This window comes from Diadema antillarum, unplaced genomic scaffold (genome assembly GCF_040938485.1).
Source record: "Diadema antillarum isolate AM-2024a unplaced genomic scaffold, OU_Dant_1.0 seq00001584_RagTag, whole genome shotgun sequence".
NCBI classification, from domain to species: Eukaryota; Metazoa; Echinodermata; class Echinoidea; order Diadematoida; family Diadematidae; genus Diadema; species Diadema antillarum.
Genome location: NW_027272302.1, coordinates 942,601 through 996,000, shown reverse-complemented (window position 1 = coordinate 996,000; position 53,400 = coordinate 942,601). Strand labels below are relative to the sequence as shown.

Below are 53,400 nucleotides of genomic sequence, written 5' to 3'. Positions count from 1 at the left end.
CTGAATTATGTCGTTTTGGTTGTAAAGGTAACTCTATTTTTTTTAAAGTAGGGCCTATCTGTTACAGCGTGTCCTATGCGCAAGAGACCAATGTCATATGTGCTTATAACTGTGCAGAGACCACCCCACTCCAGGGATGATTTTCTCTGTGAATAAGTGAGTTTTAGGAAAATAGGCCAATATCTGCAATCGAAGACAGTGTAACATCCTGCTAAGACGTCAGTCTCCAGTATTACACCGTCCCGGTATCCGCAGCCAGTATTGGTCAATCTCCTTGCGTTTGAAGACACGGGTTGAATAATTACCGTTCTAAAGCACGCCTCCACGATATTTGCTGGGAACATATTCCTGTGAACGAAATTTTGTCGAACGAAAGTCACATTAGTACAGCTCTATAGAGAATCAGTCATAAAAGAAGAAAACCCACAATAGACCGGTTTACTAACATTATCAATATTGTATACATGACCTCATGTCAAAGGTTGTATGCCTATCAATCAGGGCAAAAAAGAAAAGAAAAAAAAAGCTAGGTATGAAACACATCCAAAATGGACTCCAGGTGCAAACGATCTAGTTTCCAGTTCCTAAGGGGAAAAGAAAAGGAAATCCAACGAGCTGTTGACATCAGTAAACCGGTCTACTACGACTTTTCGGTAACGTTTTGAGGTACTATAAGTTACTAGCATCAGGCAATACCTCTACTTATCATCATCACTTCATAAGAAAAAAATAACAAATAGGAATAAATGCACAATGCATAAATCGAATAAACGAATGAATTAAGGCATGCCGAAAACTACTAATACTTCTACTACTACTACTACTACTACTACTGCTACTACTACTAGTAATACAACAGAAACAGTTGATATTTGTGATGATAATGTAAGAGATAGATAAGTGATTAGTGGAAAAGTGAGCAAAGAAAATGGGATTCCATCGGGATTCGAACCCGAGACCTCCGGATTGCTAGACCGGTGCTCTACCGACTGAGCTATAGAAAGCCCTAGTGCAGTGTTCGTCCCAGAAACCCTTAATTCTCAATGCTCGGGTGGTCAGAAGCTATAGCAGTGTGTTTGTGTGTGACACACACACACACACACTTGAACCTGGCATAAACCCGAAGGATAATTCAACTTGGGGATAAATGCGAGGGATCACCGAAGTGATGCAGCTTTTTGAGTTTATAACAAATAAAGACAGAATAAACTGACCAGAAAGAATATAAATTATTAGTGGAAAAGTGAGCAAAGAAAATGGGATTCGTGATAGATAAGTGATAAGATAGATAAGATAGATAAGTGATAAGATAATGAAAGCAAGGGACTGGTAAGCAGGGGGTGAAGATATGATGTATGAGTTTTCCTCAGTTTGTTTGCCCTCTGTACAAATGAAATGTGTGCAGAGGTCAGACAAACTGAAGAAAATTCATACCTCAACAAAATAGTTTTACGAAAGAAACTAAAGATTGCCATAAAAATCGATATTCGTAATCATACGGCAACAATAAAATCAATTTCATGCATCTGTCAAGGATCAGACTTCACCCACATTGCTTAAGCACACACATATTCACACATTTACACACACACACAGGCACACACACACACACACACACACACACACCAAGAAACGCACATGTGTGTAGATGTTCAAGAAGCACACTTACATAGCAAGACAAATAAGTCTTTTAACAGAACAACAAAGAAATGAGTCATTAAAGAAATTGTTTAAAATTTGTTAAATTGCGCATTCGAATGTGTAGATTATTTTTGTTAGCCATAAAACTCCCAGTCAAGGGACCTGTTGACGTTCAAATAAAATGTTCACACAATTTAAATTCCCTTTGTTTACTTTCGATCACTGAGTAAAAGTTTTGTTTTTATGTTATCGGGAAGTTTAGGTTATCACTTTCCTTTAACAGTGCACATTTTACTGAATAAATCACCTTTACTTAACGCAGCAAATTTTATCACAAAGTAAAATGAAAAATTAAACCCTATTTCTTTATTCATCAGAAATTACAGATATTGACTAACATTCTAGTCTTAAATATTTGATACAGAGTTTTTACAACCGACATAAGCGCATAAGGAAGAAATGACAAAAATCGATTCAGCGTAAACAGTCTGATCAACTTAAACCTGTCATCTATAGTTTTGAAATTGTAACATGCGTGTAGCTTCTTGCTTTATCATCAAACGTGTTAAATGTTTTCAGGCCCCTAATTGGAACCGCTAGGTCCGTGACGTTTGCCTTTTAAAATCTGCGAGGGAAAATATCGGTGGATGTCAGCTGTGTTTACATACAACTTAGATATCATGGCGATTGACGTAAATTGAGGAAACGACTCAAATATGGGCTGATAGCTAAGTGGATTGCAAAGATAACGACACCTCTCTTTCATCAATTTATGGCAGCGTTTGACCCGGTTTTCTTTCTTTTTTTCCCTCTCAGTCATCACCAGCGCACTCATAAATATTTACCGATAATATTCGATCATTTGCATAAACGTCGCATATTAGGGTTCGCTCAGGTTTTAGCATTGAACAGAACACAAGTTTCGATGTCGAATGAAAACAATTCGGTCGCGCTAAATATGTCATCGTCCTATCTTGTTTCGTATCTTTTATCATTAATTTCTTAGTCCAAAAATGTGTCCGGGATACTGCAAAGTGTTCTGCCAATATTTTGCCCGAGGTAGATCACAATATGCAGTATCCAAACACCCAGTGTTACGTCAAAACGTTTATCCAATTTCTTTGTGGTATTTGACTAACCCACATGATAGTATTGAATGGCTGATATAGTCCAGACCCGTGAATTCGTCCCTGGTAAATATCGATTCTAAGTTTATTTGAACATATTGAAAGAAGAGAGAGAGAGAGAGAGGGGGGGGGGGGAGCACAAGATCTTGATACTAAACCATTTGGAAGTCGAAAAATGTTTTAGTTCAGATCTAGTTGTTTGTGTGTATTTTTCATCATCAAAATGTGGATCTTTTCATTTGACAGGAAGAAGATAGACTTGTTACATATACAGGGGCTCAGTCTAATGGCATCAAATTCGATTCAATACATCCGTGGACAAACGAGACTCAAATGTTTCCAAGCTTTTCACTTGTTTAGCCTTGGCAATTAATAAAAGTTTTTTTGTTGACTTTTACGTCTCACAGTGACGCTCTCAAGCACGATTGAACGTGTTCAATTTCCATTTCAGAGCTGCTGTGTAGTGCGTGTTTGAGGAAAACTTACAAAAAACCACTTGTAAGAACATAATGTCATAATATCTCTGTATATTTGTCTCTATGTATGCCAGCGAGTATCATACAGTTCTTCATGCCGTTGATTGAGCGCGACTACACAAGGATCACTATATATAGGGTTCTAGATGATTATATTTCTGGAGAGGTTTGTTCAGACGTGACTACGAATGTAACTTGACATAATTTTTTCTAGACGGAGGGAAGAGAAGAATCAAAGAAAAAAAACCCCACCTATTAATGTTTTCTCAGGTAGTGGATACTGAACATCTTCATTATGCCGCCCTTCCTCTAACGAGAGTAACTATACACAAAGAGAAACTTTGTTGCAACGATAAGTGGTACGAGAAAGATAGATAGATAGAAAGAAAGAAGGAAGGAAAGAAATAAGGAAAGAAAGAAAATGAGAAACAGACAGGGAGATTCAGAGACATAAAGAGAAGGGATGGAGGGAGATAGGAAGGGGAATAGAGAAATATATTTTAAAAAATATATCAGCGACAGAAAAAATATCAGCAAACACGGCAGTGGAATAAAGAGGAAGTTACGAACGCAGAATGCAACATCGCAGCGACTGGAAGATTTAAGCGTTACAGCTATAAAAGATGCTTTGAATTCAAAACTTGTCACTTCTAACGATAAATCCGGATCTTGCTCTGCATGGACAACAAATTTCGGGATTCTCCGTAATCTAACTATACGAGCCCCTTTTTTTATATTGTCTCTATCTCCCTCTCTCCCCCTAAGTGTCCCGTCCATGCAAGACACTCCTGAGCCAAGGATGTGTGTCAACATAAATATCCTCCCTCCCTTAGATGGAGGAATGCGTAGTCTGCGCTCTTCTACTCATTTTATATTACAAGAGTTGATTCCGACAAAGATTGCACACAACAAAGATGTATGTGCCCTATCTATCTTTCTCCCTCATATATTTATTACGTCTATCATACATAATATATGATTACATAAGACAACAATAACGAGCTCCCACTTTGTTTTTCTTATTCAACCTGAAATGACTATAGAACTATAATAAAGGTCTACCTGAGGATGAATCTGCGGAATACTGAGGGATATCATGAAAAACCAGGAGTGCCATACTCCCCACAAGCACACACACGCACACCCTTACACACATGCGCATCCTCACAACACATACACACACACATACACGCACACACGCGCACACACACACGCACACACACACAATACACACAATCCCAAGTCAATTCATAAGTAAAAACGTAAATCAGTCTTTGGCGGTAGTCTTTGACCCACGTGACGCTCATCTAGCGCGCGTCAGCAAACAATCCAGAAGGGGCGCCACGTATTCCGCAAAGAGCCTTATCTTATGAAGATCTTACACCCATGATTAGTGGTAAGGCGTTGATGGCGCATATACCGCGTTACATAAGACGAGTAGAGCTTACTCATTGTTTTTGTTTGGGTGTGTCGTCTCGAAATGGCGTAATAGCTAACTACGTAGGAATTTTCCATTCATTTGTTACGACTGAAATAATTTGACCTAATATGAGTCTGAAATATCTGAATGAAGCAAAAGTGAAGGGCATAGAGAAGCAACGACTGATAATCGGTCCGTATATGGAATATGGACCATATTTGTAACAGCGTAGGCAAATTCTTCTTGTTTTCAAAACAAAGATTTTGCGCTCGCAAGCAAACACATTCTCCTATCCATATGTGACGCTGTTAAGCGTGCCATCTTCAAAACAATCACTGACGCATAAATTATACTATCATATAAACAAACACATGCACAAACGCAAGCAGGTGTATATGCGTATGTAGATATCCAACCTTCACAAATGTTCAGGCTAAATGTAATTGAATATAAACGTAACATATGATTATGTCTTCAAGAAGATTTACCTCTAACTTTTTTTTTACGAAGAATTTTCATTAACATCTGCTCATATTGTTTATTTCTTAGTTATATATATAAATATATATTTTTTAATTGTTCAAACGCTGATCTGCACATGAGGTTATATTGTAAGTGCATATGAAAAAGAGTTTTTATAAGATTTCTGTGCAAAGATTTCTCTGAGTTATTTATTGTAACGTGCATACATGCACTTTGTTATACAACATTGTAAACAACGTATGCATGCTCATGCTCCTATATGTGTACTATCAACAATGTGAACGTGCACAACAATAATTCAGAAACCAACCAATCAAATCAAATCAAATGATACTTCTTGCGCTGAGTTACGGATAGGAATTTCAGTGAACTCTGATACTACTGCCAGCTGACTGCGCTCGTAATGGTCTCTTTATGTTCTTAGGGATAAATGTCATTTGAGTTATGGATTAATTTTTACAGATCACCCAGTAGTTGGCAAAGAATTATTGGGTCCAATAAACACTATAGTTAAGAATGAAAATGCAGCAGAACCTCGCAGTCATCATGGTCATACCGAATTTAGAAATTGTACTATATACTTGTAGTGATGTTTGTGTGTATGTTTGTTTCCCCTTTGTTTCGATCAAACTACGACCAATAACTATCGTAACAGAGAAGAGGAATTGGGAAGGTTAACTACGAAAGTAAAACTGAGCAATATTTTTATATTCGCACGCATTTATTGTATTCCCAACAAACACAAAACGGAATTGTAACAAGTGCTCTAAGCTTTGCCCATGTATGATCTAGGCACCCCATAACACTGGTCAAAGGAAAACGCGATTAAGCCGTAGTTGAGGTTCTTTGATTCGACATTTGCATTCAAAATGAGAAAAGTAAAGGGCATGTATGGTGTGGCATATACACTCGTTCATTTGGAAAAAGTAACAAAACATTTATACTCACAGAATGAGGTCCATGAAGGCATACGCGGTGTTCACTTCCTCCTCCGTACCGTCTTCATCGTCGGCAGCACTGCCTCGGTTGCCCGGCTGGATGGTGGTTACCAGCACGATGCCGAGAATGACGGCGATCAGCGTGGTGGCGAGATAGTAGCACACTGCGCGGAGCCCCAGCTTGCCGGACATCGCGGAGTCGAGCGAGGCCAGGCTGTTGATGAGACTCGACACGATCAGGGGCACGATCATCATCTTCAGCATGTTCATGAAGAGAGTGCCGGGGAAGGTCAGGTAGTTGATTTCGTCTTGCGTGAACTCGAAGTTGGCACCGAGCAGGTAGCCGAGGACAAAGCCCATGATGACGGAAAAGATGAGGAGGAAGAGGAGGACGTTCTCCGGGTTGACCCATGACGGGCAACGCCCTTTCGACTTCCCGTCATCGCTTCGATCGTCTATCTCCAAAGTGCCGTTCTCCAAGGCTGCGTTGTCGGCATCGTGTACGACGTCTCCGTTCATTGTCTGCTGGAAAATATCCCCAATCTCTTTAGCGACTTGTTTCAGAGTGGTAGTTGTTGACTCGATGGCGTTCTTGTCCAATCTGTCCCACTGGTCCATGCCCGGGGGATATGATAAAGCTGGCGGCAAGGGATGATGGCGCGGGGGTCGTAGAAACTAAATCCAAACAAACCAGCTAGGCAATCTGCTAGCCTCTCACGAGTTTCGTTTGTTTGGTCGACACGGTACAAAGTTCCTTCCCCCTGAGCAAACCTTACAAAGCTGTACAGTCGTGCAGGTATAAACCAACACTTGAGCGATTTTTTTATCGCAAAATTTTCCATTGCAGTGATATCAGAAAGAGCAAATGTAGGTTAGGTTTTGCAGCCAGCAACTATCGAAGGCACACATTTTTTTTCCCCGTAAGACCTCAAACCCATCAGCTACAAAGAGGAAGCCATTTTAATTTCTGACAGTTGCAACAGTTCGCAAATGGTGCACCTTTAAAATTTCAATCTTTGTTTCTCCTTTGACAGTTTTCATGTCTATAGTCGATAGTAAAATGCTTTTAGGTTCACAATAATTAACTTAAATCCCAGGGAAAAGCAGAACGTATATTTCTCATTCCACACTTCCTTTAAAACACAGGAGAAAAACTGTATTCATAATTTGGACATAACTAAAACAATTAAATTACTCAGTTTTTACTTTTAAATGAACTGAAATTTCCTCAGCAACTGCACGATATTGTTCCGGACGGGATATTTAGAAACCATTCCTGTGCTAAATGCTTCGTTTATCATAGGCAAAATTTGTTCAATCCAAATGACACCTCTTGGAGAATCCTTCAGAGAGAGGATATCATTAACATCTATGCCTTGAAAATTATCTGTTAAATCGTTCTTTGCAGAAAGTGCCATCTTGTTCAAGGTCAAGAGGATAATTGTTTGAGTGTCACCATGATTGTATTCACATTTCTTCACGTTCTATTCATCAGGTATGGAGTCAAAAGGGGCCTGAGCTCTGAGATCCTAAGGAGAATCTTCATCAGATTTTTTTTTTTTTCGGGGAAACAGTTCTTGAACGGTCAATATGAATATGCAAATGGCAAAGTGAGCATGTCATACCCTCTCAACTTACCATAAAATAGTCTGTATATAAATTTTTGACATTTCCAGTTTTCCATTCAAATGCAATTATGCCCGAGGCTCAAATCCTCGTATATCTAACTGATCACTATTCTGAAGTTATTCAACCAGGAATAACATCGTAATTTAGACTTCAATGACAGAAATATAGGATTTTCGTCATTTTTTTTTTACACAATCAATGGAAAATTGTGAGGTTATGACATGGTTAGCTCATCCATTTGCATATTCATATCCACTGTACAAGAACTGTTTTGCAGAAATTAGCAAAACTTCAAAATGTCATAACTTCCTTATTTTTCATCTGATTTCAATCGAATTTTTACCGTTGAACTCGTAAGATTTTACTCTTTTTTATCAGACTAACTTATATCTGGACTTAATTTCCCATTTAAAGTGCCGGGCAACTTATGCATGCGCTCCATGCGTTATGCACCACCACCCTGTAAAATTTAGCTTCAATGAAATTTAATCGATTGTGCAAACAAAATCAATGATTCAGAAAGAATGTTAAACAAGCTGTTTGACGAGGTATGAAAATTTCATCAGGGGACTGCCAAATATTTGTATTACTTGTCACTCTTTTGACATCTGAAATTCATGACTTCAACACTATTTTGCATGTCGTGTATGTTTTTATCACCGACCTTTACCACTCGCACAGGGTAGGTTATCGGCGCAATAGGCACACCCATTGTTCTGCGTCAGCTCGTGTCGCTGAGTACCAATCTCATCAACTGATCTTTGATAATTGCGAAGCAACGTCTGGTTTCTGTTCAGCATTGAGTCTTTGCTTCTTATATGGTGTGTCCTTGATCACATACACCACATAAGAAGCAAACACACACGCACACACACACACATAATTAAATATATGTATATATAGCTATGTATATAATAATATTATGAATATAATCATATGTAATTATAAACATATTATTATGTATATATATATATATATGCACATTATTATTATTACGTAATGTATGCAAACATAGACAAACAGTAACACATGCATACATTATGCATAAAATCCAGTTAAAGAGTGGGCCCAAATACTGCTCGCAACATACGTCTATAAAACGACAACTGCATGACGCAAAGTGATAAATGAAACAACTGCCAACTATTGATAATGCCTGCTGACTATCAAAGCCTGCTGTGTATCAAATATGTGTATGTGTGAGGAACGCAATGATTTGGTCTGTAGTTATTGCGCAAGGATATTATTTTACAGCGTGACCGACACTTTTAAGAGGAATTTCCCCCCATGTTGACTCAGCTAATGCAAAATGTATCATATGAGAAAAGTTTGAGCAAAATCGGACAATTAGTATAAAAGTTTTGAATTTTAAAGCTTTGCTTATTTCCATGTCCCGTCATCTTTGAATGAAAAGTTACAATGGTCCGTAATATCACATTCATGACAGTGGGATAAAATACATACAAGATTTGAAGGAAATTGGTCAAAATTGCATTCTTTCCTTTCGTGAAAGTTTCCTCGACTTACTGACGTTCCTTACGACTTAATGAATTTATGTCTATGTTTATGTTCCCCGCCTTCTGAAAGAGGCAAGTCATGAGGTCTTTCATTTTGATAATAAAATGAAATATGTCGTGTTATTTCTATATTTTTGTTATATCTCCCCTATACTTATAAAAACCCATATTTTTTGAAGACTTCTGTAGCCCTCTTATCAAGCGATGGCGGCTCGTGGTTTTAACCAAAACTAAAAATACATAAATGCTTGATTTAACCATGTCATATTTATCTATTAGACAATATTCTATCGTATTCTACAATAGAAATTATGTTTGTATTTATTGAATCCACATACAGACATAGTACAGGCCCTACTTGGCGTATATTTTCTTTTAACACAACACAACTTTTAACGACAAGAATGCACCCCACGAATGACCTCAATCAAGAGTTGAGACACGTGAAATTGTGACACGTGAGGCAGATGTCCTGCGGACGTCAACCAATTTTTATATTGACTCTTTGTGTATGCGTTATCTTCAGAATGACCATGTGATATTCACTGATATTACACAAATATTGCACAGGTGAGAGCGCGTTGGTACTTTTTACCGCTTAGGTCATCATATTCGTCAGTTGCCTTAAAAAACTACTTTGATAGTGAATGCATGCAACAACGATGTCATGAAAGTTGTGGAAAAACTAGTGACCACTGAACAGTTAACGAGGAATTCTTCGTTTGATAAGACAATCACTGGAATTCTGAGTAATTTGACATATTTGTTAGTGTTATTGTCCTGCATTATTTCATAATGTCAAATCAATATTAGGAAGAGGAAGAGAGAGGGGGAAGTGTGTGTGTGTGTGTGTGTGTGTGTGTGTGTGGTGTATATTTGAGAGAGAGAAAAAGAGATGGAAAGGAAAAAAGAAGCAGAGAAAAGCATGGGATTGAGAACATTAGCACACAATCATATAAATGCAATCAATGATTGGCCCTGCAGAAGCACACAAACCTTCATGTATCGAAGGAGATCAAATGGCCAATTTCATAGACTCTTGTACGTATGGAAACGACAAGTTTCAATTATGATTTCACACACACATTCACTAATCTACTTATTCAGCAGGTATCGTGATATCATATTTGCTGTCGCTGACACTTCTTTATATGATAAGGAGGTGTTTCTGCAGCTTTTCTTTTTTTTTTGACAGAGATAAATACCTTTGCTTCCCAAACAAACGTGTTGGAGTTCACCACTAATTACAGGAAAGCTATCGCACAATCATCCCACACAAGATAACATACAGATCACAGCAACCCCGGAGTCCTATGGGGGTCATAAATGTACACAGGTTACTGTGCTCCGCGAGGCCAAAATTATCGTCTACAACCTGTTTTCCAGCTTAAGTAGACTAGATAGACGCGGAACTGCGGAGAAAAATACAAACACGATCACATTCCTAGGTGAATACAGTCCCACAACATTACACTCATTTGTACACAGAACAAACGAACCGATGTTACTGATAATGATAAAAACAGATCCACGGTATTACCGATATTGCAGGTGTATAGCATACAATATGCAAAACGGTCTGCATTTTGTGCTGGCAATCCCATGTATTATTTTTCTCCCATTCATTTCACACACAGTACCATAGTGCACAATGTTACCTTGTACTATCTTACTTCTTATTCAGAAATTAGAGTGCAACTTTAGGGAATTCCTTTTCAATTCTTACTGATATTTGTATCAAACATTATGTTATATATCATAATTTGTCATTGTAAATGCATTATTGGAGAGAAATGCAGAGAGAACATAACATTTCAATCTACTTAAATCAAGTACAATTGTATGTTCAATTGTTCTCCTTGCCATCTGCACATCCTGTCAGATTTTGAGTGTGACAGCGAATTGTTAAATCCATAAACTATTCAGCAAGTCGCACCCACCAGAACAACAACAGCAACAACAACAACAACAGCGACAACAACAACAGCAACAACAACAGCAACAACAGCAGCAGCAGCAGCAGCAGCAGCAGCAACAACAACAACAAAAGAAGTACAAAACATTGTAGACGGCAGAAAGATAGGTCAACATAAACTGTTAAATATAAACACCACGGTAACTAGTTGTTATGCTTTCATTTATAATTCAGGTTCTGAATTGAGAAGAATAGTTATTTTAGAAAATAGGAAGAAAAGAAATGAACATTCTATATATGACATAGGTGACCATAAATGCCCCTATTTTTTATTTCTTCAGGTTTTCCCGGAAATTAACTATTTCGATATTTTAGCAGTTTGTAAGAGATTTGAACCCCCCCCCCCCCCCGGCACAGAAACCATGGACTTAATCACGGTCAAACGGCGTGGTCTTATTAGCATGATAAGATCGTTATCATTGTATTTACATTTTCATGCATCGTCGTATATTTCACACCACTTTTGTTGGGCATTTGTGATTCCCTCTGATAATCAATGTCATCATTATTTCTTCTTTTTCAAATTATGTTTGTTTCTCTAGTATTATTGCCGTTAGTAAATTGGACAATTCCGTACAGCTGTAATAGAGAACACAAAGAAACAACAACAGCACCACCACCATCAACAACTATATAGTCCATGGGCCAGGCCAGATATTGGTACCATCTGAGGTGGCAATACCTTTTTGGTGTCATTTTGTTTGTCGGGCATAGATATGCTTATCAAGCTATGATAGCATTTCCAAATGAGTAGCTTAGTCATAGTAAATGAATTTTAAACCAATTTGGTCTCGTTGTTATATCCCTGTACTTCTGAATCGAGACCAAGCGCTATACAAAGAAGAGCACTGTCTTCTGTATGTTCACAGGTATTCTGTTGTAAACGCGGTGCACTTAGTCTTTATTGAAGGCAGCAAAGGGAATATCCAAGGGTTATGATGTCCACAGCGCTTAGTCTAATATTTAAGACTGCGAAGGGAATATCCAAAGCTTATAATACAGTGTATATCCCTTTATCTAAAAACAACAACAACAAAAAAAGCAATTTCTAGTGAATTCTAGCGTATTTTTCAATTATTTATCATTTTCCGGTGAAAACGATACAGTGAAAACGCTAATACCACGCCAATGTCGCTTTATTTCCATCCAACAATGAAAGATTATGCAAAAACAATGTACCGGTACACTACAATACATTATAATTAATAATGTTGTAAATGAACAGAGTGATTTTTGTTTAAAACTGATGTATTTGTTGAGAGGGTGGTATAAAAACAGTATAGATAATCCCTTTTATTAGGAACTTTAGATATGATTAACGGTACATTGTTCTAGATAAAGACTAAGCGCACCGCGTGACAGCTGTGGACATCGTAACCCTTTGGATATTCCCTTCGCTGCCTTGAATAAAGACTAAGCGCACCGCGTTTACAGCAGAACACCTATGGACATGCAGAAGGCAGTGCTCGTATTTGTATAGCGGTTAGTTTCGATTCAGAAGTATAGGGATATAAAAACGAGACCAAATTGGTTAAAAATTCATTTATTATGACTAAGCTACTCATTTGAAAATGCTATCATAGCTTGATAAGCATATCTATGTCCGACAAACAAAATGACACCAAAAAGGTTTTGCCACCTCGGATGGTACCAACAACCCATTTTTCGGCTCTTGGCCCATGGACTAATAAGGGTATACAGTGTATCAGTGAAGATCAGTCATGGATGCAAGCGATCTTGCTGCCAGTTAAAATTTGTGTCAACCAATTTCTCATTGACCGTGGTTCGCGGGCCTTCCATCCTTTTGTGAAAGAGAAGTGGGTGCAATATGGATGAAACAAACAAGAGTTTCACTGTTTCAATGTTTTTCAATGTTTCTCCACAAAATACCACAAAAATAAAAGAAACTGCCAAAACAAGGAAATACATAAAATGTGGAGAACGTTTCCGAACCCCCTCCCCCCGCTAAAAAGGCACTTAACGTTTACGGTCCGAGGTTATGTTTTCTCCAGTCAAAAAGAAATATTTGTGACCCTGCGCCACAAAACAAACAAAAAATCGCCAGACATGGATTTTTAGTTAAGGATAGATTCTAAAAGGGCAGACTCTAAGCTTTAAAATGATGTATACCTCAATTCAAATGGACCCACCTAACCTAAATATTGGAAAGAAAGCGCTCACCCTGGAAAAGTGCGAACCGAGAAAAGAGGTTCTGAAGTACAGGGTCTATCTGTCTATTCAAGCGTTTAATCTTTACCAAACCGTGCTAGCTGTGCGATAAATGGGACAAAAAACAGGATGTAAACAACTGGAGCAACAACAATGAAGGGATTATCAAATTAAATTGAAATCGAGCACGCTGTATTAAAATATTCTGTTTATGATTAATGCCAACTTTCAAAGTAGTATCATCCTTTCAAAAGTTATCAGCCTTGAAAGTGAAGAGTTTGCAAAGGGTTATCAAGAAATGAAAAGAGGCCTCTATTGAAGACATACCTGATCTCACTACTCTACAAAAAAAAGGTTGTAGAAAAACTACTGAAAATGCACTTTCCCATTCATTTTATGATCCCAAACTCACGAACATTGTAGAAGAAGAATAGCTCTTTCAGAAAATATGGAAAGCAAAAAATTGACTTGGTTGACCCGTTTCACCTTTCGTGAGTCCTCACGTGGAATCAAGGGGTGTGACTTTTTGTTTGTTTTGTGGTGCACGGTCACATTTAACCTCGTTATGGTCACCCCTTGCCTCTCATAGCTGTGAGAACTTATAGGTAAAACGTTACTTTTGTATCATCTTGTATGATTTTCTGTGTTAGCACGTTATATCGTCTTAAACACAAAGGAAGCTCGAAAGTGTTTGGTTTTAGCAAACATTACTGCATTTCAAATTTGGGTCTGCACACGGGCTGAAAAAAAAACACACACGCACACCCACAACACAACAACAACGGACAAATTCCTCTATGACATCCAAAACTGTCAATCACAAGTAAGACTAAAACACAGAATGGCGCCATTAGATACAAACGATATGGTGCAATTTGCACTTGGTTACGCATGCTACACTTTCAAAGTTTGTACACTTTGTTTGTACGCTGTGTACACACAGCTACACTTTCAAAGTTTGTACGGGTTGGTACCATGGACATACACAGACATCAGAACCCGCGAAGCTTAAACCGGAATTTTGTATGTATGTGTATGTATGTATGTTTGTATGTATGTATCTGTCTATCTATCTATAGGCCTATATATATATATATATATATATATATATATATATATATATTATACAGATACAGTACAGACCAAAAGTTTGGGGCCACCCTCAGATTTAAAAGAAAATCATACAAAACACTGCATTCTGCATTCATTCAATTAAATGTATTGACATAATGTGGTAATATTGGTAATATTTGATCTTAGTCAAATTTTGGTGTGATATTACCGGTAATATCCGGTAATATCGGTAATCGGTAACAAATTGCTTAGTGGTAACCTTTGCTTTAACGATATGCATAAAATTTGAATATATTACGAAAACCGCCTGGGGTTCACAGAAGTGCACTCAAAACCGGTTGGAAACATGCTTGTGTGATGTAATGGAACTGCCATAGCCCAATACATTTGAATGAATGCAGCATGCAGCGTTTTGTATGATTTTCTTTCAAATCTGATGGTGGCCCCAAACTTTTGGCCTGTACTATATATATATATATATATATATATATATATATATATATGTGTGTGTGTGTGTGTGTGTGTGTGTGTGTGTGTGTGTGTGTGTGTGTGTGTGTGTGTGTATACTATGCTTCAATGTAAGTGCGTACGTCTCGGCATCTATTCAGCAGATTTCATCATTAGTCAAATTAGTCATATTCGATAAGAAAGAGACATTAGCTTGCAACACCAAAATTCTGTCAATATGGCCGAACAGATTTAAGTTTTCAATTGATTTCGCTTCGTTTTGTTTCACGGGTTTTTTTTTTTTTCGTTTCTCTTTATTCACTGGTCGACCGGATGACCCAATATGAGGGTCATTTGGCTCACAAATCGTCCTCGTGCATGATGGTGTCCCGCTTGGTTCTAATGGCGCACAGCCTGCTGTTGATGCAGATTACAACTATCTTCTTAACAGGAAGGTGTAACATGTAGCAAATACCCCAATGGCTCATGACATGCAAAAACCATGTGGTAATGGTGGTAATTACTCTGATCGATGCTCTGCCACATTACTCTCTGTGTTAAAATTGCGAGCAAGGTACTTGAGAATAGCCTGCATCAAGGAAACTTTCGGTTAGCTTACCTCGATTTCTTGGGTGATGTTTGTTATTCCAAAGATTAGTTAATCCGGGATTGATATAAAGTTTGTTATTTCGAAACACAAATTTCCTATACCTAGATATTAATTAATCTGAAATTGAAAAAAAAAAAGGTTCATTAATGCGAACATTAAATTTGTGGCATTCCTCCGAAGGTTTGTTATTCCGAAAATGAAAAAAAAAAAATTAATCCAAAAATGAAAATGTGCCTATACAAACGAACCTTCGCAATTACAAACCTTATCATATTTTCGGAATTACGAACCTTCGCAATTACAAACCTTATCATGTTTTAGGAATTACGAACCTTCGGAATTATGAATCTTCGAAATAAAATAACTGCTTTCTTTCTTGTCGTAGCCAGATAACCATGATAGATATTCCTGACACACTGCACCAAAACTACGTTCTTTAGGCTTTCAGGAGAGCAGTTGTTAATATAGGTTTTCCCTGCCCATTTCGAAAAAAAAGTGTCATCTTTTTTCATTTTATGTGCATTCACTTTCGTATTTTTGAACTCGTGGAGTTACTTTGGTCAAACGATTCCATGTTCAGTGCTTTCAAATTCGTTTTTAGGCACCCGAATCTATGGTCAAATTCCGATATAAGCATTCACTTTCGTGTTTCGGCATGAATTTCCAAATTTGTCTATTCAAATTAGTGCAAATGGCTGGGTATAGCATTTTCAAATGCGATCGAGTTCCCAAATGAGCATTCAATTTCGTAATTCACTGTTATATAAGCAAGAGTGATTATGTCCATTCAATAATGGAATGTGATTTTTATGTTTATGTTTAATTTCATCCTCATAACCATCACTTTTACAAATCTGAATATCTTTCCTTTGCCCGACATTTTAGGTATTAACCCTTCTTTACAGCATGATCATGGATCATGCTATTGTTTTTGTGGTCTTCAAATTGCATCTTTGGTCCCTATTTCACTCATGATCTCCAAATTTGTTTTTTTTTTTATTTATTCAGTTTTCTTTTAGCAGGGTAGCCCTTTCAGCTCACTCGGAACTGCTCTGCCAAGGGGCCCTGCATCACGTACAAAATGCAATTTGAGTAAAAAACACAAAGTTACAAACACGGTAACAAAGAGGGAACATAAAACACAAGATTATATATAAGTCCACATAGAGCGTACACGAGAAAAGGGTTGTACACAAGCCACTGTAACAAAAAATAAACAACAACAACAACAAAAAAAAAAGAATACAATCAAATCCGGGCGAGATAGAAAATAATGGTGTAAGAAAAGACCTCACATACACATACACCAACACGCGCGCACACACACACACACACACACACACACACACACAGTGAAGAAGAAAAATTGATAGGATGTATGTGTCCATGATCATAAAACCACGCTTGAAAGAGCCTGCAGCACAGTATCAATGTAGGCCTATGTGCTTACCTGAAAAATCTGACCTATGGACAACCAGATAATCATGACAATAACATAGACCATAGATCGATAAGAGAATGTTGTCAGCATAGTCATCATGTTCTTGTAACATTGTTTATTTCTGATCCTACTATGTTTGCAGATTCAATGGCTAGATGAGATAGAGGAACCCAATCTCCGTAAAGCTTTATACTTTGAACTTTTAGATGAATAATCCCTATCTGTGGATTGAAGTATCAATTACTATTCAAATAGTGACATATAGGACTCCTACCATAAATGCATCTTAGAGAAATAACTAAAATGACGATGCGAGCGATTACACAACGTCGTAACATTCATTGCGGTTCTGTACGTCAAGTGGCACGTACGTTTGTAACGCCTTCTGTGATAATATATAATGGAGAAATCCACACAAGAGATAAGACGTCCACTATCCATCTCCATTCCATCTTGGATCTTTTTCTTCTCCATTGTTCTCTGAACGTTCCCTTCATTCGTTGCCGTTCGTATTGTTCTGGGGCATTGACATGTATCGTTATGCCTTCAAATTCATGTTTTATATTTTCATGTTTCGCGGTCGTAAGGTAAAGTAGTTAAAATGTCTTCGCGTTCCTGTATGTGCTCAGAATGGCTTTTGCATGACTGCATGATATTATCAATATGTCTTATATATTGTGCGGTAATAGAAATGACAGATAAAAACACCAACTGACATCCAACTAACTTTGTTCGTGTGTATTTTGAAAACAGGATTTTCATTATTAATATCAAAACTAATGTCGTGAAGCAGGTAATCAGCACGACAATGGAATCAACCCTGTCGTTCATCAGGCATTTTGTGACGTCATAAGCATCACCACTAAGAAATCTACTTCTTGAGTCAATTGTTGTGTGAGAAGGAGACGAAGGGACACGGCTCATCTAATGCTACTGTTTTTGTTTAAACTGTCTATCCACTTCCAAAATACAATGTACATGTAACTCTTGCCTTTTATCAATTCAGGCTCCCTGGTCTGACTGATAAAGTCATGAGAGTAGCCAATTGATCTCTGAGCATCAGCACCATGGAGCCGACTCAAGATGGCGCCCTAAACGCGACGTTTTGTTGAGGATTGATTTAATACTCAGCTACAGTTTGTATAAAGGGATGGTACGTTTTCAGTTGAGATTGGGCTTCAGGTTTCCACCTTTTTTTATGACGCTTTTTTTTCAAAGATAACGTAATTCCTCTTATGAAATATTGGAAGTGCTTATAAGTCTAAGAGGAATTCAAAATTTGGTTAGGCTGAGATATCCAAAACAAAGCAATACAAATAAAAGGTGGAAACCACCTTTTATTAGGATCGCTATGTTTTACTTTATCTTTTATACTTCAGCCATCTCAAAACCGATTTCCATTAAAGAAACGTTGAATTCCTCTTTGAATTGTATACTCTTTGCCATTTCACGAAGTCGTTTCTGAGTATCTCGCAAAAAGTTGAAAACTGAAACCTCACCTCAACCAATACTATACCACCCCTTTAAATTGACAATCTACACCACAATTTTACCACAATAAGTTACCTGTAGTGCACAAAGTAATTTAGCAAACCTCATCATCTCCTGACCACTTAAAGTGAGGAGAGAAGTATTATGTGGCTCTAGAACCAATCAATTTTAGCAAAGTCATGATAGCTTTGTATTTGATGTGTTATGAAAGCAGCAAACAGCGTTAATCTAGTCATATTATCATGACGTCATAAGGTAAGTACCAAAAGTACTCAGGTCTGAGCATGTGCAGATGTGTGTGTGCGTGTGTGTGTCTGAGTGTGCGCGCGTATGTGTGTGTCATAAATTTTCTCAAATTTGTTACATTGAGAGGGCGCTCAGAATTAAAATAAGGCTGATATAGATTGAGTGCTTTTTCAATATCACACACAAACAAATACGCCAATAATTGAAGACCTGAATATAAGAACGACCCAATTTTTGGCCAAATTCAGTTTGACATGGGAAATTGTAGCTCATGCATGGACTCATCTTGTGTATAATGATAAATCCTAATTACCCCCGGAAGTGCCTGAAATGAATGAGTTAAATCTTATATGAATGTAAGAATGAAGGACTTGGGTCATTCTGACATTCATATTATAGCGCCCTCTCTCACCCTTCTCTCATCTCTATAGCAGAATATCATACATAAGTTATGATTCAAAGAACGACCCAACTCCATATGATTCAAAGAACGACTCAAGTCCATCACACAAAATGGCTTCTCCACAATTAATGTAAATGTTAATTGTCATAATGATATATGTTCTAATTTGTATATACAATGTTGCCTTCCCATCACAGTTAAATAAAATATCATTGGACAAATAAAAAAGATATGAAGTTTTTTGAGTTTATCGAAATGGTCTTCCATGGTCTAATGGGTCGTTCTTATATTCAGATACTCAATTCTACTGCAGGATACAAACCCAACAAAACAAAGTGCGCTATAAAGACGTTCTGAGTACATACATGCAGATTATAATTCCATCTCCCATTTATTGATAATTTTGTGATTGTAACAGACTATGGACTAAAATGTACAAAACAATCGGAGTAATCTTCAGTCGCAATGAATAATATACGGCCTATAATTATTGGATTAATTTCAAGCGATCACAGGCTACAGGTAAATATTTTACGTTGAAATCATTTTCTGGAGTGATATTTACAAGCCGAAGAGTCTGAAAAAAGATACTTGATTTTTTTTTTATTCGATTCCGCTTTGAGAACTACTTTGATAATAATAATTATTTACTTTACAAATTTAGTACTCATTCCTATGTAGAAATATCTCTAGAAAAGTCATTATGGGGACTTGTACTTTGGTGGTACAGCAATCTTTCATTGTAATAATTGTTTATAGAAAGTAAAAAAAAGATAACCGGGAAAGCAGCCTCATATAATTATCAACTTGCCATTCAAATAAATTTGTCTCGCATTGGAATACAATATCGTGCCACACCAAGTAGAATTTACTTCCACACACCGATAGACACATCTGGTAACCGAAACAACAAACAAAACTTCAAAGTAAAATAAAAACAAAAACAAAAACAGAATAATCATATATTCAAAAGATAAGTTGACATGCAGCTGCATGTTTGTGTATGTACACGCGGTTTGTGAATTTGTTAATATATAATATAAAGCGAAATGAGATTTCAAATCACGAGGTGAATAATAGACCCAATATTTTCATTGAAGTGAATTATGCTGTAATAATCTATACCGGTACTTGAGAAGTAGAATGCTTGTGTAATTGTTTCATCTTCGCGTAAAAACCTAAACAAACAAAAACTTAGCTTTGTTATTCACTTGGAAAGCATGTACATGGAAATATTCACGAATTAGATTTGTGTTCGGTGGTTCCATTTTAAACAGTTGTTATGGAAGCTCACATGATTGAATCTATTTAATTGGAACTCTTTACGGTGTGTTGAGAACAAACTATTTTTCTTCCTCCATTTGTTATCCTTTAGATAAAATAGTGCGTGTTTTACAAGACTCACATTAGTGGACACACACATAAACACGTAATTGGGCGCACACACACGCACCCATACACACAAACACACTAACAAGTATCACTAGTATAATATGCTGTACAAACCAGAAACCTGTTAATCTATTTCCTTTCTTATTTCTGTGTCATTCAGCTCAACAGCTATTAAACATGAATGCACGCGCAAATCAAGACAAAAATCTGTGTAACGAGAGTAAATCCAGAAACACTCAGCATTTTGTGAAATCTACGGCAGCATACCAACTGTGTTTACAAACTACGTACAACGATTTGCAACAGCGCAATTTTACATAGAGGAATTTTGTGACTTGTTTTTCTTTTTTTTTTATCCCTGAAACCGACTATACTGCAACATGAAACAGTTTGATATAATGAAGTAAGATATCAAATGGTTCCTATACGATTAATGGACATGCATACTCTTGAGTACTGTATAATAACGTAGAAAAAGAAGAAATAGACGTACATATTGCATAGATTTCTACGTTATCATGCAATACATAATGATTAGTAGGAAGGTATGGGCCCTGATGATTAGCACTTATTTTCTTTTGTGCGTATATTTATAGTATAATTATGCATATTGCATATCTACCATTTTCTCACTTGAACATACATTTCAGAAATCAGCCACCTTCAGATAGATAATAGATTGTGTAATCATAGTGTACACTCTAAGTACATTTTTGAAACTTGCTATTAAAAAAATATGAAATATCAATGAAAATGAAAGACATTGGATACTTAAATGCATAGAGAGCATGTCTGCAAATGGTTTTTAAATGCTTACAAATAAATGCCACTTCTTTTAAAAGTGAAAGAATAAAAGTGCTTGGAACTGACCTGTGCACACGATTATAACTGTGCACCCCTCAAAAAAAAAAAGAAAGAAAGAAAGAAAGAAAGAAAGAAAGAAAGAAAGAAAGAAAAAGAATGTGCGTATCTAACATTTCGTCAAGTGTTAACCCTAAAAAGACTGGGCTATTTTGGTAGCTCGAAAGACTGGGGGGGGGGGGGGGGCCTAAAGGGCCCCCCTTAAGATCTCGGCCGTGGATCGCGCGATCGCCGCGGAAATTTGCACAATGGTAGTGTGCGATGTAATCTACAAGATCGTATATTTAAATTTTCCAAAATGGTCTTCTTTTATTTTATTTTGATTAATTAAGCTAATTTATGCGAGAAATCAGACTTTTTGATCTAAATCAATAAATAAAGCTCCAAAAGTACTCATTTTTGGTCTAAATATTCTTTGTGGCATTCTTAGCAAATGTACTTGAAAAAAAATTCGGTATCAAAATTGATTTCTTATTTATTTTATTGTTTTATGAATTTCTTATGTATTTCTTTGTTTTTTCGACCTTTTGTTTTTGTTATTTTTTCCAGCAAAATTTGTGGCAGACCCTTTTTGAAGCATAATTCTACTAAAACAAATTAATTTTAGCCATTGAGAGTAAAAATAAGCATATTTATATAAACAATGTGAAAAAAAAACTCAATTTGTATTGACTTTGTACACAAAATCACATTTTTGAGCCATTTTTGGTCTCGCGAGCATGTACAAAAAGTTATGTAACTTCAGAACCGTACCCCCGGGCATCACAAATTTGGTGTCAAAATGTGCGGGAAACTCGAAAGAAAAAAGTCATAGAGCATCGCGGTGAGAGCATTGGGTGTTGCAGAGTAATCGCGCGAAATGTCGAGGGGGGGGGGGGGCCTTTTAGGCCCCCCCCCCAGTCTTTTTAGGGTTAAAGGTATTAGCCCACATTTGTAAACCTGCAGCAATTGGTCTCATAGTTAGCATGGAGTTTGGGTATGATTGCAGTAACACCTGTGCAAAATTTCGTTCCAATTAGTCCATTACTTTCACAAAAATAAATGAAAATGCACCGTATGCATGCGTATAACGCTCGCTAGCTCCGGTCCACGTACGTACTACATGCATGCGATACATGTGTAAGTTACATGTACGTAGCTAGCCCGCGCTCGTAATTCGATTTTGGGTCGGGTTGACCCGGTTTGATTTTTCTCTCTTTTATCGAATGGTATAGACAAAGAGCAACAGGTGAGGTATGTTATTGTTATAACTTGTATTTGGAGTCGTATTGGACCTGTTTTATGCAGTTGTGATTTTCGTGGGTTTGCAAATGTGGGCTAGTACCTTTAAGTCCAATGCAGCATTGGAAACTTTTTGTTGGGGATGATTAAGTTTTCCTGGTGAAGTAACCTCAATTATTGTTTTTTGTTAAATGCCATGGAGTTAATATGTCTGTCACTGACATTACAAAATGATAAAGCAATACGGTTATGTAACAAGGATAATCGACTCGAACCAAAACAACAAGATCAACAATAACTGATAAACAAGCAACATTCTCATCTTTTGCTGTTGATGTAAACAACCAAGAAAAACTCATGAAATGTGAAGAAATTATCCTTATTTGTAATGATTGCTTTAGTTGCCCTTTGTTTCTTTCTATTAAAGTAAATGATTTATGAGTTTATTATCCCCCTGCTTAAAGGACATTGATTCGCTTCTTCAAAATATCTATTCGGATTTCTATTTTCTTTAAAAAAAAAGGAAAACACATAAACAAGAACAACAATCTGTCATAAAGAGAGGCATAATGCAACAAAGTATAGAAAAAATTTAAATTGAAAGCCCAGACACCTTAAAAAGGAGATGATAACAACATTCAGAAATGACAATACGAAACCCCACATGACCTCATTATTATCAGAAAAGGCCTTTGTATGGTATTTACTAAATCCAGTCAGTCTTGCGTCACTAGAAGCCGAGTACTGTAACAGGTCTAGAAGCGAGTGTCAAAATCTGAATCCATGCCGTCGTTGACAAAGCTCATCGGTTCTTGCTTCAAGCCGTTGCTGTGTTTGTAGTCGTTGGCGAGTGCGTTTTCGCGGTCGATGCGATCAAAGTCGGGCTTGCTGAACTTGTAGATGATGCCGCAACCAAATGAGTCGCCCTCAACGTTGACAGTCGTTCGCACGCGATCACTGTCAGAAAACGCGAAAACGGAGATAGATATACGTGTATTCCAGCATAGTGGGCAAAGAAAAACAAAACAAAGCACCCCAAAAAACAACAACAACAACAACAAACGGTCAAACAATTAAAAAAAAAAGACAAACAAATAAACAAATGGCAAACCTAATCATTACTAGAATGTAGGGCTCCCATCGGCACGTGTCAAACTTGATTTGGTTATGGTTATTAGATAAACATATTCAAAATGTCTCTTCCTGTGTCAAAGTCTTGCACTTTATTTTCATGATTTTAAAGACTTTTGCAACCAGAAGAGCACCTGAAGCAAACCAGGAAGGTTGAATATGTTGCCTTTTTAGAGTCCCTAATGAAAACAAAAATAACAAAATAAAAATAGCTTGGACCCACTAATAATGAGTAAAAAAGAAGAAGAAGAAGAAGAAGAAGAAGCTAATGACAGAAGAAAAGTAGCATTGACAGTAGAGGGCGTGCCACTTGCTCTTGAGAATAATGTGCTCATTTGCACACCCTCGTATGACCTATTGAAAAATGATTCTTTTCGTAATGTCATATCAGTCATGATATGTAAATGGTAAGGATCTGCGCTCATACTCACAGGAACCAATCGATGACGAGGATGAGTGTGATGTCATCAGCTGGCAGACCAACTGCATTGAGGACAATCACCAAGGTAACGAGCCCGGCCTGGGGCACACCTGCTGCTCCAACGCTTGCAAGAGTGGCCGTGATGCTATAAAAGGGCGAAAAGAGATGTAAATCAGGATATGTGGCAAACAGCAAATAATAACGTAGCAGAAGAAATAGGAGGAGAAGGAGGAGGAGGAGGAGGAGGAGAAGAAGAAGAAAGATGTAATTTCAAATAATACTATTACGTTTTTGCTAAGTTGATGCGTCTCATCTAACACACGCTAAGCACCTAAATGTAGTTTAGGCCCATTTGTGAGATGAAATCTCTAGCAACTAGTTCGTTATGAAACTGAACGTTCCTCAGAGCTTACTGCCGTTGCAAAGATACAGATAATGTAATTATAACGTTTTGAGAGAGGGGGAAATAAGATGACGTCCAGATTGTTTCAGCAAGATTTAACAGGTTGTCCCATTACCTGATCACGATAACGTCGGCCGCGTCGAGAGGGATGTCGTTGACCTGGGCGATGAAGATGGCAGCCACGGCTTCGTAGAGAGCGGTGCCGTCCATGTTGATGGTGGCGCCGATGGGGAGGACGAAGCGGGTGACGCGGCTGTCGATCTTGTTGTTGTCTTCCAGACTACGAATGGTGACGGGCAGGGTAGCCGAGCTGTCAATCAAACAAAGAGTCCAGAACAACTCCTTCAATATTTCATTCTTGAAGCCATTAAGATTATACTTACTACAGAATGTTCATGATGATGATGCAATTAAAATAGTATCGATATCTTTGCCATTACTTTCTTTATCGTCTTTATTATCAGGATTATTGGGTTACTGTATAGATCAAGTAGTGTTACCTTTCATACATAATGATACAGTACCTGCAAACAGTTGGCAAACACTTGGAAATCTATAGATTTCATGTCTAAAAATCAAGTTTTATTTGCATTTCACGGACGAGTTAGAGAAAATAAAAGGTCTCACTGATAAATATGTGAGATTAGGATAGTAGTACACATTTGGCGTTTGGGGGTTGGGGAAATCCCCAAGGAACCTATTGTAATTGTAATCATTGCCTTTAGCAATGTTTAGCAGAAGATACACTGTCCGATGGCATTAATGATACGATATTGATTTCAAATAAATCTACAAAGTCTGCTGTCCTCAAAAACTCCTAACTGACGCACCTTGAGGCCGTGGCGAAAGCGGTTACCATGGCAGGGGCCACGCCCTTGAGGAACCTGTACGGATTGGAGCGCGTGAAGATGAGGTAGAGGAGCGGCAGGATGATGAAGCCGTGAATGAGGAGGCCGACGATCACGGTGGCCGAGTAGAGACCGATCTGCTGGAAGACCAAGGCCCAGTCATCCATGCTGAGGATCTTACCCAGTATGAGGAAGAAGACACCAATGGGTGACAACCTGACGAATTGAAAAACAGCAACGTGAGTATGCTCTGTGACGTCATCATGTGAAGTATGTATTTTCTTTTTCAAACTGATCAATTCATGTGATGGTGTAATGCATACTTTGCATTTTGTTGTACCTTTTGTTGGATGTCGGATGGTAGATAAATGAAACTGAACTCAACTCAACTGAAGCAAAGGAATATGACACTGAAGAATATGATTTAGTTTGACATTTGTTTTGTTTTTTAACGCCCCATTTACTCGTTTCATGAGAGGTGTAGTCGTGTTTCAGACGCACTTGTTTATCTTGGTGTTATAGGACGGTAAAACTGTTCATTTTAAAAGTGAAATCCCATGAAATAGTGCAACAAAACCCCATCAAAATCTTTATGTTTATCCACAAATCCATCGATCTATCTTTCTCTCCTTATATTCCTTCATCTATCTATTCACCCAACATTCTACCTAAATATCCATCATTCTGTCTAGCTTTCTACCTATCTGTCAATCCATATGGCGTCATGTAGCAAATTAATCATATCAAGCCCACATGAATATTGTGGAGAGTCCATTGTTGGAATACGGAATATAGCTATTTCCCAGAATCTTGTCAAGTATATTCACATCAGAGTATAACATAGATTGTTTGTTTGTTTTCATTTTCCATCAGACAAGAGGACTCAACAGCCCATATTCCGCTACACTAGCCGGTTAAGTTCCAAAGTGTCCAGTTGCTTGTTCGGGATGGGGGAGGGGGGGGGGGGCTTTACTGGGTTATTCACTCTTTTATTTGTATGTTACAGTATAGACAAACTCATTTCATTCATCTATTTCGCTTCCTTTTATATCACAGTGGTATAATAGTGGTATAACTGACCAAATGATATAGCCGACCATGATCATGACACATTCCATCAGGGAGTTGATCACGTTACGAAGCGGCAAGCCCTGCTCGCCCATGCGTCCGAGCACGCCACCGAAGACGCACGAAAAGACGACCAGTCCGAGAATGTTGGGCTTGTACTCGTAGCCGCCTTGCGACACCAAGATCGTCATCGGGCCCGACGTCGTATTGGGCATCATGGCCGTGATCGTAGTCTCCGTCACCATCAGTCCAGTGGCTTCAGTCATTGTCACCATCGAGTCCGTGGTCATCTCGACAACCTCGGTGACCTGACGGGTCTTGTACTACAGTCGTGACGAAGACGACCGACGAAAAAACGAGAAAGAAATACGAGAGGCAGGTAAAAATAAAGTTTAAAGAATAAAAGTAACGAATGACGTTCACCAGGATCATATGACCTTACGTGAAACAGGCTCATTATGGATGACTAAAACGATGATGGCTTGAATTTCATACATGACGCAAAAAAAAAGTGTTGACGTCAATGCGTTATCTTATATACACTGAGGATTTCCCTTTTTTTCCGCTATTTCTGTTTTTCGCATAAAGTGGATCAGAAGAATTGTGAGATGTTGAATAGTGAAAAGGGCATTTAGGTAATATCATTCATTCAAAGTTAAGTGCATCAGCTAACACAGTCACAGCATCGTAATGAGAAAAAAACCTAATCTGCAAACCACAAAGTGGCTTTAACAATTTGTCGCGAAGCTTTATTTAGTGTGTAATACATATGTACATGTTATAAGTATGTAAATAGTATATGAAATAAAATCCTCATGATTCGTACGCGTGAAACGAACCTTTGGAATAGTTAGCTGTTCAGTACCCATTTATTTATAAACTGCCTGTCTAAGGTAATACAACTAACGCTCCTTCTCCTTCTTCATGTTTTTTTTTAAAGACAACAAAAAGTTTCACATTTGTTTTTTTTTCTATCTTAAAAAAAACCACCAATGCTATCAACGAATTATTTGTTTCCCGTCTAAAAGATTGGCTGATTTAAGTGAAAATCCGAATAATGCTCTGAAATTTCGTTTGAAGGTCAGTTTTGCAGCTATTGTTTCAATAGTAGTTTTATTGATTTCCACAAAATGTTGTTTGGAGTTAAAAAAAAAAAAGAAATAGTGCCAATGTGCAATTGAAAAATCATGCAGTCGTAACCTCCAGCTTGTAGTTTCACTATTTTAGAAAAGGAAGTATATACGTCATATTCCGCTCTAGACAATGTTTCACTTTCCTAATATCGAAAATAAAAAAGTGTGAAACATCCGCCGTGATTCGGGAGGATTGTACTTTTTTATTATACGATATTCATTTCCTCGTTATTCATCATGTACGATACGTTGTGAGTAAACATGTGGAATAGTATATCATGATATGGTATATTTTATTTCAGCAAGCATCTGGTTGTTGTAGTCTGTTTGCATTTGCATCTGCATCTGTTATTGGAAATTCTAACCTGCACAGTTTTGTTAATCCATTAATCAACCAGTCAATCAAACCATTTCTCTTTTTGTTTTCATCCCTCTCCCTAAAAGCGCATAGAGACACTAAGGTAGTGATATGCGCTATATAAGCAAGCACTGTGTTTCATATATATATATATATATATATATATATATATATACATATTTCTGATCAAAATATGAATGGAAATTTTTGCTCGTACACGACATAGTGGTTAAGTCTTTGGACGTTTAGGTCTTGAGTTCGAGTCCTGTCAGGAGTGCGTTCATCCTTGGACAAGATTTTTTTTCTTTTTGGTTACCTAGATATCTCTCTTAACCCAAAAGGAAAATCACAAAAATCATAAAATTATAATGATTACAAGAGTGTTTAAGAAATACCCCACACTGAATGGTAAAAGAGAGATTATGAAATAACAAGACATTTTTACTAGGAAAGATGTGAATTTCATTCTCGATGCACAATAATTTTGTAACACAATGTTTCTATTTTTTCTTTTGACATGATGTCCTGCATACTATGTGTTATGACATAATGTATTGTATGATTGCGATTATATCATTGTATCACCCCGATTGACAACAGATGATTTTAATCCGAAAACGAAAAGGAATTCATCAGTTCGAACATTTGTGACATTATTCCGAAGGGTTGTTATTCTGAAGGTTCGTAATTCCAAAGGTTTGTAGTACGCGTTATCTATGTCGGCTTAACGACCTTCACTGCAGTTTCGGATTAACGAGTCTTCGGAATAATTACCCTTTTCTTTCCTTACGGAATTATTGAACACTGGGAATAACGAACCTTATTTCATTTTCGGAATCACTGTAAACTCAGAATAACGAACCTTATTTCATTTTCGGAATAACGAACCTTCGGAATAACGTCACAAAATTTAATGCTCAGATGGACGAACTGTTCGAATTTTTGGATTACACGTAATAATTATAATCCTTTGTCACTGGGGGCGAGGAATTCCTCTATCAATATCACAGACAGAAATTATTCCCTCGCGTACTTATACGGGGCAATCGATCGATTGGTTTTTATTGCACATAGTAGGACACAGATTCACATGCCTGTTCTCACGTCTACGAGTCTTTGCAAACATCAGCGCCATTGACTTAACCTTGATCGACGCCAGTAGCCCATTTTCCATCATATTACACTTATAAACGGAAGGCCGTTTCACATCGGTGGCCAGGGTTGATATGGCTTTGCAGCTGGGTATAGGAGATGGGTAAATAGTGACAAGTACCCAGCAATATAATATGAAAATATCTCCCTAGAGTAAACCATGATCCAATATTCTCGATATCAACAGATTAACCAGTTCTATTAAGATAACTGGTAGCTTCATGGTATTCTACAGTATTACTATTAGAGACACCTTCTTTGATGACCAATTACTCGTGATAGATATAGAAGTAATTATTCAAAATTATAAAGAAATTTACAATCTCATGCCAATTGGAGAGAAACAGGAACTACAATATCTTAAAAATGTGGTCCCATAGTTTACAAAATCTGTCGTAGATTTAGCAATAAGAAGCTTTCGAAAATTCTGTTGCTATACAATAATCCCCAATAACTAAACAGTGGTTTCTATTCAGTTATTGATGAAAGAATTCTATGTGTCTGAACAGTTATGATGGAGGTAAATGAACTTTTGCCTGAACAATTATGTTTTAGATTTTCAACAGCACTCACACCCCACACAAATACACACCTTCACATGCACGTACAAAATGAATGTGCACAACCCTCCATCGTATACGTACCAATACACAGGGCGTAATCGTGTTTTTAAATCTAGTGGTCTATCAAGACAAGCATTGCCACTTGAATTATTAATGGTTATGACTCTTGTGTAACATCGAATATGGCGATATAACATGGCAATGTCAACAGCAGAAAATTCACACTTTATGTTCTTTCAAAATGGACTTTGACATCGTCACGTTGACTTCAAGTTCATTTTTAGCAGCGTCGCTCAGGTATTTACTGATTTCAGTCAGCATTTCTTATGGCTCAATCATGCCAGTCAGATTGACCAAACACACGACTTGACGCATGCGCAGGGGCTGCAATATTAAGTCATCATTTTCCCTTTTTCTAGTTTATTGATGAAAATGTTTTGCCATTGCCAGTAAGGGACAAACAAAAGTTTAGAGAGTACCCAAAAGAAAGTACAGTGTGTCAAAAACGATGAGCACTGCCTTAAGATTACTATTAATGGTTGAAATGTTTGTAATACAACATGAACAAGTACAGCAACAAAAAGAATAGTGCTTCCAAAAGGCGCTAAATCATTCATTTTTTTTTTCAATGGATTTAGCTCCTTTTGGTTGAAAGCTCTTCATATATATATACACGTATATTATGTAACACGTTTGTGTGTGTATGTGTGTGCGTGTGTGTGTGCTTGTGTGTGTGTATATAATGTGTATGGATATATCCACGATACATTCTCTTCTTATGCATGCCCTAACTCATGATTTTCATCTGTGAAAGTTTGGCAGCACTGTTGTGATCAGAATTTTGTAGCTGTCAGAAAAGAATGCGATGTAGGCTAAGTAGGCTAATATGACAGTTTGATTAGTGTGCAGGATCATGAGTTGAGAAACAATGTGATAATGGGATTAAAAATGGTGTCACCAACAATATATTCTTACTACCAAAGTGAATATGTTTCCCTTCAGTTGCAGGTCTTTAACGATTAATACCACAATGAAAGACGATTTGTAATTTTGTCATTTTTTATGGAATAGGGTAATAGTAAAATTGGTTCTGTACAAAACCAAGTTTCATGCTGCGTGTATGTCCAGTTTGTTGAGAATAATGAGTAAAAGGGTATACAACTTCATCCTTATATAATATGTAATCAACAACATAGTTGAGGAAATCCGTCAAATAAGCGATTTCCTTTATCCTCGAACCTTCACCACATTTTATTGATAAAATTCTACTAATCCGGAAAAAGACGAGAAAGAAAAGAATGATATGCCAGACCGACAGGTTACAGAGAAGCTATTAGCCTCTCATGTGAGAGAAACCAAAAGGGTTTTACGAATACTACACTAAAGTTTGATTTTTTACAATTGAAAAGTCGACCTGGTTTCACTTTTGTTTCACTTTTCCTCACACTTTCAATGGCGTCGAGTTATCGGAGTAGACATCTTTACATGAAAGGAGGTACGACGAATTCAGATTTAGTACCCACTGTGACATTAAAAAAGAATGTGCAGCAAAGGGGGGAAAAGTATGTGACAATTTGTATGAGTAGATTTAAGCTGAGATTCCAGACAGAAAAAAAAGAAGAGACATTGTGAAAATCTTCAAGGTTATTTATCTACCCTTCCTACATAAATAAATATTTGTTATTTGATGTGCAATCATATCCTATTACTAACAAAACATGAAAGCACTATCATGTCTGAACTCATCAACACGTCAATGTACGTGCTATACAGGCAACTAATTTTCAAGTTGTTGTTCACGTCGGATATTTTGGACGCGTCTGTGAATGGCTTTTTTGAATCAGAAGTGTTGAGTTCCTCAACGGTATATTCCGTCAGTCGGTGCTAAACGACAACAAATCTAATATCAACTATTAATTAAGCATTTTGAGATGCAGCGATATATACTAAAGGGCGGTGAATGAAAGACAATATTAATAAAAAAAAATTGACAACGAAAATGTAGCATTGGGAATTAAATTCATTTGAATTGAATTGATTTGAAAAAGACGGCCTTTACCAAATGTTAGAAAAAAAAAACATCTACATCGATATCTAAAATGTGTTATTGGAAATTGAATTTCATTTGAATTGAATTCAATTGAATTGAAAAAGATGATCCATCAAAATTAATGCTTCAAAAAATATATAGATAACAGAAATGTATTGCTGATTGAAATTTATTTTCAATTTCATTTGAATTGAGTTGAATTGAATTTAAAAAGTAACCCAAATCGGATTGGACTTCTGCACCTAAATAAATGAGGAATATCCTTGTCTTGCTCATTACTGTCTTACCGTAAAGAACGTTTTTAAGTTATTGATCGATGCTGCCTTGTTTATTATAGTACCGTAATAATAAAATTTTGACACTGTTCGCAGCAGTTTACCATCCAAAACTAAAACCACTTTCTGTTTTACAATGTTTATACGCCGTAATACAAACATGCTTAATTCGGGATTTTATACTTACAGTTCGGAAACATGCTTCGATGATATTCTCTGGGAACATTCCCCTGCAAAGAAAGAAAGAAAGAAAGAAAGAAAGAAAAGAAAAGAAATGCACAAAAGAGGTTAAACAAATATCATAATTCATAATACGTATTCCTTTAATATGCAAAGTGTGTTTTTCTCACTAAGGGCTATCACTCTATTATTGCAGATTACCAAAGAAGGTTTCACCTCCGACGTTTTTACTTTTAATACATCTTAAGCTCTCGCAATACCTTCTTGCATTTTCTTACGACATTTTTAGAATTTGTAAACTCGAAACTGAAATGATCAAAGTTGATTGGTTGTTTCCTGCTGTTTTCATGGCAATAGCAATGACTTCAACTGACAATCATAGCAAACGTGTTTATGCAGTGTTAACAAAGCTTCGCACATCTGTCTTATAATTATGCATGTGATTTGCATGTGGCAGCTGTATCATCATTATAATAACGGGAGAGTTTATTTAGTTGCATGTTTGCAAGGTTGTAAATGGAGTGTATTTTTATGGAGTTCAACACAAATTTACGCCAAATACGATACCTCTCGCGAACAGTATCCCTTCCGAGCCCATCTTGTTTACATGTATTTTCCAGGAGGGTTCAATAGTACATCATTTCTTTTCAGCCTTCTAAAGGTGCCATCGCGGCACGTAAGAATACTTTATGGTTAATGCGATATGCTCTACGTTGTAAAACAGAACCTTGCGTGAAAGCATGTTAAGAAGGTCGAATATGAAATAACGTGAGTTATGATCGCAGCACCTTATTTCATGTTATCGATGTCTCCCTCTCAACTCTGTGTGTAAGTGTGTGTGAGTGACAATTGACAATGACAATGAAAAACGACTGTTTTATTAAGGTTTTTCCCCTGCAAGCTACCCTATATCTTGGTATTTGGGAACGAATTGAAACCTATTATTCATTCCTTAATTCACTAGTCTGTGTGTGTATGTGTGTGTGTGTGTGTGTGTGTGTGTGTGTGTGTGTGTGTGTGTGTGTGTGTGTGTTTTGGTAGCTCTGTAGCATCACAAAACCAACAAATAGGTACCCGGGATAGATTTTTTCCAGAACACACGAAAAAAAGTCTCATTTTCGTGTTTTTTTTTTTCAAAATCAGCCAATCTTTAATTAAGGGTATTTCATGGCAAAGTTCCTTTTTTTTGGAATTAATTGCAAGCAGTGCTATCATTCCATTTCTAAGCGCATTTTTTCCATTTTTTTGTGAGAGGTATCTGACAGTATTACAAAGCATGAAAATCCAGCAGAAGCTTAGCAGACAGTCAGTACTGCATGCTATTTGATATTTTACATACTTTACATAACCTGAACAGAATGCTGCCTATGCATGTGCGAACCAAGATTTGGGTTAATCCGACAATTCGTTCACAATGGTTGCCATAGACCTTTCAAAAAAAAAGTTTGTTCCTCACAATAAAGCGTGTCCCGGCGCACTTGAGTGGACTTCTCGCTTCAACGCCCCGTTTTTCTCTCAAATGTATAGCATTCCTGCATGTTCGACTTTTCGTCATCTCTTTCGGTAGGCAATTTCTGCACTCCAACTTGCGTGAGTTATAATTTTGTCATCTAAGGGATGAAAATCTTCATTTGTAGCTTGTGATTTTTGCGTTGATTTTTCATTATACGTACATATAATGTTTACTTTCTTCTATCAAGGTATCAGGTGACTCTGGGTCACCAGAAATAGATGACGTCCGGCCACTACTTCTGGAGAAATGATAAGTTTTGGTGGCCCGATTTGTCAGGTCGAAGGGCAATCGTCTTTGATAATTAAGAGCAGCGTTGGCTCTCCTCCACATAGCAATATCTGTTATTTCTAACTTGAATAATTCTATGAACATAGACTTGTTCCTATGACAAGTTGCACTTGCTGGTGTTTTGTATGAGAAATGATGACATGATTTCAGTGCAATATCTTTCATAAAAATTAGATATAATTTACCAAGGAGTTACCGGATGTTACCCGATGTTTTCACTCGCATGTTCAGGAAAAACTATTTGATTCATAATCATCCTACCCGCCAAAGTGACGCATTTCACCTTCCGCGTACTCGAACAATTTGCGCTAAAAAAAAACGATAATGTATACAGGCCCTAGATATTGGAATGACCTCTCCCCCGAAATAACAAGCTGCTTGTCTTTATATTCCTTTAAACGCAAATTCAAAGAGTCTTTATTGAGTGCATATCTTGCAGAAACTGAATAATTGTAATGCCTTATGTAATATTGTGGTATGTTATTGTCCGATCAAACATTCTTGTCAACACGCTGCAGATTCCATTATTGAGTCTTGCTGTCAGGCTCTCCGAATTCATCATTATCAATTCCACATTCTACTTCGCTTCCCTCTCTTCCTCTTTCCCTCTTTCTCTCTCTAACTTTCTATACAGAGCTTGACGGCGGACACCAAATGGCTTGATAGCTGTACATGTTACTTCTTGTGTCTTACTGATCATATCCTGGCGATAGCTTTAATGCAACAGCAGTTTATAGTGTACATATGTATATACCAAAGTAGGCTGTATGATTATGCAAATTATGTTGTCCTCCTGAAACCAATGATATCTCGGTCACAGTAATAGTTCACATTTTAGTTTTTTTTCCTTCTTATTTGGCACCCTTACATCATCTGGTCTTATCTACTATCCGTTCTCCGTTTCTTCTTCACAAACACTGATTACTCGGGGCTTACAGCCAAACAAGCTTGCTTTCATGTAGGTCCCGCCATACTTTTCTTTGATCAACCCCATCTCGATTTCAAATTTGACCAGTTATTACATATAATTACTGTGTTATCACCATGTATATTGTTGTGTTTTGCACATTGTTTACAAGGTGAAAGAACTTGTTTGATTTCTGTTATAATGTCCACAAATGAGAAGTATGGAAATAAAATGAATTGAATTGAATATAGGCGTAACGGAAACAGAAAGGATGTAAAAAAAAGTTATACACTGATTTGTATAGGTAAACGAAATATACACTGTATATCAACCATGACTTGATTATCACGTGCCCTGAGAAAGAGAGATGAAACACCACAGAAGGAAAATCATTGTTTGCGGTGTACTGGGTAATCTCTGAACATCCACGAGAGATTGACGTATATAGTCAGTTTACTTCAGGAAGGAAATTTCCTCTGTTCTTTCTGGTATCTCAGGACCAATCAAATATTTGACGAAATCCCCCTTTATTTAGGGAGGTACAATGCGCTTGCTCTTTGTAATTGAATGAAGCCATAATACTTTCGGAGCTCATGTTGTTTGTGCCTGAGTGTGAACTAAATCCTCTTGAACGAAATTTTAGGTGAGCCAGTTAGTCTTGACAGTTATAGCAAAACCATTCTCAATTTCGTCAAGTTGAACATAAGATTGTAACAGGCTCTGTGCCTATCCGAGCGGGTGCGGTGTGCCGAGGGACAAAATGTTTCTGTGCTCGGGGACTCTATAAACCCAAGCCGTTTCATCTACGGGCATGACAGATGCGCCACCGACTGAGCCTTCTTACCATCCCAATACTTTTACTAGGACACTGTCGAATGCATTTGTCTCACGACTTATTTAACTATATGTTGCAGGAAGGTTGAAGGGTGTTCCTCCTCCCTGTATGTTCGTATCTTTTATATCTATTTCATGTTTCCATATCTACAAGGCGTACAATGTGAGAAATACAAACATAGACGGTGGCACCTTTATTAGTACAGTGTAAATATAAAGCGTTTTTTCATATCAGCGAAAAAAAGACTGAAGCTAGCCATCGAGTTCAATATTGTCGATTTTGTCATCTAGCCGATTTTACTGGTTGGCTTTCTCCGCTCTCTTTCGTGTGAACTGGCAACACCTTGACGAACGTTTGTTTGTACAATGTAATTGTGTAAAGTTGGAAAGAAATATTGTTGTTTGGTTGGTTGCTCCATGGTCTCACGAATATCAAGGCGATGCGTCTATACCACACAAGATTATACAATGATTATGAGCCAAACAGATGCAAACTGTGATGCAAGGACATGAATTTGAAGTCTCTTTTTTTTTGAGGTGTGGAAGGACATCGTTTTCAGTGCCAGTGTTCGTACACATCATCTGAAGGATTGGGATTGGCTACTAGCCAATCATTAGACCAATTGTTAGCAAGAACCCGACATTTATTTCATTTTTAGCAATAAACATCTCGCCAAGGTGATGGGCACGGTCCACATCCGCTTTTCACAGCAACGAGAAGGGTGAAGAAATAAACTCTTTGAGGAGCTCACTTCCGCAACCACACAGACAGCAAACACAGAGCGTCATAAACTCCCACACGCTCCAAAGTCAGTAACATTGCTTTTGAGCCAAAAACTGCTCATATGAATTTGTGTAATAGCTAATTGTTTTGACATATTTTTTCATCGTTGATGTCGAAAATTGAGAGCTGTATGGCATAAAGAAAGTAAGTGTTGTTGATGCAAATTGATGACGACTCAAGAAATAGTGGTATCCGATGTTCAGCCTTCAAGAAACACTTCCCATCCAGAGCCAACAGATATGGAATGCACTGTATTTCAGTCGCATCTCAAAATGACCAGTTTTCAGGAAATAAAGGCGTAGATTGTATCACTTGATTTCATTGTATATGCCAGCAAAAACAAAACAAAACAACAACAACAACAGCAGCAACAACAAGCAAAAACAACATCAACAGCACACATTTTGTAAAGAGATATTTTATGTAAAATATAAGAACCCACCCAAAACCACTGATGATTTGAATGCCCGTCTTTGGCAGAGTTCAGTAGAACAAGGGAGGCTCAGAAGAAAGACTGTAGCACTCTCTGAGGAGCGAGTGCTTAAAGTTCAGGGTTTTACATCTTTTGTTTGTTTTCTTTTGTTTCTGGATAGAAAAGCGAAGGGGCGGTTTTATTTACCCCACATTATACGCCTGGAGCATTCGCTCCTGAATATCAACAGCAGTGAATCTTTCATTCTATATTTGCTCATTGCCTTAGCTGCTAGCGTTGTCAACAGAATCTTCCATCGACCACTTTCGATGATAATGATCCATTACAAGTACGATTATTAGTCAGAGCGACCAAGGAAAGCAAAACCCAAAGAGCAATGTGGATTGAATGAAAGCAGCAACATTAGTAGAACACATCAGTGAAAATTTGAAGAAAATCGGATAATCAATGCAAAAGTTATGAATTGTTTAAGTGTTGGTGTAGCAATGACTGGATAAGGAGACTACTTCAGTTTATGACATCATGTGTGGACAACAACTACTTTCGTTTTCTAATTTACGAACTTTTGGAATAGTAAACCTTGTTCCATTTCATTTTAGGTATTACGAATCTTTGGAATAACGAAACTCCAGAGTAATGAACTGTGACCCAACAGATTAGTCTCATACGTATAGGAACCTTATAAGACAAGTAATCAAACACTATTATACTAAAAGGCCGTATTGCGTTTGCGACATACTGCGATTTTGCTTTTTGTGACATGATTATCAATAAAAGTTGATGTCGCAACTTCATCTTCACAAAATACACGATATAATTATGATCTCTGTCCGGCTCTACATTGTTGGGAAAAAGAGGGACAGGAACATAATAATACAGACTAGAGGTTCAACCAAACGCAAGTCACCAGATGAATCAACAATGAAAAATGCATTTAACTATTTAATATCCTTGTGTTTCTTGGGTACAAGCCGATACGAGAACCTACAAATTTGCAACAGATCTCACACCTACAATCATCGTGTTCAACTGGCAATCGAGCACAAAGAGATACGCCTATATACCATATAATATTATTTACTCTAATACGGTTTCACATGATTTATGAGAAAAAAAAAGATCCATGGGAATTTAGGGTTCAGGTCTTGGCTAGGTCATTGTATTTATGGGATTGCCTGAAGCCATGTAATCGATGCATTTATGTATCGCAACAATGGATTCTTATATGCACCTTTGTTAAGGTAACCCCCTCAAAAAAAAAAAAACCCACAACAACAACAACAACAAACAAACAAGCAGCCTATCAGATAGATCCAGGCATTTTGGTTTATTTTCCAAGCTTCAACACGTATTGACTCACGTAAATAATCTATAGCGATCATAACAACACTGACTTTGTCGTTTGATGGAAAAACTAGCACAATTCAACTCAGTACAAGGACAAGTTACACAAAGCTGAGAAACCCGTCGAACAAGAAATAATTGAATCAAAAGGTAATAAATAAGAAGTTATTCCGAGATCAAAAGATCAAGAATTTACGGAGCAGACAACTAAAAGAGAATTCCACTTCACACAATGGAAAAAAATGCATGTCGTAGATGTTTGCGACCAAGAGTGAAATGTATTAATTTATAAGCTCGACATAAAACGCGCGACTGGTCGGGGATACTGTATAGCTCTTTCAAGCCTGCCTCCGGTTGAGTGTGAAACTAATATTTTGCAACCCCGAAAATTACGTTCCTTTGCTAAGATGATATATTGTAGAGGTATATTAGACAACTCAGACTTTTCCTCAGATTTAAAAACAACAACAACAACAACAACTACACAAAAATGGAAACTTCGTTATGATGGAAGTAGAAACAATAGTATGGTAGATTTCCAATGAATCTATTCGGATTCGGAAAAAAAAATCGAACCTTTATTCTCGTTACCAAATTGAGACATATGATATTATGTCCTCGTGGATAAATCATATTAGCATAACATTGTATCTTAGATGTCAATGTTTGATTTGTTTATAACTTATTATGGTCTGATTTGATATCAGTATTGTCTGGGGCAAATGATTTTTTTAATAGGGTCACGTTTTTGCAAACACAACAACAAAAGGGGAGCGTATTCTCCAGTGACATGTGAATGGGGTCAGTTATTAATGTCTTCTTTTAAAATTCAAAGCTCTGAGGTATACACGATGCTGGGAGACAATGTTCTTCAACCATGCATAATTTCATACCATTTGCAAAAGGGATATACGACCTTAAGAGCACGTTCTCCAGAACAGTTGCGCTCAACATTCCGACCAATGCGACTATAGAGGCAGAGAGTCGCAAACCATCAAGTACCAGTCGTACGACCGTCGTTCTTTCACTCGTAACAGATCGTAAGAGAGTGAGACATTACCAGTGGCTGAGCATCATGCTGGTTGCAGCTCGTCTTACGATCGATTGTTATTTCTTCCTATATACAAACACCGATAACGACAAGCCACGACCAATGACAATTTCTTGTTACCTATAGTCTCAATAGTACAAACCAGTGGTTTATTTCTAAACATTAAGATACATGTCAAAAATTGTAACCTTGTTTAGGTTATCATCAACATGGAATTCAGGACAGATGATCGAACGCGTTGCTTTTGTTTGTTTGTTTGCTTTTGTTTTCTTGATTGTCATAATACTTTTCTTTGACATTCTATGAAATAAAGGCTTTAGACTACATTAATTTAAACATGATTGTGTTACCATAATGTTATCCCTTAACACTGTTGACAGCGATCTGGGCGTATAAAGGTGATCATATAAAGGGCATAATCTCACGTCAACTTTGGACCTCGTGTCTTCTCTCCACATAAAATAAAATCAGCCAAATGAAATCAACCGAAACAGAAAGAGATATTTCATCAAAAAATACCTTTTTTTTGGGGGGGGGGGGAGGAAATTGGGTTGATATTTCTACGGTACAAACGTCGGTATATAGGTTGTAAAATAAGTACATCTTCTCATAGTCTTTGACCCTTATCACTTATTCGAGAAAATGATGCGAAACTATACGAATGTTCTATCAGTTTTTCCCCCATTTTTTTTTTGCTACGCTTTCACTCTTCTGTTATTCCACGTATATCAGCGCTTAGAAACTATAGTATAGCGCTTTATAAATGGTATTCATTATTATCGTTATTATCATTGTTGTCATAATATCAGGGCAGAGTTTCCCTTTGAGACTACTAGCACTATGATTTTGCATCACAAAAATGTTGACTGTATGGAAGGAAACCATATTGAGATAGAGATGGAAAATATTCAGCAATAACTAATGTCTGATGCGTTGTTGCAAAACAAGAGAAGCTGAAATATTTTGTTTTGATTTATCTCGTCTGGTCTTTCGTTATTTTCTTTTTATCCATTGATTGCATTTTCTTTATCTTGTATACATCATAAGTTCAGTTAGACAGGAGAATAGATACGGAAATGGATACTGGTCTGACTACCTGCAAAACTCTCGGGGACATTATGATGAAAAAAAAAGTTAAAAAATGACCGTAGTCTTACTGATAATGACTATGAACAAGAGCGTATCCTCTCATCTTCTTTGCTCTTTGCAAAGAACCCTAACCCTAACCATAACACCATGTTACCGTCCCAGAACTCGGAATATGTAAACACTGTTTTGATTGATTCGTATAATTTTAATACAAAGCAGCAGTTATATAGGACGTATGATGAACTATAGGCCGAACGGATCGCGTGTATGTATTCGTGTACGTTTCTAATAGTAACGTCCTTGGCGGTTGGGGCTGTGAACATTACATAGCCCAATTAATGTAGACCTACATTGTGAATTCATGTATAGACCCGCCAAAGTGCATATAGACAGACCCCAACTCTCCATCATGTCAATAGAAGTAGGCGTATTAGGGCGCTTCCTTCGCCCTGTGCCGCTATGCATACTTTTTGACTTGGAATGAAGTGATATGATTCTCAGCCCTCATCCCACTCCTTCAATGGATAAAGCCTTCTTAAGAATAAAAGTCCTCGCTATTCTCGCGAAAATTCTCATTTCCAAGCGATACTTGTGTAGCGGAAAAGAATGATTGTTTTGATAACACTATTGATACTAATTATAACATGCCTATCATATACAATCATCATCATGATCACAACGAAAATGTAATCATGATGATGATGATGATGATAATAATAATAATAATAATAATAATAATAATAATAATAATAATAATAATAATAATAATAATAATAATAATACTAATGATGATAATAATGATGATAATAATAATAATATTATTATTATTAATATCGATAGTGATAATGATAAATTCAACGGTCTATAAATCAGTTTGATGACAGCACAACGTATAAAAAAGAAAATGCCACATCACTATTATAATATTTGCATGTCAGTCTCACAAAATTAAAAAAGAGGGACGCGCCGAAGATTTATGAATGTTTGTATTAAGCCCATTATTATCAGAACTATAGTACGCAGAAACTCATCTAAATTTTTCATCTAAGACTGTGACCAAGAATATGCATTTCAAATATGAAAAGTTTTTGTCATCGACCTATACCTGGATACAGTGCGTCCAAGAACAAAATGAAACCAAGTCATATTGCAACTTTTTGCTGTCAAAATGATAAATATGCTTTTAAGAAATATACATGAATGGAAAGATAACCTATTCTTTCATTTGATGCATTTCATGCATTTCATGCATGAAATGTGAACATTGGTTACAATTCATTCGTACCGCGAGCTTTTTCCTCTGCAAAGGTGCTTATACGATATACGCAAACGTATCCGGCAGTCAATAGTTGAAGATACCGACACGTGATATATATAACTGTTGTTGTTGTTGTTTTTGTTGTTGTTGTTATTGTTGTTGTTTTTGTTGTTGTTGCTGTTGATGTTTAACAAAGGAGGTAAGGCATGCTAAGCTAGCTCGCCATGAACCTCCTAATAGCTTGACAGATAAATGACTATAAGCTGCATTTAGAGTTCCGAGATTTCGAGGGAGGAGTTGATTTCTTAATTGATTATGGTAGTAGAAGTATAGTGATCATTATGTTTGTAATCAATGATAAAGATGTTTGTAACCAATGATAAAGATATTAGTAATGCTGATGATAATGATGATGATAATAGTGATTATAAAAACCGATAGTTTTGATTATAATAACAGTAATTGATACACTTATCATTATCATTGTTACCATCAATATCATTTGTACTGCTATCACTACTGCTACTGACTATTACTACTACAACTACTACTACTACTTCAGTATACTACTACTGCTGCTACTGCTACTATTACTGCTACTACTACTACTACTACTACTACTACTTCTACTACTACTACTACTACTACTACTACTACTAATCGACTACGTACTATTCCTACTACTACACATAGTACTGTTTCTGCTGTAATTCAGCTTTTAAGTACAACCATTGTAGTTGTTGATATGGGGTCATCCCACTACTAACTAGACCGACACCCACGAGTCATACAGCCCACGAGTTCGACATTGAAAACACGTCCATAAGTCATACAGCTCACGAGTCATACAGCCCATGAATTCGACACTATAGGCAAATAAAGCCCATTTATTATGTTCGACACTAGGTGAAAACAGCCCACGAGATTGACAGATAAAATACGGGGCTGGTGTCGGTCTCGTTGGCTTTGTTTAATAGCTTAATGTCGAACTAATGGGCTGTATGACTCGTGGGCTGTATGACTCGTGGTTGTCGGTCTCGCGACGTGCACCATTACCATCGTAGTGTTGTCATCAGCACTATACTCACCGCAGGAGATCGAGGAAGGCGTCTGCCGTGTTGACCTGCTCTACGGACCCGGTACTGTCGATGTTGTCTCGACTCTGTCTCGACCCCGGCCTGATCGACATGACGAGGATGATGCCGAGGATGACGGCGATGAAGGTGGTGGTGAAGTAGTAGAGGACGGCCCGGAGGCCGAGCTTCCCGGACGCCTGCTGGTCCAGCGACGACATGCCGGCAATCAGGCTGGACACGATCAGGGGGATGATCATGACCTTGGATAGGGGAAAGGTGGCCCAACAAAAACATCTCAAACCGGTATAGTCGAACGAGTACACTGAAATACGCCATCGTATATGCTGAACTTCGAAAGGTATGCGCAGCAAAACATTCCTTGACAGTTAATTCAGTCGGGAAACTGGACTTTTTGGAAGAGTTTGCTGCTGCTATAATTGTGCCTACAACGAGAACTTATTTCATGACCATCACGAGTATCGTATCATTCACAAAGTTTGGGTATTACGATTGACAATAATATTCTTTTTTCCAATCTTACTACTACTACTACTGCTACTACTACTACTACCAAATACTAATTCTATTTCTACTACTACTACTACTACTACTACTACTACTTCTACTACTACTACTATTAACGCTACTACTACTACTACTACTTCGACGACGGCAACAAAAACAACAAAAACTACTACTACTACTACTGCTACTATTGATGCTGCTGCTGCTGCTGCGGCTACTACTACTACCTCTACTACTACTACTTCTACTGCTACTGCATCTACTATACTGCGTCTGCTATCACACTCCATGTAATATTACTTTCACTACCTCAACTATTACGGCAACATTCCACGAACATTGGTGTTATCGTCAACATTCATCTGTTGCGTTTACGCCCCTTTAAGGTTATAAAGAAATACATGCCAACAATAACTACGGAGTAAGTCCTACAATAAAAGTTAAAGAGTATATTAATCATAAAAAACAACGGAAAGCATATACAATAAAGCAAATGGGAGACAAACTAAAACGGAACAATGGAACATGTAGACAAACAAACAAACAAACAAACAAACAAACAAACAAAAACAAACAAACGAATGGAGAAGCAAACAAACAATTAAAAAAAAATAAGCAAAGACATTGATCAGGATGGCATGGCATACTATTTTGTTGCCATACCTTCAGCATGTTGAGGAAGAGAGTCCCGGGGAAGCTGATGTACTTGATCTCGTCGTCAGTGAAGTCGCTGTCGGTGCCAAGCTTGATCCCAAACCCGATGGCGCAGCCGAGCACGAGCGACAGGAGCATGAGGATGAGGAGGAGGTTTTGGAGCAGAAAGCCCCGGAGGCCCGACCCCTCCGAGTCTCGCGAGCTCTCGCTGCTCCGCTCCTCCTCCAGCTTCGCCTCCATGTCTTTGCCCATTGTGATGTCGTCTCGAAGTTTACGAAAGTTTGCTACCACTGCCGAGAAGCGCCTGATGAAATCAAAGTCTAAGCCTCCAAAAACAAATCCACTTGAATTGTAATGATAGTCTTTTAAGCTCTGAAAACTTGCGACTGGTTACAAGATGCTTGTAATAGATGCTAGGATTGTATTCCGTGTCACAATACTCCGTCCCTTTGTTGGCGTGGCTCAGGTAACCAGTTCCTCTAGCAGGTGCGGTGATACACAGACTCTGCCCTATACCCAAACACACTGTGCGATATCACGAGTTTTTTGTTGCTTGGTAGTTTGTGACGAAGGATGTGTATTTTGTCCGTTTACACACGCGTGCGTAAGCGTGCATATTATAAGAAAGCAAGGAAAGAGAGGGAGAGAGTGGGAGAGAGAGAGAGAGAGAGAGAGAGAGAGAGAGTGTGTGTGTGTGTGTGTGTGTGGGTATGGGTGGGAGATTGTAAAGTAATATCGCGTGTAAAAGACAGAAACGTTGAAGGAAAATATTTTAAGATGGGAAGGGGGTGGCCCGGGTGGGTAGGAAACCTTAATATCAAAATGACAAAGAAAATAGGCGATCTGAATGGATTGTTGTCCTTCGTGAAAACCACGCCTCCTTCAGTATTTGCCTTTCCAGAGCTGCAAATAATTGCACGATATGCGAACTAACAAAAACTCGATCATGTGAATGATCGTAAGCCTCATTTCCTAATACTTAACCATTGCTGTACTCAACAAGCGCGCTGTCGAACCTTCTTCGTCGACTGGTACCTGAGACTTTTGAAAACTAATATTGTCAAAGAATAGGGGTAACCCCTCCTCCCCCCATCACTACCGTGCATTCATCATAGCCTTCCTGTTTAGACTGAGGCACATATCTGTACCTTAGTGTTTTTGCTAATCAAGTAAGTAAAGTTTGGATAGAATATAGGGCCTACTAAGAGCTAGTGTAAAAGCTTGGCATTTTAAGCTGAGTGCCTATAGGCACATAAAGAGTTAAGATCATAAAAATGATTATGAAACACGGAAGTTCTGCAGCGTAAAAAAATGGAATCAGAGAGGACTATTTAACACAGAACAGACAATGTTACATCTGCTTTACCGATGTGATGATGATGAATACCGTTCCGTTCTTTTTACACGGGGAAATCACCAAGTAACTATTAACTATGCACTGAATGGTTTCCCGTTAGTCTCATTTCGTGATTCAATCTCAGACCGAAAACAATCCCTGAAATAATAGGAGGAGATCCCTTAATCACAACGAAACTTGAACACGAAACAGGGTCTCGGTGATCAATGGAAATATGGAACACATTGTTTAGGTGTGTCGTGTTTGCCGAAAGCGCGCTGCGGGATTAAGAGACATTCCCAAAAGATCTTTTTTTTTTCAAGAGAAGATGATTAAAGTCACTATAACAGGTGGCTGAGACATCATAATTTCAATTTAATGCAATGTAATTATCCTCACTTTTGATGACAGGAAAATTACTAGACTAATACAAACAGGAACACATACAATTCACCGACCAACTCCGAACAATCACTTAGTTTTCATGTGGCTCTCCATATAAGAGACTTCCATTTACCAAAACGCTACCCGTTACCAGCATCCTGATAAACCAAAGCGGAACTGTTTGCATTTCACACGATACATATAAATAGCACCGCTTATATTTCAATCTTGACCACAGAGTTAGAAGTGCAGCACACACGCAAATGCTTACAAACAAAAATTGATTTTCAGTCAGCTGTGGAGTGGAAAAGATTCAGATTCGGCATCAAAACGTGCTGCACACAAAGAAAATAGGTCAAGATAAAAATTTGACGCTGTGAGCCTACTTCCTTGCCTCTTTTATTAATCATGCGTTGATTTATGATAGAGATAGGGTCATCATGCCATCTGATTTACATTTGAAGAGTTTTATCACAAAACGAGCTAACTCCATCCTTGCTAAATTGAGATATTTGTGATTAAAGCTGCTAAAAAGCGAGAAAACAATAGGAGAATATACGATAGTTTGAATTATGCTTCTTAGAATAGTCCTTGTTATGTCGCTATATAGTGAGGTATTACTGAAAAAGGTTTAATTTTGTTCTGTCTTATGGTGGACATACTTTGAAATGTTTAAGAATGGCGTGCATAGTTCATTTTGCAATGAAGCTCTTTATTTGCATATCATGTACGTGGTTCGCATGTGTAGGAATAAACCGTTCTGCTATAGCGCATTGATACGTTAACATTTCACAGCCTTAAAGGTCCGATTTACCTTTGGGAGCAATCATTTGAAAAATGTTCCAGATATCACCTTTCATGCATATGTGTAGGTCTGTTGTGCCACAAAACACACTCCCATATAAAAGTTTTGCAATAAAGCCTAAGATATAAGGAGATGTCAGTATTTTTCTCAGTAAACCGTAGCAGTATACGGTTTAGTATTGAAACATTTTTATTATAGCTATTGTTCACATTTTCTATATTTAACAATACTTAGCATCCATTGTACTGATTCAAATTTTCACAGTAGTTGTTTCTACCCCTAACTCACATTTTAAAACTATTTTAGAGCACTAATGCTGGGTTTTTGTTTCATCTGCAAATGGTAAAATATGCCTTTAAGCACCTCAACGATCGATTTTGTTGAAATCTTTTTTTCTAAGGCAAGTCAAACAGCATAAGAAATGTAGCACACACACACACACACACACACACAATAAGACGAGATGGTTATTTGCACTCTATGTTCTGAGTGACTGAGTTTCGTGCTAGATAAATAATGAGGTTCGGCGACTACATTCACGGGAACATTCTCTTTTTCGATGTCACCACGCGAAACACAGATTTCTTTCTTTTTATTCATTGTCTCCTTTGTTTTTATCGTTTTGGCCTTTCAAGCATGCAATACAGAAAACAGCGATAAAGGTCGCATGGATGTTTATCTGCTCTGCTGGGTATAAGAAAAGGGCTGAACTATAATAAGAGCCCACCACATTCTTCAGACTTTGAACTTTGATGAGGAGGAAAAAAGAAAACAAATAAATGACACAAAACGACTCCCACCATCCCACTCCCCCCCCCCCAACATCCACAAGATCGAATCACTTGTGCATAGAATCACTATCTGAAAAGAAAGACCAATTACAGCAATAGAAAAAGTGACAACCAAACAACGGTCAAAAGAATGAGCGAAACTAGATGGAGAGGATGCTCATAATTGCAGGATTGAGATTTTTGTCACCACCATGAAAGATGATAATTATCATAGCATTCTTCCTGTTGTCAGAGTCGTGAATATACTAACGAGACTGAATTAAGAATGACAGAGGTATGATGAAAAAAAAAATGATGATAGTGCTGGTAATTAAACGGTGAAGTTGGAAGAAATTGTTAACATGAGAAACAACAAAAGTCGACTCGTCATCAGTTCCACATGTCTTATTAAAGAAGAAATCTACTTCAGATTTTAATCAATTTCATAAGAAAAAACAAACAAACCCTGCAGAACATTGCAAAAATGATCAAATTCGGATAGGAAACAACAAAGCTATCATAACATTCTGAAATTTCAAAATTTTTCAAAAAACACTTTTTGACCAGTCGTTATGAATATCCCATTCGGCAAAGTTGATGACAAAAATCTCATATTTCAGCTGTATAAATATAAAACTTGCCTTAAAAGCACCAAAATAAAAGGAACAAATAGAGATTTTTCAGAATTTAATATGTAACATACATGAAAAAAAGTATGTAATCAGCTGCACTAGCTGGTCTTCCATCATGTCCATTATCGGGTCCAGTTCGATGTGAGCCGGGACCGCTTTACCGGGTTATGCACTCTGCTCTTTACAATGAATGAATGAAGCGGGATCTTTGCGTGCAAGGAGTTGTGACTCTCTCACACATGTATCACGTTTATAGTCACTGCAAAAAAATCAAAGAAGAATAAAATCAATAAATAACAATAATTTTTGTGAAATAATCGGCACAAAAATGAAAAAACAAACAAACAGAGAATATAGAGGAAGAGATACACATTAAAAATATGATTCAGTAACGACATGCTAGTTGACGTATTATGGGTGGAGTGAAATAGACCATGAATTCTAGGAAAAAGAAAAGAAAACAATCTAATATATGCTAAGAAAATAGAACGTGATAAGAAAATAAGACACGCATTTTCATTTTCACTGATAACCGTCACGCCGTATTGACAAAATTGACCTGAAATCCCTTTGAAATGAATAGATACCCTTTAATCTGACTACCCAAGTCCTCAATCTATCTCCGATCATTTCTTGTAATTTTGTGTGTATCGTTTTTACATTTCATACAGGGCTCACACCCGTAAATACAATGGAATGTCCGAGACCCCTTCACAAATTCGTACCAAAGATACCAAAATAAATGAAGAAAAAAATAAATTAAAAATCAATGATGTAGTTTGGCAAAAAACTGAAAAGCTGTAGATATTGAGTATGAATTCCTCTACAAATTACATTTTGGTTAGAAGATGAAAGCTTTTCTGGTGGAATTTGAGGGGACTATATTTTATTGGGTACGTGTACGGAAAATGGGTGATTTTTTGAGTGACAAGAACTCGTAGTCTGGCTTTTCGGACCCCTGGACAGAATTTGAACTGAATTATCCACCCTGAGAATTTGGTGGATGAAAGGGTACATCTAACTTATCCAGGTTAGTGAAGCTGAAACACCTCATTTCTCCCAGCTATTTTACAGAATTTTTTGAAATTTGATTTTTAACACACATCCCTATGGGGAAATATTTATGGGTGTGAGCCCTATAGAGGATGCATGCAATGCACACAGGTCTATGGGAAGTATTCATCCCATACAAACTCTGCTGGTTTATGTTGATCTATTGTGTCAGATCTCTTCCTCCGTCCCCCCTTCCCCTTCCTACCCCCCCCCTCCCCAACTCTGTTTGGCTATAATTTGTTTTCTTATTATGTTGTTGTGGTATAGATAGATCTTTGTACATAGCAGTCATCAGTATCACACAACTTTGAATGACTGTGTTATTTTAATGTATTTCTTTGTTTGGCTACCACTGAAACAGGTCAAAATTCATAAAGTTAGTCTGTTTGACAAAACAAAGTCTTTTCAAGTATTTTGTAGGCAATAATGTGATGATGACACCCCCATAATCAAAGATTACTGCCTGCATCTAGGTATTCATCTTATGAAGAACTGATCAACACTACATTTTTATTTTTTTTAAAAACCTCAAAGGGTGTGAGTTTCAAAAGTGTCCCTTTGAGAAGCTTTATAACCCTTGAATGTGTAATTTCCCATATGATGTAGGTGCAAATACCATCAAAAACACATTTATGATGTTTAAAAGTCAAATGAGAAATATGACCTTCAGTATAGGGCTCACACCCGTAAATACAATGGAATGTCCGAGACCCCTTCACAAATTCGTACCAAATATACCAAAATAAATGAAGAAAAAAATCAATTAAAAATCAATGATGTAGTTTGGCAAAAAACTGAATAGCTGTAGATATTGATATGAATTCCTCTACAAATTGCATTTTGGTTAGAAGATGAAAGCTTTTCTGGTGGAATTTGAGGGGACTATATTTTATTGGGTACGTGCACGGAAAATGGGTGATTTTTTGAGTGACAAGAACTCGTAGTCTGGCTTTTCGGACCCCTGGACAGAGTTTGAACTGAATTATCCACCCTGAGAATTTGGTGGATGAAAGGGTACATCTAACTTATCCAGGTTAGTGAAGCTGAAACACCTCATTTCTCCCAGCTATTTTACAGAATTTTTTGAAATTTGATTTTTAACACACATCCCTATGGGGAAATATTTATGGGTGTGAGCCCTATAGAGGATGCATGCAATGCACACAGGTCTATGGGAAGTATTCATCCCATACAAACTCTGCTGGTTTATGTTGATCTATTGTGTCAGATCTCTTCCTCCCTCCCCCTTCCCCTTCCTACCCCCCCCTCCCCAACTCTGTTTGGCTATAATTTGTTTTCTTATTATGTTGTTGTGGTATAGATAGATCTTTGTACATAGCAGTCATCAGTATCACACAACTTTGAATGACTGTGTTATTTTAATGTATTTCTTTGTTTGGCTACCACTGAAACAGCTCAAAATTCATAAAGTTAGTCTGTTTGACAAAACAAAGTCTTTTCAAGTATTTTGTAGGCAATAATGTGATGATGACACCCCCATAATCAAAGATTACTGCCTGCATCTAGGTATTCATCTTATGAAGAACTGATCAACACTACATTTTTATTTTTTTTAAAAACCTCAAAGGGTGTGAGTTTCAAAAGTGTCCCTTTGAGAAGCTTTATAACCCTTGAATGTGTAATTTCCCATATGATGTAGGTGCAAATACCATCAAAAACACATTTATGATGTTTAAAAGTCAAATGAGAAATATGACCTTCAGTATAGGGCTCACACCCGTAAATACAATGGAATGTCCGAGACCCCTTCACAAATTCGTACCAAATATACCAAAATAAATGAAGAAAAAAATCAATTAAAAATCAATGATGTAGTTTGGCAAAAAACTGAATAGCTGTAGATATTGATATGAATTCCTCTACAAATTGCATTTTGGTTAGAAGATGAAAGCTTTTCTGGTGGAATTTGAGGGGACTATATTTTATTGGGTACGTGTACGGAAAATGGGTGATTTTTTGAGTGACAAGAACTCGTAGTCTGGCTTTTCGGACCCCTGGACAGAGTTTGAACTGAATTATCCACCCTGAGAATTTGGTGGATGAAAGGGTACATCTAACTTATCCAGGTTAGTGAAGCTGAAACACCTCATTTCTCCCAGCTATTTTACAGAATTTTTTGAAATTTGATTTTTAACACACATCCCTATGGGGAAATATTTATGGGTGTGAGCCCTATAGAGGATGCATGCAATGCACACAGGTCTATGGGAAGTATTCATCCCATACAAACTCTGCTGGTTTATGTTGATCTATTGTGTCAGATCTCTTCCTCCCTCCCCCTTCCCCTTCCTACCCCCCCCCCAACTCTGTTTGGCTATAATTTGTTTTCTTATTATGTTGTTGTGGTATAGATAGATCTTTGTACATAGCAGTCATCAGTATCACACAACTTTGAATGACTGTGTTATTTTAATGTATTTCTTTGTTTGGCTACCACTGAAACAGCTCAAAATTCATAAAGTTAGTCTGTTTGACAAAACAAAGTCTTTTCAAGTATTTTGTAGGCAATAATGTGATGATGACACCCCCATAATCAAAGATTACTGCCTGCATCTAGGTATTCATCTTATGAAGAACTGATCAACACTACATTTTTATTTTTTTAAAAAACCTCAAAGGGTGTGAGTTTCAAAAGTGTCCCTTTGAGAAGCTTTATAACCCTTGAATGTGTAATTTCCCATATGATGTAGGTGCAAATATCATCAAAAACACATTTATGATGTTTAAAAGTCAAATGAGAAATATGACCTTCACTATAGGGCTCACACCCGTAAATACAATGGAATGTCCGAGACCCCTTCACAAATTCGTACCAAATATACCAAAATAAATGAAGAAAAAAATCAATTAAAAATCAATGATGTAGTTTGGCAAAAAACTGAATAGCTGTAGATATTGATATGAATTCCTCTACAAATTGCATTTTGGTTAGAAGATGAGAGCTTTTCTGGTGGAATTTGAGGGGACTATATTTTATTGGGTACGTGTACGGAAAATGGGTGATTTTTTGAGTGACAAGAACTCGTAGTCTGGCTTTTCGGACCCCTGGACAGAGTTTGAACTGAATTATCCACCCTGAGAATTTGGTGGATGAAAGGGTACATCTAACTTATCCAGGTTAGTGAAGCTGAAACACCTCATTTCTCCCAGCTATTTTACAGAATTTTTTGAAATTTGATTTTTAACACACATCCCTATGGGGAAATATTTATGGGTGTGAGCCCTATAGAGGATGCATGCAATGCACACAGGTCTATGGGAAGTATTCATCCCATACAAACTCTGCTGGTTTATGTTGATCTATTGTGTCAGATCTCTTCCTCCCTCCCCCCTTCCCCTTCCTACCCCCCCCCCCCCTCCCCAACTCTGTTTGGCTATAATTTGTTTTCTTATTATGTTGTTGTGGTATAGATAGATCTTTGTACATAGCAGTCATCAGTATCACACAACTTTGAATGACTGTGTTATTTTAATGTATTTCTTTGTTTGGCTAACACTGAAACAGGTCAAAATTCATAAAGTTAGTCTGTTTGACAAAACAAAGTCTTTTCAAGTATTTTGTAGGCAATAATGTGATGATGACACCCCCATAATCAAAGATTACTGCCTGCATCTAGGTATTCATCTTATGAAGAACTGATCAACACTACATTTTTATTTTTTTAAAAAACCTCAAAGGGTGTGAGTTTCAAAAGTGTCCCTTTGAGAAGCTTTATAACCCTTGAATGTGTAATTTCCCATATGATGTAGGTGCAAATATCATCAAAAACACATTTATGATGTTTAAAAGTCAAATGAGAAATATGACCTTCAGTATAGGGCTCACACCCGTAAATACAATGGAATGTCCGAGACCCCTTCACAAATTCGTACCAAATATACCAAAATAAATGAAGAAAAAAATCAGTTAAAAATCAATGATGTAGTTTGGCAAAAAACTGAATAGCTGTAGATATTGATATGAATTCCTCTACAAATTGCATTTTGGTTAGAAGATGAAAGCTTTTCTGGTGGAATTTGAGGGGACTATATTTTATTGGGTACGTGTACGGAAAATGGGTGATTTTTTGAGTGACAAGAACTCGTAGTCTGGCTTTTCGGACCCCTGGACAGAGTTTGAACTGAATTATCCACCCTGAGAATTTGGTGGATGAAAGGGTACATCTAACTTATCCAGGTTAGTGAAGCTGAAACACCTCATTTCTCCCAGCTATTTTACAGAATTTTTTGAAATTTGATTTTTAACACACATCCCTATGGGGAAATATTTATGGGTGTGAGCCCTATAGAGGATGCATGCAATGCACACAGGTCTATGGGAAGTATTCATCCCATACAAACTCTGCTGGTTTATGTTGATCTATTGTGTCAGATCTCTTCCTCCCTCCCCCCTTCCCCTTCCTACCCCCCCCCCCTCCCCAACTCTGTTTGGCTATAATTTGTTTTCTTATTATGTTGTTGTGGTATAGATAGATCTTTGTACATAGCAGTCATCAGTAT

At 37.3% G+C, this 53,400-nt stretch overlaps 2 protein-coding genes across 2 annotated transcripts in view; both read right to left on the bottom strand.

The window, feature by feature from the left end:
* Window positions 1-6,736, bottom strand: part of LOC139710901 (excitatory amino acid transporter 4-like) — a 16,153-nt gene extending 9,417 nt beyond the window's left edge. Inside the window, exons 1-2 of the mRNA XM_071622824.1 lie at window positions 6,096-6,736; window positions 306-348 (exon numbers count right to left, since the gene is read on the bottom strand). Of these exons, the coding sequence (XP_071478925.1) occupies window positions 306-348; window positions 6,096-6,703 (651 nt within the window). The 5' untranslated portion in view covers window positions 6,704-6,736. The remainder of the gene's footprint in view (window positions 1-305; window positions 349-6,095) is intronic.
* Window positions 6,737-23,316: 16,580 nt separating this feature from the next.
* On the bottom strand, window positions 23,317-44,151 carry LOC139710892 (excitatory amino acid transporter 3-like). Its single transcript, XM_071622815.1, has 8 exons — window positions 43,909-44,151; window positions 42,733-42,980; window positions 32,151-32,193; window positions 26,445-26,755; window positions 25,347-25,580; window positions 24,632-24,826; window positions 24,124-24,258; window positions 23,317-23,518 (listed from the first exon to the last, which is right to left on the bottom strand). The coding sequence occupies exons 1-8, from the start codon at window positions 44,149-44,151 to the stop codon at window positions 23,317-23,319; spliced, it is 1,611 nt and encodes a 536-aa protein (XP_071478916.1).
* Window positions 44,152-53,400: the final 9,249 nt, after the last annotated feature.

Bases quoted from the DNA above. Each gene is read 5' to 3' on its own strand.
- LOC139710892 (XM_071622815.1), bottom strand. From the start codon at position 44,151: ATGGGCAAAGACATGGAGGCGAAGCTGGAGGAGGAGCGGAGCAGCGAG. The intron at 32,194-42,732 runs GTGAGTATAGTG...CTTTCTTTGCAG, and splicing joins GCCTTCCTCGATCTCCTGCG to GGGAATGTTCCCAGAGAATA. The intron at 25,581-26,444 runs GTCAGTTATACC...TCAATTCGTCAG, and splicing joins ATGGTCGGCTATATCATTTG to GTTGTCACCCATTGGTGTCT.